Source organism: Impatiens glandulifera, chromosome 1 (genome assembly GCF_907164915.1).
Source record: "Impatiens glandulifera chromosome 1, dImpGla2.1, whole genome shotgun sequence".
NCBI classification, from domain to species: domain Eukaryota; kingdom Viridiplantae; phylum Streptophyta; class Magnoliopsida; order Ericales; family Balsaminaceae; genus Impatiens; species Impatiens glandulifera.
In genome coordinates, this window is record NC_061862.1 from 78,564,315 (window position 1) to 78,635,862 (window position 71,548).

General features: G+C 31.7%; 6 protein-coding genes across 13 annotated transcripts; 4 read left to right on the forward strand and 2 right to left on the reverse strand.

The window, feature by feature from the left end:
* The first annotated feature begins 2,764 nt into the window (after nt 1-2,764).
* On the forward strand, nt 2,765-5,562 carry LOC124921739 (COBRA-like protein 6). Its single transcript, XM_047462433.1, has 5 exons — nt 2,765-2,889; nt 2,994-3,076; nt 3,925-4,402; nt 4,614-4,767; nt 4,858-5,562. The coding sequence occupies exons 1-5, from the start codon at nt 2,829-2,831 to the stop codon at nt 5,429-5,431; spliced, it is 1,350 nt and encodes a 449-aa protein (XP_047318389.1). The 5' UTR covers nt 2,765-2,828; the 3' UTR covers nt 5,432-5,562.
* A 604-nt stretch (nt 5,563-6,166) lies between these two features.
* On the reverse strand, nt 6,167-7,246 carry LOC124933501 (uncharacterized protein At4g06598-like). The gene is made up of 4 exons (XM_047473917.1): nt 6,769-7,246; nt 6,616-6,691; nt 6,420-6,546; nt 6,167-6,339 (listed from the first exon to the last, which is right to left on the reverse strand). The coding sequence occupies exons 1-4, from the start codon at nt 7,239-7,241 to the stop codon at nt 6,188-6,190; spliced, it is 828 nt and encodes a 275-aa protein (XP_047329873.1). The 5' UTR covers nt 7,242-7,246; the 3' UTR covers nt 6,167-6,187.
* An 8,517-nt stretch (nt 7,247-15,763) lies between these two features.
* Nucleotides 15,764-19,744, forward strand: LOC124919018 (serine/threonine-protein kinase SRK2A). The gene is made up of 10 exons (XM_047459122.1): nt 15,764-15,875; nt 15,984-16,308; nt 16,396-16,470; nt 16,557-16,658; nt 16,784-16,837; nt 16,920-17,012; nt 17,119-17,211; nt 17,957-18,061; nt 18,147-18,245; nt 19,179-19,744. Exons 2-10 carry the CDS (start codon nt 16,189-16,191, stop codon nt 19,548-19,550), a joined length of 1,113 nt encoding a protein of 370 aa, XP_047315078.1. The 5' UTR covers nt 15,764-15,875; nt 15,984-16,188; the 3' UTR covers nt 19,551-19,744.
* A 901-nt stretch (nt 19,745-20,645) lies between these two features.
* On the forward strand, nt 20,646-35,507 carry LOC124919021 (ATP-dependent DNA helicase Q-like 4A). Of its 7 annotated transcripts, XM_047459126.1 has the most exons (27): nt 20,647-20,818; nt 21,047-21,127; nt 21,197-21,329; nt 22,072-22,129; nt 22,724-23,116; nt 24,141-24,320; nt 24,405-24,923; nt 25,084-25,215; nt 25,414-25,500; nt 25,600-25,727; nt 26,270-26,390; nt 26,467-26,618; nt 26,682-26,817; nt 29,291-29,414; nt 29,489-29,559; nt 29,668-29,736; nt 30,466-30,591; nt 30,681-30,839; nt 31,010-31,090; nt 31,275-31,436; nt 31,521-31,576; nt 32,377-32,500; nt 32,584-32,678; nt 32,887-32,964; nt 33,161-33,294; nt 33,408-33,450; nt 35,248-35,507. In XM_047459126.1, exons 4-25 carry the CDS (start codon nt 22,076-22,078, stop codon nt 33,231-33,233), a joined length of 3,120 nt encoding a protein of 1,039 aa, XP_047315082.1. In that variant the 5' UTR covers nt 20,647-20,818; nt 21,047-21,127; nt 21,197-21,329; nt 22,072-22,075; the 3' UTR covers nt 33,234-33,294; nt 33,408-33,450; nt 35,248-35,507. The 7 variants fall into 7 exon arrangements, with proteins under 7 accessions (XP_047315087.1, XP_047315082.1, XP_047315081.1 ...); XM_047459125.1 differs by lacking the exon at nt 21,197-21,329; XM_047459130.1 differs by lacking the exon at nt 21,197-21,329 and having other exon boundaries at nt 32,377-32,476.
* LOC124919019 lies at nt 34,184-41,293 on the reverse strand. 2 transcript variants are annotated; one of them, XM_047459124.1, is made up of 11 exons: nt 40,875-41,293; nt 40,142-40,266; nt 39,508-39,952; nt 39,270-39,388; nt 38,233-38,977; nt 37,086-37,547; nt 36,590-36,778; nt 36,086-36,310; nt 35,704-36,019; nt 34,950-35,136; nt 34,184-34,735 (listed from the first exon to the last, which is right to left on the reverse strand). In XM_047459124.1, exons 1-11 carry the CDS (start codon nt 41,061-41,063, stop codon nt 34,246-34,248), a joined length of 3,492 nt encoding a protein of 1,163 aa, XP_047315080.1. In that variant the 5' UTR covers nt 41,064-41,293; the 3' UTR covers nt 34,184-34,245. The 2 variants fall into 2 exon arrangements, with proteins under 2 accessions (XP_047315080.1, XP_047315079.1); XM_047459123.1 differs by having other exon boundaries at nt 38,233-38,992.
* Nucleotides 41,294-66,226: 24,933 nt separating this feature from the next.
* Nucleotides 66,227-70,762, forward strand: LOC124919022 (serine hydroxymethyltransferase 7-like). The gene is made up of 4 exons (XM_047459133.1): nt 66,227-67,590; nt 68,239-68,644; nt 70,000-70,101; nt 70,187-70,762. The coding sequence occupies exons 1-4, from the start codon at nt 66,541-66,543 to the stop codon at nt 70,408-70,410; spliced, it is 1,782 nt and encodes a 593-aa protein (XP_047315089.1). The 5' UTR covers nt 66,227-66,540; the 3' UTR covers nt 70,411-70,762.
* The last annotated feature ends 786 nt before the right edge of the window (nt 70,763-71,548 follow it).

A 71,548-nucleotide genomic window follows, 5' to 3' on the forward strand; every position in this document is an offset into this window, starting at 1 on the left:
ATATATATATATATATATATATATATATATATATATATATATATATATATATATATATATATATATATATTAGTTACTTAAAAAGTTAAACTTATAATGTTAAAATGTCTCGCGTTCATCAAATTTGGTGTTAAGTTTAAAATATAAAGTGTTATTAGCCTAGTTGGTTAAAGGTTGTACTTGTTTTGTTAGGTTGCAAGTTAGAACCATACTTATGGTATTTTTAATTTTATTTTTAACCGTTTTAAGTTTATAGCATTTTTAATTTTATTTTTAACCGTTTTAAGTTTATGGGCGGGTCAACCCACAATCCGACCCAAGTATTCATTTACTCTCACATATATCCAAATTAACCACAGCTCTCGACCCGACAACCCGAACACTTTAAAAATTAAGCATCATTATAGATATATATAGATAGATTAGTTAGTTAAAAAGTTGAACTTATGTTGTTAAAATTTCCTGCGTTCATCAAATTTAGTGTTGAATTTAAAATATAAAGTATTATTAGCCTAATTGCTTAAAAGGTTGTACTTGTTTTGTTAGGTTGCAAGTTTGAACCATACCTATAGCATTTTTAATTTTATTTTTAACCGTTTTAAGTTTATGGGCAGGTCAACCCACAATCTGACTCAAGTATCCATTTACTCTCACATATATATCCAAATTAATCACAGTTCTCGACCCGACAATCTAGACACTTTAAAAATTAAGCATCATTATATATATATATATATATAGATTAGTTAGTTAAAAAGTTGAACTTATATTGTTAAAATGTCCCGCGTTCATCAAATTTGGTGTTAAATTTAAAATATAAAGTGTTATTAGCCTAGTTAATTAAAGGGTTGTACTTGTTTTGTTAGGTTGCAAGTTCGAACCATACCTATAACATTTTTAATTTTATTTTTAACCGTTTTAAGTTTATCGGCGGGTCAACCCACAATCCGACCCAAATATCCATTTACTCTCACATATATATCCAAATTAACTACATCTCTCGACTCGACAATCCGGACACTTTGAAAATTAAACATCATTATATATATATATATATATATATATATATATATATATTAGTTAGTTAAAAAGTTGAACTTATATTATTAAAATATCCCGCGTTAATCAAATTTGGTGTTGAATTTAAAATATAAAGTGTTATTAGCCTAGTTAGTTAAAAGGTTGTCTTTGTTTTGTTATGTTACAAATTCGAACCATACCTATAACATTCTTAATTTTGTTTTTAACCGTTTTAAGTTTATGGGCGGGTCAACCCACAATTCGACTCAAGTATCTATTACTCTCACATATATATTCAAATTAACCACAGCTCTCGATCCGACAATCCGGACACTTTAAAAATTAAGCATATCATTATATATATTTATAGATTAGTTAGTTAAAAAATTGAACTTATATTGTTAAAATATACCGCGTTCATCAGATTTGGTGTTGAATTTAAAATTTAAAGTCTTGTTGGCCTAATTGGTTAAAGGTTTGTACTTGTTTTGTTAAGTTGTAAGTTCAAACCATACCTATAACATTTTTAATTTTATTTTTAACTGTTTTAAATTTATCGGCGGGTCAACCCACAATCCGACCCAAGTATCCATTTACTCTCACATATATATCCAAATTAATCACAGCTCTCGATCCGACAATCCGGACATTTTAAAAATTAAACATTATATATATAGATTATGATTTTATCACCAAACAATTACTTTTAAAAATTATCAAAGTAAAAAATAAAAGTTATTTTATTTTTATTTGATATGAAATATAAGTGAATAAATTAGACATCACTTTTTTAGATGAAAATTTAATAAATAAATAAATATTCTTATAAATAAACTTTATGTAAATTTATATAAAATTATTTTGATCAAACTTTTTCTAACAAATATAATTTTGATTTTAAAAATGTATAAATACGTTTGTTATTTATTTGTTTAAAAAAATTGAACTACCACCAACAAATTATCAACCATCAAACCATAAAAAGGAAAATTACTTTCCAAAAACATATATTAATTAATTAATTACAAGAAAACGGTAGGAGAGGAAACAAAACGTTTTGAAAATAACAAAACTTTATTTTCTTTAAAAAAAGAAACAAAACTTTAATTACAATAGACATTAATAGTAATATATAAATAAAATAAAATAATATTATTGACCCCAAAAAGTTCTAATCTGGTAAGAAAATCTCCCTATTAAATGCACTTATTTAACTCTTTTTTTTCTTTTTAAAATATATTTGTATTCACCAATTCTTATATTTTATTTTATTTTCAATTATATTTTAGGACACAAATTTATATCATTTTTCATAAGTGACTCAGAACTTTAAATTGAATCTTATGAAACTCCAATTTAAACATTTTTTTCTTTTACCTTCATTGAAATTTATCTACTAAGCTTTTTTATCATATAATTATTTAAAGTCAGATATTTTGATTAATTTTATATAAAAAAAATATGAATTCCTTTTTTTTTTATTTGTCTAAAATACTTAAAGTTGTCAAATTACATTATTCAAAGTTGTTTAAATTTCGAACCCAAAATAGTAATTTAGAGTTTTCCATTTTTTCTTCCTATCCAACCCAGCATTTACTGTATTTACTCGTTTTTTCTTTCCATTAATCAATTTACATATCTAGAGAGAGAAAATCAAATCAATTCATAACAGTAGACAGCGGTACGAGGAAGATGAATGATATGCTCTCTCTCTCTCTAGACTCTATCTGTCTGTTTGTTGAATCTTCCTAATCATAGTTTTAAGATTTTAGAATTATTTTCAGGAATCCCTGCTTGGTTATTGAGAAATGGATTTGCATTTCCTCATTCTGTTTTCACTCTCTCTCATCGATTTTCTCTCGCCAGCTTGTATGAATCAAATCTATCTTTCCGACAAACAATCTATTATGATTTTGATATGTTTTAATGTTTGGTTTGTGTTTTTTGATTGATTTCATTGTTTTAATATGCAGATGGGTATGATCCATTGGATCCAAATGGTAACATCACAATCAAATGGGATGTCTTGGTAAAGAATGAAGATGGCAACCAAAATGTAAGTAAATGTGAAAGAGATTATGAAAATCCAAAAAGTATTTCTTTTTTGACTTAGTTAATGAAATATTTAGATTTCCCAAAAAAATAAAGTATTAAAATTTGTAACAAAGTGTATTTTTCAAGTTTACTTCATTAGTTCTTATGATCTGTTGATTTAGTTTTTTGAGAGTTTATGTAGACATATTGGTTGGTTGTTTCTTTGAATTATTTATGTCAATTATTTGAGTTTAGGTTTAGTATCTAAGTGCAAGTGACATTTTAGACACCAAATATAGTGAAAGATTGCTTCAATTTTTCTAAAATAATATATATAGGATTTGAAGTTGGGGAAAGAGGAATTCGAATGGTCAATTCTAATTCTGATATTGGTTATGAGATTTAAATATAAGAATTAGATTTGAAATCAAAATTTGTCACAATAATTATAATTTGTTTCTTCTCAGGGTCCCTCATTTCCTTCTTACAATTCATTCATTTTTTTAAATCTTCTACACTTTCTCATTTCCCATTTACTTCATTAATCAAACATTTTGTTACTTATTTTTCATGTTCTTTCTCTATTTTTTTTGTTATTAACTTGTTTAATAATTTAACAATATACATGTATTTACCATGTGTACTTAGTTTATGAAATATTTTCAACATCCAAACAAGGGGAATTTGTAATTCAATACCATTTTTTTTTTTTTTTTTTGTGAAATTTCAATTCTACTCATCCAAATAGTTATAGTAATTGGGAGAGTAATGAGTCATTTTATCTATGTACTAAGTTGTGAATATGTGAAGCATTCTTGTTCTTTTATTATATCATATCGATTACGCTTATTAGAGTAAATAGTTTTGCAGATACAAGTGTCGATATTGAATTACCAACTCTATCGACACATCGAGTTACCAGGTTGGAGACTAAGTTGGGGTTGGCAAAACCAAGAGGTAATATGGGACATGTCAGGGTCCGAAGCGACTGAGCAAGGAAATTGTTCCACGTTTCTTGGCTCGAAGAAACCACATTGTTGTCTTCAGAATCCTGTTATTGTCGATCTTTTGCCTGGGACACCTTTCAATAAACAAGTTTCCAATTGTTGTAAAGGCGGTGTCCTTCCTTCTTTTGTTCAAGGACCCGGTAAGTTTGGATCCTCATTTTTAATGACTATTGGCTCGGGTGCTCCAAGCTCCACGCCACCCAAAGGGAATGTTAAGGTTGGAGTTGGAATTCCGACTAACTTCTCCCTCGGCGTTCCTGGATATTCGTGTGGTGAAGCACATCTTGTTCCTCCTAGTAAATTCTATTCCGATAATGGTCGTCGAACCACCGAAGCTGTAGGTATGATCTCAAATATGTTGTAACTTTTTCATATATAATTGATTGATGTGTCTCAAATTTTAATTTTTTTTTGTCATCTTTATGTTGATCAAATGTGTAATATTCAAGCCCATGTTATAAAACACCAATTGGTTTAATTCGTCACAAGATAGTAGCTAGAGTGCATTAATATATATATATATTGTGACATTGATCTCATTTGAATTTGCAGCTACATACAATGTTACATGTTCCTACTCACAATTCCTATCATCGCCGTCTCCAAAATGTTGTGTTTCGTTATCAGCATTTTACAACGAATCGATAATCCCATGCCCTCGTTGTAGTTGTGGCTGCCAAGGACAAGCCGGACTTAAATGTGTAAAGTAAGTGTTGACAATCTTATTTTTGCAAATTATCGATAAAATTGTCCTAAAGTTTATTTTTCTAAAAAAACAAACATCATATATATATAGGTCTGGGGAGACACCGCCAGTGTTACAAATGCCGACGGATGATAACACACCACCACCAGATCCATTGGTGGTGTGTACGAGACACATGTGCCCTATACGTGTCCATTGGCACGTGAAAGTGAGCTATAAAGAGTATTGGAGGGTGAAAATGACAATTACAAACATGAATTATGTGAAGAACTATAGTGAATGGAATTTGGAGGTTCTTCATCCTAGTCTTCAAGGGCTAACACAAGTTTTCAGCTTTAACTATAAGCCTCTCAATCAGCATGGAAATTTCAATGATACAGGGATGTTCTATGGGATTAAGTTCTATAATGATATGTTATCGCAAGCTGGTGAAAATGGGAATGTACAAACGGAGATTTTATTGAGAAAAGATCCCGGAAACTTCACTTTTCGAGATGGTTGGGCTTTTCCAAGGAGAATATATTTCAATGGAGATGAATGTGTTATGCCAGCTCCAGATGATTATCCAATGATGCCAAGTAGAGCCTTACTTTTATCTCCACCAAACTATATTCTTCTTTTTTTCTTACTTTGTATCCTATGGTTTTCTGGTTTCTTCTACTAGGCTTTGTTTGAGATTTGCCTTTATTATTATTATTATTATTCTTTTGGGGTTTCCCATATATGTTGTTTATTAGTAACATAATACAATTGAGTTATTTTGCTTATAAATTAATGAGATTATTATGATGTAGCATACACATGTTCAATATAATGCTCTTAGTCTTCTATTTAAGACTGACCCATTAAATTCTTTTGTTTCTTTCATTCCATGTTAATTTGTGAAAATTGTTTGTTTGGATGTAGATTAATTGTTTGTTTCTTTCATTCCATTGAATCTTACAATAGAAGACTAAGAGCATTCTAGTATCAATAATATAGTTCAAAATTCAATGTTAGTGGCGGACATGATTCAGTACTCCAAAACAAAGCTTCAAATACATATCAATAATATAGTATACTAAAAAGATTAATTTTTATCATAATAATATAATTATTTTATTTTTACAAATTTATATTAACACAAAACTACAATTCAATTCAATCTTTTTATGATCAGCTAAGATGTCTCTCCACGACAATATAAACTTGAACTCTTAATGAGAACTATGATTTAAACGTAAAACCCAAGAAAAACTATTTATAATACAAATGTATAAACTTCACCATGTCGATGTAGTTCAAGTGTCAAAAATTTTGTACCTATCCAACGTTCTAATTTAATCCGGAGTCATGGTACTGAGTTGTGCTAGCTGTCCTGTAAAATAAACCTACAAAAAAACAACTGCAAAACGGCATTTGTACATGATTTCACATGTTTCTAGTTCAAATAACAAATTTGTGTGTCGAGGTCAAAGCTGTTGGTTTGTCGATGTCTAGGAGACGGTCTTCGTGATGACAGTTGATGTTGTCTTTGTTGCTGGTACAAGGATTGAAGCCTTCTAATCTCTCTTTCCAATACTTCATGTTCCACTGTTACAGTGTTCATAGCAATTGTTAACAATGTGTATGATTCAAAGTTTGAGACAAATCTTGATCAATAAACTACTTACAGCATTTAATGACATGTTCTTGAGATATGTTTTCTAGTCTTTGTTTCAAAGCTTTGTTCTCCATGTTCAGAATAAGATTCTGATGGCTGAGAAATTCAAGTTCTGCGCAAATTCCACACCCTTGAATCTGTAATATCATGAAGAACAACTTAAGGATGAAACAAATTACGAACCCCTTCTTCTCATACTAACCAACCTGTAAAACATGCACACTCCTCTCCAGTTCAGCAATGTACCTAAGTTTACGCACCCTTGAACGTTGAGCAAACTGTCTGCATTATTAAATCTCAGATTTCAGATGTAGAAATTAAGGGTGGAGGGGAAACATGAAACAAGTTATGGAACATACTGTTTAGTACGTTTCATATCTGTTTCAGATGATGATATTGGAAGTGAATAATCCTTCATATCATTATGACCATTTTCATCTGTATCCTCAATGGCAGTAAATGACACCCCATCTCCTTCTTGGAGATTGAAGAATGAATCATGAACATCAGTGTTGTTTTTAATTGGCATTGGATTACAAATTGAATCCCATGTGCAGTTCATTCTTTTATCAAAAGGATCCTGCATAATTGCATTGTTGTAGGGACCAAAATCTTGTGATCCCCAAGAACAAACTGAAACCATGTTGTTACAAGAACCGTAGTTTAAATCAGTATAAACAAATGAATCGCTTGATGAACGGCGATGAACATTTCTTTGTACAGGTGTTTCTGACTCGTTGATAAGCTCGTTCAGCCAAGAAGGGTGTTCTTCCATTTGGCTATCAGAGGAAACACGGTGATGTTGTGCGATCCTACCTCTGGGAATATTCATACTATTGTTGTTGATAATATTTAGGAATTAGCATGGAAGAATCTACATATGATAGAGAAATGCAAGGATGGGGACTTCTAAGATGAAGCAATGATTGTTTTCCAAATTCAAACTCAAAGTAGCTTGTCCAGAAAAAATTTCAAATAAATTCACAAAATAATACAGGAGATAGTAACATGTAACAGTAGTTACTAATTTCTAATCATCCTAAACATTCTTCTAGATTCTCAAATTCCAGGAGAATGTAGAGTTTGAGCGTCAATCTGAATCAGATAATCATCTAATCTAACATATATGTATATAAATCCCTCAACCTAATGAAAATACATGCATTGAAAGATTGCAGTATTTGATATCTGCAAGGAATTTATTCATATTATGAACAGTTAGTATCATGAATACTCTGTTTAATTTAGCTGTTACTCCTTTCTAATCATCCGAAACATTCTTCTAGATTCTCAAATTCCAGAAGAATGTAGAGTTTAAGCATCGTCTGAATCGGATTATATATGTGCAGAAATTCTTCAATCTAATGAAAATACATGCATTGAAAGCTTGAAACGCAGTATTTGATGATATCTGCAAGGAATTTTGTTTTCCACAAATTAGGAACAGTTAGTAACATGAATATCCTGTTTAATTTAGCTGTTACTCCATTCTAATCATAGGAAATGTTCTTCTCGATTCTCAAATTCCAGAAAAATGTAAAAGTTTGAGCGTCAGTCTGAATCAGATAATATATATGCAGAAATTCTTCATTCTAATGAAAATACATGCATTGAAAGATCGAAACCGCAGTATTTGAAATCTGGAAGGAATTTTGTTCTCCGGATTCCTAATTGAATGCGGATACACAAAGGAATAGACGAAACAGAACAAATTGGATAATTTGGAATGGATACTTACGGAAGCAATGATGAACCATGAATTGAAGGCGGTTGATCTATGATTACGATTCGATTTAGATGAGAGATATGATAGACGTGTTCTCTCGCTCTCTCTCAATAAACAAAATCCTTCATTCGAAAAAAACTAATTTAGGCGCCACTTTTTCCAAGACGTACTTGATTAAGCAAGGTAAATAATTAGAGGAAGATTCTTATCATTGACAAAAATCACTTTTCATTAATAATATTCAATTTTTTTTTTGGAATACTCTTAAAACACATTAATTATATTATGGTTAGTTACACCAAAATCTTATCTTACACTTTAAAAGTTTACTAATACAAAAATTTTACCGTTAATTTTGAATTATAATAACAAAAATAGATCTCACCGAAATTGAGTATCTTAGAGAAGTCCAAACGAAGATATAGACTAGTTGAATTGTAAAGGACGCCGTCATGATTCATCATCTGTGATTCGATCCGAAACTAATATAATTTGAATGTCTGATGGTGAAATTCTAAATATCTAACCATTCTTTTATTTATTTTTTTCTCTAAAATAACTATTTTATGGTCTTGTTGATTATCTCATTGTGAGATATAAAAAGGGAAAAATAATTCTTTGCAATTATTATTATGTGGTTTTTTATCAAGTGTATCAGAGCTTTTGGTTGGACTTATATATAAAAAAATTATGTCAAATAAAGGAGCAAAATTCGATTAGAATGACTAAGCTAATCTCGACGAATATTTCGGTATGTAAACATAAATTGCTTGATTTGATGATTTGTAGAGATTTGTTCAGGCTATATAAGGCACGACAAAGCTAGACACGATGAACGGTGAAAATTAGAAACTGAATTGAAAGGAGTTGCTACGATGAGGTAGTGGATTGATCAAAATATTTTTCACCACATTGTAAGAGAGAACGACGTCGCACAACTTCTTTGGAAAGAGTTAGAGTTGATGTTCGAAAATGATTCTTCTAGGAACAAGGCGATAATAATTTGGTAACTTGTAAACTTGAAGTACAAAAACATTGAGAGTATTATAGAGCACACTAGCAATTTAATTGGCTTGATGAATCAGATGACATCGATAGTAATGACTTTCAATGATGAACTACAGACTCTACTACTTCTTAGCTCGTTAACGGATAGTTAGAAAATGTTGATAATTTCATTGGCAATTTAGTGTCAGATGGTGTTCTAACCTTGGACATGGTTAAAGATAGTATTTTCAACGAAGAAGCTAAAAGAAGAGAGAAAAGTGAACCAACTTCAAAAACTCTAATATGTGAAAATTCATAGTCACGTGGAAAGATCTCCACATAGTAGAAAGAATAAGAATCACTCGAATAAAGGAAGATTGAAGTCTCGTGGTGGTCTTAAGTCTTATCATTGTAACAATTTGAGGCAAATGAAAAGAGAATGACGAATATGGAATCGAGACCAAAATAAAGAGCAAAATGTTGAAAAAGAAACCAATGAGGTTGTAGAGGGCGATGTCATCGTTGTGTTCGAAGTGTTGGGTTTGGGGCTCATATTTTATTAGAGTTTATATATTGTAATTGGGATTTAAGCCTTTATTGGACTTAAGAGTAGTAGTTTAGTCTGGCTTTTAATTTACTCCTATAAATAGAGACATTGTAACCTAGGGTTACTTAGACCATTATTTTATAGAAAATCAATAGAATGGACGACTCCCCGAGGATGTAGGCATTGTTGGTCGAACCTCGTTATATCTTGTGTTCTTTATTATTCTTACCAGTTTATCTTTATATCTTTTTTTTATCGTGTGTTTAAATTAAATCTTTTCTCAACAAGTGGTATTAAAGCATGTTTTGAGAATATTTATCATAATCTATTCAAGAATATATGATAGAAACCCTAACCACCATTAAAGAAGTTATTAGATATTTGTGCTCTTGTTGAAGATTGTTGGTTGTTTGAGAAAACGACATTGGTTGCAGAAGAATTGGTCGATTTGAATATTTGAGTCGAAATCTTCAATTACTAAGGAGATATCAACGGTCGATAAAATATTTCATAGTTTTGGATGACGATGTCTTGAGAAAAAGAGAGAAGAAGACAATAGGTCTTTTGTTCTTCTCGAAGGCGCCAATGAGTGCAGGTGACAAAAAGTTGTCGTGTATGCAGAGACACCAGAATGAAGAAGATGAGGTATATTATTTTGGCTTATTTTAATTTGGGACATATGGTCTATTAAAATATAAAAATGAAAAAATATATATCTCTATATATATATATATATATATATATATATATATATATATATATATATTATAATATAATATATAGATCAAATGAGCCAATAACCTTTGAAACGGTCAACAACTAAGACTTTTTCAACTAAGACTTTTATGTAAGTCTCGTTTGTTTTTACAAAATAGGTTTAAGACCTATTTGATTCCAATTTTCACAAGTAAAGCCTTGTTTGATTTTAATCAAATTCTCAAAGTTTTGTATGTTTTGATCTTGGATTTGTATTGAGGCTTATTTGACTAAATTTCTCAAATATGAAGATTTGTGATTTATCTGCTAAGAGATTTGATATTCGTCAATATGGAGATTGAAAATTGGAGTTGAAAAAGAAGGTGGAGTGCTTATTCGATGTTGCAAATTGTGAAAGACAGGTGATGCAACATGTAAATAGTTTTTTTTATTAAAGAGGATGGCTTTAATGTTTGTTTGCATAGTGTGGTTTTGATATGTGTGTATAAGGACCGGATTTTAGATTTGCATCAAACCTTGTGAGTTGCTTTGTTTGCAATCTCCGATAAGTGCTGATGTGAAGTTGTCAAGTGGGTGTTGATGTCTCAAGGGTTCTACCAAGAATGATAATTTTTAAGGTATGAGTTGAGGGTGCACTAATCATATACATGGTTTGTTAGATTATTTCTATGCAGGATTTGGGTAGAAGAATGGGGAGAACAAATGATACATCTTCATGCTTGTTGAAAATTAATTGGAGGTTTTATTATAACCGATTATTGTCTTGGTATACATGAGTGACATTATTTCACTATGTTGAGGGCTTTGACTTGAAGAAATTCTCGGCTAAAATAAGTTTGGAGAAATTTTCTTTGGAAAATGATTATTGAAGAAGTAAAATTAAAAGAGAGGTAGAGAGAAAATTTAGTGGCAGATTTTCACCTACAGCCGCGAAGGTTCATCAAACTGACGATCGGAGATTCAAACAGAATCCGATTGCGCTGAGATTTTGTTGAGAGGTTGATAACTCATTCATTTACATTATTGTCTGCCTAATTTTAGTTTTATTTGACTTGCTTGGGACAAAAAAGTTTGTATATTTTTGGTTATGACCTTATCTTATTGGAAGAACTAATCAAGATAAAGACGGTGGTGAGATTATGTGCTTTTACACTTTGACAAAAACATGATCGAGTATAGAAAGTTGTTATCAAAATGGTGTTTACCGATGACAACATTGTAGACATGTTGACAGGGCAATCCTTCAGGCCAAATTGCAAGATTGTATTGAGTTGTCGGGTGATTAAGGATTGACAAAATTCCAGTTAACGCACAATATGAACGAAAGACCGAGAAGATGAAGACTAGTGAAAGATACTTATAAGTTGAGGTAGAGACATCTTGAGAGCAACTCTCAAACGAATCAAGAAAAAATCATTGCATTATCTTCTAATGTGAGAAGATAAATCAAAACTTGAGTGAGATTTCTAGTCATGAAAAAGGGGCTAGATGGGAGACTCGGTTAATTCGAAGGTGATGATTTTGTTACTTTTTGTTCTATCTTAATTGTCTATACATTGTGGATCATATATTAGATAAATGAGATGATTGAGACCTTGAATGGGACTCTTAGTCATGAAAATGGACTAGATGAGAGGTCTAATCAATTACAATAGAAAGATATTCGCAATTTCTTTTAGAGAAACTGTAGATGATCATTTGAAACATTGGTGAAGACAATTGAAGAAAGATAGTGAATCTTGAAATAATATTCTTGGATTGCTAGGCGTTTTTGGATTCAAGAAACTAACAGATTGCAAACTAATTTGATCAATGAGAAGTATGAGGTTCAAGTTGATTGAGTATGCAACGTTCAAGGTAATATGGGTGACAAATGCTTTGTCAGTTCTTGAGCTAAAGAAAGGAGATTTCGTGATATCCTAATTTATTTTTTATGAAGTAGACGATAAAAGTTCGTCTTGGGTATTCTCGCTTTCAATCGATATCTTATTTTGAGGAAGTAGACGATGGAAGTTCGTTTTGAGTGTCCTCAGTTTTCGATAGATATTTGATTCTGAAAAAATAAACGATGAAAGTTTGTCTTGTGTCTATTCGATATTTTGGTTTCAATAGATTGTTAGACTTGAAAAATAAGACGGTAAAGATTATTTTGTCATAATAAAGAATTGTTAATTCTAGTTTCCGCGTATGTCAACGGGTATGAACAAAGATTGGAAAGAGTTGTTGAATGTCTCTCGTCATTAAAATAACGTGGTTGCCCAAATTTATTTGGTGTTATAAACTCTATGATTTTATCTTCTAAGGGCTTTTGAGCGGAAATAGAGGTGTAATGATTTATCTCTTGAATGCCTTGAGTAGTAAAGATTGATGTGTGGATCATAACTTTTTGATGGCACGATATACGTGATGGTGGAGATTGTTATTTTTTTAAGGGCTCTTGAATGGAGGAGGTACGAAAAGTTATCTCATGAATGACTCGAGCAACGGTGAAGATTGAAGTGTTGAACCTACTTATTTCTTGATGACTTGACTTTTGTCAAAGTGGAGATTGATGAGTACGGGTCTTGTATTTACTAAGGGACGTGAAATTCGTCAAGGTGGAGATTGTTGAATTTGTAATTTATTCATCACATCTCAATAAGTGCGGTATTCTCCTAAGGTGGAGATTGTTGTATTTTGGGCTCATATTTTATTAGAGTTTATTTATTGTAATTGGGCTTTAAGCCTTTATTGGGATTAGGAGTAATAGTTTAGTCTTTTGGCTTTTAATTTACTCCTATAAATAGAGACATTGTAACATAGAGTTACTTGAACCATTATTCCATAGAAAATCAATAGAATAGACGACTCCCCGAGGATGCAGGCATTGTTAGCTGAACCTCGTTATATCTTGTGTTCTTTATTATTCTTTACCAGTTTATCTTTATATCTTATTTTATCGTGTGTTTAGATTAAATCTTTTCTCTAAACGAAGATAGTTGTGTTAATCTAATAAGTCAAGATAGTGACTATGTGATTAATTTTGGTTCTTCTTTTCACGTTACTCATTATGATGATTTCTTTTATACGTATTCGAGAGAAGATTTTGGCAATCTCTGAATTAGTAACAATGGTTCATCAAAGATAATGGATATTAGTGACATTTACTTAGAGAGTACCGTTGATTACAAATTGATACTTAGAGTTGTGAGACACGTTTTAGATTTTACCTCAACTTGATTTTTATGGAAATACTTGATGATGAGGGTTCATTACTATTTTGGTGAAAGTAAGTGGAAGATCATCAAATGTTTGCTTGTATTGGCTAGATGAACGAAGACGGACACATTGTATGTAATGCTAGCAAATTATACAGAGAGAGATAATAGGGAGGGAATAACGTGGCGCAATCTGATTCGTTGAAAAATTAACAAATTTTATCTCTCTTCTCTCTCTTTCCTCACCCTTTATCATTTTTCTAGTTAGTTAGTGATGTGGTGACACGTCATTCTCTTTCCCAAATTCTCTCACACTATTACTCCTCTAATAAACTCTCCTCTAAATGTTACACCTGGTTGGATAATTAGACATTTTGGTGAACTAATCAAACCAATCATTACCATACTTAAGTCTGATTAACGATGCCCCAAAGACTATTCGGCTTCATTGTAATATACTACACCATTTTGATAGAAAAATCTTATTAAATGAAATAAGATCTCGAATATCTAGACTTCATTGATCTTTAAAACATTTAACTTTATCTCAATTAACTAGATGACAAAACAATGAGTTAGAAAATCTCTATAAAAATTTACACACTATTCTCTTCATTTTTACTACAACACTCTTGGGAGAATGAATAATGATATCATATATGTGGGCATAGATGACAACAACGTAATTACATATAATTACATATGTATATATATTATATATAAATTATTGATAAAAATATTTTTTTTTTTAATTTGATTAGTGAGAATAAATATATATAATTAATGAGAGAGAAAATAATTTGAAAAGAAGAATTAGTTGTTATTATTTATTATTTATAAAAACTTTATATATATATATTATAGTGTTTATATATATATATATAATTATTGATAATATAATATATATTTTATTTTAAAAGTGAGAAAAAATATATTTATAGTCAAGAAATTAAAAATTGCATATTTTGAGATTTTAACTTTGATTTTAAGAATGAAATATGAACACTTTAACTAACTAACTACTTGAGATTCTTAAAATAATTTTATTATTTTGTGTATGTATATATATTTTATATTTTATTATCAATTAGTTAACTTTTATATTAATCAAAAAATTATTTATATTCATAAAGAAAATTTAATATATATATATATATATATATATATATATTAATATTTGATGAGAGAAAAATGTATGAAGATAAATATATTTATATAAAATTAATAATGAAAAATAATATAATATATATATAATATATATATATATATAATATATATATATATAAATTATTGATAACAAATATATTAATTTTATATATAATTATTTATATAAATAAAATAAATATAAAAATTATGATGGTATGTACATTTAGAATAAAAAAAATTATTTTTATATATAAAAATAAAATAAATATATAATATATGAAAGTAGGTGTATTTAAAAAAAATTGTTTATATATATAATAAATATAAAAATTATTAAGTTAGATGCATTTATAAAAAAAAAATTATATATATAAATAAAATAATTATAAAAATTATAAAGGTAGGTACATTGATTAAATAAATTATATATATATATATAATTATGAATATATGCATTTATAAAAAAAACAATTATTTATATATATAAATAAAATAAATATAAAAATTATGAAGTTATGTTCATTTATAAAAAAATTTATTTATATATTAAATTAATATTAATATAAATAATGTTTTAGATAATATATAGTAAATATATATATATATATATATATATTATATAAAGAAAAAATAAAATTTAATTAAAAAAAAGAATATAAGAGAGGAGTGAGAAAATACTTGAAAATGTTATAGATATGGATTAATTTGCTGTCATTATATATATTATATATATAATATATGTATATATATTATAAAAAAGTCATGTATAATGAATTTATATTAAGACAGTTTACAAATAATAATATAATAATAATTGGTGTTTATATTTAATATTACAAATAATAATATAATAATAATTGGTGTTTATATTTGATATAATAATTGAATAATTATTTAGGTAAAAATAATATTTTTTATAAATTTTCAACATTTATGTTTAAAGAAAATTATTGACAATATTTTATTTTTCTTTCAAGTAGTTTCTAAAATTTGAAAAAATAAAATAAAAAATTATTCACTCTGCAGTGAGATACTGATCACATGTTCTCTCTTTACATTATGTACTATGTATGTATATATTCGAATTCAAGCGTGTGTATAGATGGCAACTGTGATGATTGAGTTTCGCTTTATCTCTCTATCCAGGTAACACTCGCTGTTCTTCACTTTCCTTTCATTCTTTACCGATTCCATCATCATCATCTTCTTCTTTTCATACATATATACATATATTTAATCCAATATTCCATGCAGAAGCTACGAATCTACTCTCCCACGCTACATTTCCAAGTGAAACAAGGTTGATCTCAAGAATTCTGACAAGATTTGGATCACTCTGTCGAATTAGGGTTTGTTACTGTCTGAATGTTTCATAAGTTGTGACTAGTCCGACCTCCGGAGCTCGGTGTATGAATTCATAGACTCAATTCGTTGATATTTGGAGATTCGAGTGGATAAGATGGATAAGTACGAGCTTGTTAAGGATATAGGATCGGGGAATTTCGGTGTCGCGAGACTGATGAGGAACAAGGAAACTAAAGAGCTTGTGGCGATGAAATACATCGAAAGAGGATCTAAAGTTAGTGTTAAAGCTGAATAATTTATATTTATGATTGCCTTTTACTGTAACTGTCTGTTGTTATTTGTTATTTGTTATGGTTTCTAGATTGATGAGAATGTTGCTAGGGAGATCATAAATCACAGATCACTTCGACACCCTAACATTATCCGATTCAAAGAGGTCTGATCTTTCTTTCAACTTTTGCTATTTATTTAAAGGAATATGTAATTGATCAATTCTGACTGAGGTTGGATTTGCATATCTAGGTTGTTCTGACTCCAACTCATCTTGCTATTGTCATGGAATATGCTGCTGGTGGCGAGCTCTTTGAACGTATCTGCAATGCAGGGCGCTTCAGTGAAGACGAGGTTTCGTAACTTAATCTCTTTTGTTTTCTTTGTTTCTGAAGAGATTGACAAAGATTGTGTTATAATCTAGTTTCAGATTTGATAAACACTTCATTGAATCTGCATATATCTTTCAATATATCCAGGCTAGGTACTTTTTCCAGCAGCTAATTTCAGGAGTCAGCTATTGTCATACACTGGTAATAGAAATTAAGATGTATTAGCATGTATGTATCATCTCTCTATTCAATGACCTAATGTATTGTGTTAAATTATACACAGCAAATATGTCACAGAGATTTAAAGCTAGAGAATACCCTTCTAGATGGAAGCCCTGCTCCTCGTCTTAAAATTTGCGACTTTGGTTACTCCAAGGTTTATAATTGAGTATATATAATTTGGTTTAAAATTGCTCAAATTTTGTAAGAAAGATAAAATATACTCATGATGCTGTTTTTTTTCTTCTTTTTGTTTAATGTAGTCATCTCTACTGCATTCAAGACCTAAGTCTACTGTTGGCACTCCGGCATATATTGCCCCAGAAGTTCTATCGCGGAGGGAATATGATGGAAAGGTGTGGTTTCGATATATCATTTCATACACTTCCATTTACTATCCTTTGTGTTGCCAAAAAAACCCTCTTTTAAGTGGCTAAGCATAGTTTTTTCTTGATTGGGTTATGCATATGTAGAAGAAATCTAGAAAGAAGATTTTTGGGTAAAATTTTGTGTTCTTCCCAGTTCATAGCCAATGCGATTTATTTTGTTATCTTATCTTCCTCTAAGATTACCAGGGAATGTGCAAATGCTCAATTCTTTCAAATCAGTTCTCTGAATTTTTTTGGCATTTCTCCAAAATAGTCTTTTGGTCTGAAATCTGCTTGATACTCATTACATATTTTGCATAAATGGATTAAGACAGAACTCCACTACTTCACACAAGTATGGTTCATTATTATCTTTGAAACTTCCTCACTAATAGCTTGTTGGATGTAGGTTTTCTTTTTTCTTTCAAATAAATCGATTTTTGAAAGAAAAAAAAGTTCTTTTCTTTTTTATGAAAAAGTAGATTTTTTTGGGTTAAGTGACTGAAGTATCCTTTATATTTTAATATTTCAGATGTAATAAAAATAATGTGATAAGAGATTATTTGGACTATTTAACCTATAAGTCAAAATAACCTTTCATAAAACAAGGCCTAAGAGTTGAGAAGATAATTTGGTTTCGAGATTATTTTTAACCTATAAACAATTACATATTAACAGAAAAAAATAACATTTTGAACTGATGTTCTATATGTCTTCCTGGATGGATATCCAGTTGTCTGATGTCTGGTCCTGTGGGGTGACTCTCTATGTTATGCTTGTTGGGGCATACCCTTTTGAAGATCAAGAAGACCCAAGAAATTTCAGGAAAACAATTCAAGTAAGAATTGTTGTTTGATTTTATTAGTTATTTAACTCTTTTCTTACCTTCATTTCTTTTGACCTTTTAAACCGACATTTTGCAGCGCATAATGGCTATTCAATACAAGATTCCAGATTATGTACACATCTCCCAAGATTGTAGGCAACTCCTTTCTCGGATATTTGTTGCCAATCCATTGCGGGTATGTTATTTTAAATATATATTATTCCATTTTAAGATGTTTTATGTTACTCGGAAATTTGCCAAATCTAATGCCTGAAAACTTACTGAAATTTCACACATATCCTTGTGTATTTTGTTACTTGTCCATGACTAGATAAAATTTAAAAGAAGATTTTTTGTTATGAGATTTGGTATAATTTTTGTCCAAATTATAGTGTATTTCTTTTTCTTCATTTGGCATAGAACATGATCAAATATTTTTTTTAGATAATTATGATTTTTACAAACACAACAAATGGACAATTTGTAGATCATGGTCAACATGAAAAAAAATTGGTAACAAAACATACTAATATCCCATCTAAGAAACCTAGCACCAATAGTAACCAACCATGAACCATCTCCATCTTCTATAACTAAATTATCACTAAATACCCTTTACTCTATTCTTTATAACATTTTAAAATATTAAATATTAAAGATATTTGGTCATTTAACCTGAATAATTACTTTTTTGACAACCCAAGTGAAAATGACATGATATTTATTTATTTTTCTAAACATGCAAGTATTATGGAGGAATGAACCATGATTCAATTCCCCCCAAAACCGAGAAAAGTGATGCCAGACACAAAGATGATTGTGATGGTGAAACAAAATCCCACGAAACTAAAGTGAACCAAAAGAAACATGATGCTTTCTTTTGTGTGCTAAAAAGACATGATGCTTTCTTCTTCTTCTTCTTTTGTGTGCTAAAAAGACATGATGCTTTCTTCTTCTTTTTGTGTGTGCTAAAAAGACATGATGCTTTCTTCTTCTTCTTCTTTTGTGTGCTAAAAAGACATGATGCTTTCTTCTTCTTCTTCTTTTGTGTGCTAAAAAGACATGATGCTTTCTTCTTCTTTTTGTGTGTGCTAAAAAGACATGATGCTTTCATTTATTGTTATGTTAGAGGACAACTATCAAGGAAATCAAGAGCCATCCCTGGTTTTTGAAGAACCTACCAAGAGAGTTAACCGAAGCAACTCAGGCAACGTATTATAGAAGAGAAAACCCAACATTTTCCCTCCAAAGCGTCGAAGATATCATGAAAATAGTGGATGAAGCCAAAACTCCACCGCCAACCTCACGCTCAATAGGAGCTTTTGGTTGGGGAGGCCGCGATGAAGATGATGAGAAGGAAGAAGATGCAGAAGAAGAGGATGAATATGAAGAAGAAGAAGATGACGACGAAGAGGATGAGTATGATAAGAGGGTTAAGGAGGCTCACGCAAGTGGGGATGTTCGTCCTACTCCAACCCCTACCCCTACCCGAGAGCTTTAAATTTAAATTTACTCGGGGAGTATAAAAAAGTAAGTTAATAAATAGAATTTTCCATGTTCATTATGTGCTTATTGAAGTATTTGGTCATAACATATAACAAAAGCTGTCTTCATTTTGGTTTGGGCTTGAATAAGAGTGTAAATTTATTTTAGAGTTTTGATGTGGGACTGGGGATGAAAGATTATGTTTTTTTTTTGTTTTTTTTTAATGTTTTTGTTAATATTATTGTGTGGTTGTTCTATGTAGTATTTCAATTAACAATATTGAGGTAGACTTGTAAGTTAACAAAAAAAAAATGTTATATATACATACACACAATAACTAAATAATATAATAACTATAAAATAAATCAAATTATTTGTATAATAATTTTTTTGGTCAATTAATAATGTGATTCATTAGCTAAATATTTGTGTTTTTAGAAAAAGTTGAGGATATGAACCCTAAACTTGACTTGCCTTTAAAAAAAGTGTAATTAATTTTATTTTATTTTTGTTTGATCTCTTAAAATAAATTTTAAGAGTATTTTGATATGTACAAATAAATACATGAATGGTCTATAAATGTATAAGTTTATCCCTATTATATATGGAAAGAAACAAATAGATGATTAATTTTTATTTAATCTAAAAATCTTTTATAAAGTAATTTTATAAAGTTAATAAAACAAAAATTAAATAAATAAACAGACATAATAATAATTAAAAACAAAATTTTGTATTAAATGAAACATAAAAAAGTCTACAAATAGTAATAATAAATAATTATTATTTAAAATATATTTGTCTAAAATGTGTCAAATAGATAATAATAATAATAACAACCAAAATTCAAAAAATTCAAAATACATATATTATTTTATTCATATACATATTTTTTTTCTCTCATATTAATTATTATTACTTATCATAAAATAGATTGAAAATAGTTTATTAAAATAAAGTTTGAAATAATAATAATAATAAAATTATTATTACACATCATAAGAATTTCTCCATTTTAAAAATTATTATTACACATCATAAATTATTAAAATTACAATAAAACAATTTTAAACTTGATTTTATTTATAAACTATTCCGCATATCGAAATCGCGCGTTTTCAATTGAAAACGCTTTCTCTTCGCGCCTTCGCCCATCTCTCTCTAGTCTCCATCACATACGCACTTACAGAAGCTGATAGGTTTTCTGAATACGTCGTTGAAGGTTCAATAGGAAACGATATCTTCATCATTCGGCAGCAGTCAGTTTAGTTTCGTCAATTCCTGGTATGTTTTCCTTCTGCAGATGAATATACTGTCGTTATGCTAACCACTTACAAAATTTCAACTAAAACTGTCAAATGCGCATGTATTCAGAACCCTAGGATGTTTGGTTTCCATTTTTGTCTCTTTTGACAGTTTTTTATGTTATCTCTGTATGTTCGTCTCTAATAGTTGTATATACGGGGCAGGATGAAAGAAAAGCTACTAAACTTCTTATTTGCTTAATTTCAGAACTTAGGAAGTTAAAGCCAATGGTGGCTTCTGGATTTCTTCACTTGAGTGGGGAAAAATTCATATAGATGTGAACTCCATGTGAGATTTTTCTTTCGCAATATTCTTTCTAAGTTTAAAATTAGTGACATTTTTGTTTATGTTTTGTAGGGAAACAGTTATATCCGGAAATTCTGATAATGTTGAAAATTTTGGATGGATATCATTTCAAACCAAAATAAGGGATTGAGTTGAGACATCCTTTTCTCATCATCAATACAAAGGCCCCCCCAAACAGCATTAGGTATGAATTTAGTTTTATAATGAGACAATAAACCCGTGCCCAATACAGACAATCCCCCATGCTAGTGGTCCATTTTGTTCACTAGATGACTTGCATCATCAGCATTAGATGATTTGGCTAAGACAGTTCTGTTCATACTTTTTTTAGTTCTTTACTGTTTAATAAGGTTACTGGTAAATGTTCCCAATACAGACAATCCCCCATGACAGTGGTCCATTTTGTCCATTAGATGACTTGCAGCAGCAGTAATTGATGATTTTGCTATGACAGTTCTGTTTTTACCTTTTTGTAGTTCTTTATTGTTTAATAAGGGTACTGGTAATGAAGGATTTATAATGTTCTAAATATGAGTGTACAGTGTGGGTTTGTTTTCACTAGCTAAAGCGGTAAAAATGTTGAACTTAAGAGGTTGGTGATGTTACAAGTTCGATTTCTACTGAAAACACCTTCATTGTAGTGAGGGTCATGACAGTGAGAAGTGGTTGTAGCCACTTTCTGAATAAAATACTCTGGTCTAAAAAACAAATGTGCTTGTTTTCATTCTCTCATAATGGACATAGTTGATATTTTTAAGAATGATTTCCATGCTGATCATAAATATTGTAGCTAATGTTTGGTTTAAGATCTGTTCAGTTTTATTACTAATGTAAAAGTTGAGGTACTGAGATATATATGTAAACAAATGTGCTTGTCTTCATTATTGTTTTAAGCTTATTATGCTTTTGTTTTTCTTTCTTTTTAGGTATATGGCTTGTCAGATTCTGAATGGTCAGAAGAGGCAAGGACTGCACCTCGAAAAGGTATGCAATTGTTCTGCATTTTGGAGGTTCGTTTTGTGATCAAAAGGCTTAATTAGTGGTGGGCATCAAGCACAATGTTTGCATGTACATAGGCTGATAACGATTGCTTGAATTATGGCGAAGTTTTTTGTTATCTTTTTTTTACACACCATTTTGCACTTCCAATATACTCATCTGTTACGTACCAACCTAGAGATCTTGGATTTGTAGAAGAAATGTTGGTGAGACTGAGAATGACATAAGCGAGAGATAATCCAGATTCAAGCTATTTCATTCATTACTCTAAACATTACATACTATACTATTTAAATTACTAATCCACTAATATACTAATGTACTCTACTAATTACCATACTACCCCTATACTATTACTAATATATCAGTCTTGTCTCATATGGATATCATTCCCTCATTTCTGTATGCCCCAGTTTCTTCTCTTTTGGTGGTTTGAATTAGTTGAAGTTAGATAAGTTTTGTTCAAGTTTTGTTCAAGTTTTTTCTCATTTTGTTTCAGAAACGATAAAACTGCTGTAAGTTTTGCTATTTATTTTCTACCTGGCTTTGATCATTGTTTCTGTGTTATTTATGATATAGACCTGGCGGGTTCTCTCCAACAACCTATCTGCCAGAAATTATCTTAAGCGTGGAAAGAGTGTACCAGTTGTTAAAATTCTCAGAGGTGTTAATCAACGTGACTCATATAAATTCTCAAAATCTGTACAAACAAACAGCAACTTGTTCACAGCAAATACCCAAGCTGGCGAGTCTCCAAGCTGCTTTGGAGATTCTTTCAAACGTCATACTAATAGTTTTGTAAGAAGTGGAAATGTTACGCGCAAACAGATTCACTATTGTGGACCAGTCCCTGGCAACTCTCATGTAAACTTTTCAAAAGGTACATCTAGTATTCACATTGACCATGTAATTGAATTTGAAGACTCTGGCACTGCTTTTTCTGATGCGGTTGATGATTCTGTCATCCATGAGGTAACCTGAACATTTAGTTGGCGTCAGATTCCTGTTTACTACAACTTTATCTTTTCATGTCCATCTCCCCATGCCCCAGCTGAGATAAATTATATATTTCCAATAATTTATTATAAGGATAATCAAATTTGGGTATGTACAGAACTACAGATGCTTAAAAGGGAACTCAGAGTTCTACTTGTCTACAGCATAAAAGATACATAAGTTAATGTTTAATGTTGCATCCAAAATTATAACATTTCTCAAGTTCCAGTGATGACTTGAGCTTGTTTGATGTAGGATTGTTTTGAAATAATTTGGTTATTTGAAAGAAAAAAAAACCTTGTTTGATGAAAAATTGATTATTTAGGGGTTATTTGGATTAAATGACTAAGATATCTTTTGCATTTACTATTTTAAAATATTATGAAAAATTAAGTTGGATATTTTAGTTGATAATTTGAATGATTTGATTGATTAAGTGATTGATGATAGGATAAGTAAATCCAAATAACCAAATCCTTGTTCTCTTGTGGATTTCTGGGATCAATGGATTGCGGTGCTTGGGGAGAACCATCAATCCTGAGTTGAAACGCGTCCCTCTATTCATGTGGTGGACAATCTGGAAGGAGAGGACATTCCAAAGAAAACATATTAGAAAAGAGAGGATCGAGGTTTCTTCCTTCACACATTCACTAACTACAGATGCTTAATCAAGAAAAGGGGAATTTGCACAAGATGGGGTTTTTTTGACTTGATAGGAATCTAACTACTGTATTTTGCTTTTGGTTTTCCTGTCTTTTCTTTCCCCGTCTATTGTAAAAAATGACCGCCTCTCGCGATCATTTTCAATTTAATACAATGTTGACCCTTTACAGATTTAAAAAAAAATAATCCAAATAACTCTTCATCAAACAAGGCCTTGATAAACAGTGGAAACTTTGTTATTCTTTAACAGAATCATTACCATGGGTTTAGGGTCTGAACTCTTGTAGTTTTTCTTGTTTAGATTCAAGTTTCTTATTTATCTTTGATGTTTTTCCAGAATATTGATTTTGACCAAATTGTCCTGGAGCACTACAAAAACCAATCAACTTGCACATCCCAGATATCAATTTCTAAGACTCCTTGTGTTTCTCCATTCATCCATGAAAAAGATGTGCTTAGGCATGAAGATGTATCTTTCCCATCAGAACTACGGGAGAACTGCTTACATGGTTCAATGGTAGCTATTTTTATTATTTATTATCTTTTACTGTGATTCTCCCTAACTTCCATAATCTTATTATCATTACTGGACTTGATACAGATAGGACTGCGTCCAGAATCCTCAAATCATTTACAAGATATCAAGCACAAACTAATTAACATAGCAGATGAGCTTCATGATAATGCTACTAACCTATCTTTAGATGATGTTGAAAAGCTTCGCCAAGAAAGGTTACAGTTGAATAAACAAGCTCACGAGCTTGAGAAGTATCTTCATGCTAAGGAAATAATTGAGGAAAATAAAAAAATACGACTTTCTTCATCCACAGCCTCTGTCAAGGCTTCCAAACATCAAACTCATCCTACTCTTGCATTCAAACTTGATTCAACACGATTGAAATCTCAGGGTCTCATGGTTGGTGATGGTGATGGGCATATTCATGATATGTGGAATCCATCATCATTGTCATTATCTTCCGTAGACAGGTTTCGTTCTTCATTGTTTGCCATGAAAAGGGAGCCTTATTTTCTAAAGAAGAATGTAGATGCTAAATATACTGAAGGTTTGAATGATGTAAAGTGGCAAAGTTGTGACTTCCCTTGGACAAAGAAGTTGGAGGTATGCTTTTCCCCCTAAAGCTATATATACTGTAATAAATTTATTTTTTTTGCATGCAACATTGTTTTTAAGCATATCACTAGCTTTATTGAACCTTCTTATTGCCAAATGTTTACGATGAATGTTCAAGGACTATAAATTATTTCTGGGCCGTTTTCAGGAAAATAACCAGAAATTGTTCGGTAATAATTCCTTCCGTCCCAACCAGAGGGAGATTATCAATGCCACAATGAGTGGCCATGATGTGTTTGCTCTGTTGCCAACCGGAGGAGGAAAAAGCCTGACATATCAGGTAAGTATTTTTCTTTTGGAAAATCTGTTCAATTTATGTTTCTTATTCTGGTTCTGAATATTATGGAGATCACCTATTGGATTTAATTGTTGAAGCAAAATTCTGGTTTTGACCCGTGTTCTTGTGGAGTGTGCTTGTGAGAAATAATATTTATCTAATATTCTAACAAACTGACCTATATATATTATCTGCTTGCAGCTTCCGGCTCTTGTTGGATCGGGCATAACCTTAGTGATATCTCCCCTTGTTTCACTTATTCAAGATCAGATAATGCACCTATTGCAGGTACTTCAAATTTTATCAATTGATATCCAATTTGGTTCTCTTCCTTCCGTGTATTTCACGTCTTATTCGAGGTATTTGTTCTTTCTAATGATTCTGCAGGCAAATATACCTGCTACTTATTTAAGTGCCAATATGGAATGGACTGAGCAACAGGAAATCTTGAGGGAGTTTTGCTCAGATTACTGCAGATACAGGCTCTTATATGTGACACCTGAGAAAGTTGCAAGGTGAGTTTGGAGCTGTAGCATAACTAGCAAAATGCTCTAGATGCTGCATATGACATAAAGATTTTGCATGCAATTTGGAATATATGCTCTTTTTCAGACTGATACTTACATCCTTATTGACTGGGTAAGACTTTGTTTAGGTTTGTTAGGATATCTAGCAATATGCAGATGTCACTATGAGGTTGATTGAAAAAGTAATTATTTTATTTTTTTAATACTTTTTTAGCATTAAAAGTTTGTGAACTAAAAGTTTGTTCACTTTTTTGACAAACAAAAGAGCAAAGATGAAAAGAAAAAAAAAGAAAGAAAACAGAAAAGGAAAATGTCCCACCTGCTTCCGCAAAATGTCCTTACGTTGATTGAAAAAGCATTTGATAGTTTGTAGACCTAGGTTGAGCTAAAAGTTGTAAGATTTATTGGGCAAGAAGTTGTTAAAGAAGCTCGAGACAATGTTAGTTGAATTGTATTATTAGGCAAGAAGTTCTGTTCCTTATTATTAATAAGAGCCATATTTTCTGTATAACCTACTGCATCTAATGCAGGAGCGATGTCTTACTGAGACAGTTGGAGAAGCTTCACGCTCGTGAATTGCTTGCTAGGATAGTAGTTGACGAAGCACATTGTATAAGCCAATGGGGCCATGACTTCAGACCAGATTACCAGGTAGAGACAAACTGATTGTTGTTGAACTTTTATGACAATATATTTGTCCTCAGAGCATTCTTTTGTTTTGTCTTAGGGCCTTGGTATCCTGAAACAGATGTTCCCAACAATACCAGTATTAGCTTTGACTGCAACTGCCACAACTTGTGTCAAAGAAGATGTTTTACAGGCCCTTGGCCTTGTTAACTGCATTGTATTCCGCCAAAGTTGCAACCGTTCGAATTTATGGTGAGTTCTTGAAGTATTTGAATTTCTGCAGAAGTTGAAATGACATATGTTTGGATTTTTTAGGTATTCTGTTGTTCCTAAGACAAAAAAATGTATGGAGGACATTGACAAGTTCATTAAAGATCACCATTTTGATGAGTGTGGTATTGTTTACTGTCTCTCAAGATTGGATTGTGAAAAGGTTGCTGAAAAGCTACAGGTTCTTCTCTCATCCTTGTAATCATATCCTACAGTTTCCTCTCTTCCCCAAAACAAAAAAAGTAAAAACCAGACTCAAAACCTTAAAGTACATGTAATGGGTCATATTGAATTGTAGGTGTAGGACCCATTTACGAACCTGAAGTTTGATGAAATATCAGATTAAGGTAGGATGATGTTTGGTTTTGTTTAAAATAGGATTTATAGTTTGAGAAAAATCAAATTGAGTCCCTTGTCAACAGTAATCCTTCGCCACATTTAAGTTCTATTTATTATTCCTCATTTGCTCATAACTTTAAGGTATTATTTAATGTGGGTTTATTTGAGATTATTTTCAAATAATTCACTACTCATCAATCACATCATTCAAATCATGAACCATAATACCCTCTATTTTTTTTATCAATTATTTATTGATTATATATTTACCCCCTAATGTGTTTTTACCCAAATATTTTCTATAACCTACATCAAACAAAGTTCTTTGGAAATATCCACTTAGTTGTTTAAATAACTTCAGATTAAACAAGGCTTAAGTCTTTCTTTAATTTCCACCCAACTCCTTAATTTTCACCTAACTCTTATTTTTATCATAGTTTATATTTTTTTCTAAAAAAGTGAGACGCTTTTTCATTGCTCCCCGTAATTGCGGAAACCGCAAGACCTGGGGGAGTGAAATAATGACCCAAAACACACTTTTATCAAAAGTTACGATTATCAAATAAAAAAAGCTCAAAATCAAATTTTCCTATTCTAGTGTAGAGTTCTACAATAGGAGCAATATATTTGTATATCTTTAATTCTCATTGTAATTCCCCCCACCCTAATTTGAGTCTTATTTTAACATTCTTACCACTGTTTAATACTTTAAACATTTAATTCTCGTTGGTTCCCTTTAAATGAAATTGGACTTAATTAAAAATGTATGTTTAATTTGAAATTATTATTAAATTAGTGCTGGGTTGGATAAAACTTAGAATTAAGATCTAAATATTGAATTTTAAGTACTAAATAATTTAAATATCAGAAGATAAAAAATTGAATTAACCAAATAAAACATCTAAATTTTAAGTACTCTATTTAAATTAGTTTGATAATATCTAAAATTAATATTTGAAAAATACATAAGACTATTTATTAATTATATTAGTTAATAAACTCAATATATTGATCCCCTCTTCTAGCTTAGCGACAAAAAATGTGGATATTCTAACCTAATTGAGGTCCTGGGTTTTAGCTGCGGCGCTTAACTCAAAAGAGTTGTAGAAGCAACGTTTGTTTAATATATTGAATTATATAATTTGATATATTAAATAAAAAATAATTAAAATAAATACTCATATTTTTTTTAACTTTTATATTAAATATTAATTTATAACTTATTAACGTAATATATATGGGAAATGATAAATATCACGACTCTGAAATCGCGACTCGCACAACGAAGGGACCTCGCTGTTATATAAAAGGGACCTGACTGTTATACAAAAGGGACTTCGCCGACTCAGGGTCACCTTTGTTAACAGCGAGGTCCCTTTTGTATAATAACGAGGTTTTTAAGTTGTGCGAGTCGCGATTTTCAGAGAAGTGATAGGTATTATTTCTCTCAATATTTATATATATATTTTCATCCCTCTCTATTTTATATTTTATAATTCGGATTTAGATCTGATATCATTTTTATTTTTTAGATGATGTTATAAATTAACCTCTTAATATTGAAAATTTGATGAATTGTGATAAAAAGAAGGTTTGTTGTACAGAAAAAAATGAAAAACTTAATACAACTTTATATATAGCATTAATTTTATTAAATTTTTTAGAATAGCATGTTTAGCTTTTAATTTTTAACATATTTTTATTTAAATTTTAAAAAATAAGTGATTATAAATATGTGTTGTCAAATAGACTTATATTAAATAAGTCCTTAATATATTAAATTAATTGATAAGTCGTTATTAAACTCTTTAGTTGTGTTTTTAGCCTTGATTATATTGATCATATTCTTTTTGAATAAGTTTCTTAAGCAAAATGACAAAAGCAACCATAAGGCTACTAATTTTATTCCACACTGTATTGATCATATTCTACTGTAGAGTTCTACATTAGGAGCTATATATTCATGTTTTCTATTGGAAATATTCCTGCAAGTTACTGGATTGTGGATTTCTGCTTTGACTTCTTCTTGCCAAAGCCAATAAAACCAGTAGACTATTTATAGGCTTTACATAACTTCTGCACATGTTAGCAGCAAGGATTGGTCACCAAATTTCAAGTTAGTCAAGAATCAAGACAATTAGTTAGATAAATTAGTATAAATAGTAGAAGGTTAATATTTTGTAAGGTGTGATTTGTTTAGTTTGGAAAAAGAATTCTAGTTCTCATCTCTCTGGTTGTAATTCTCAAATCCCATTTTTTGATTAGCAATAAATTGGTATTTTCTTCTTAATATACCACGTATCATAATGTTCCAGAAATATGGGCACAAAGCAACTTTTTATCATGCTAGTATGAACTCTGAACAAAGGGCTTTAGTTCAGAAGCAATGGAGCAAGAATGAGATCAATATAATTTGTGCTACTGTGGCATTTGGGATGGGTATGGTCTATTACAGTTTTCAATTGTAGCCATACAAGTTTCTAGATACACCTGTGTTGACATCAATATTTCAGGCATCAACAAACCAGATGTGCGCTTTGTCATTCATCACTCCCTTCCTAAATCCATTGAAGGCTACCATCAGGTATTGGTCTCTTCTTTAAAAGATACTTTGATGGAACAAAATGACACTTCTTGGTCACACACAACTATAAATTTTAACCAAGCTTTTTCCTCCATTTACAATTTACAGGAGTGTGGCCGAGCTGGTAGAGATGGTCTCCGCTCATCTTGTCTGTTGTACTATAGCTACAATGATTATGTAAGATGCTTATTTTCTGTTTTGATGTTGTAGAGTGCAAATCTTCTTACTTAATTTTTCAGTTGGACCCTTGGATAGCTAATGTCACCATGTGGCTTTCTTGATAGATAATTTTATTTCAGAATCTTTTGTTTTAATATTTGTTACAAATACTGAAGCAATTAGCAGACAAAAGTTAAGATGGAGGGTCCCCCACTGATCCACGTTATATAAAGCTTGAACTGTTGCCCTAAACTAAAAGGCTAAGATTAAACTTCATCCATCGTTGTAAATTTAAAGAGTATTCCCCATTTGGAAATACTTAGGCCAAACAGCCTTGATTGATGAAGGGTATAACCCCTTATTCTATCATCAATCACTTTATCAATCATATCATTTAAAATACCCAACATTCTAAAGTATTAAATACAAAGGATACTTTATTTAACCCAAATAATTAACTTCTTTGTTTTCTTCAAAAAAAATCGACTACATCAAAAAGCTCTTATTAATTTTGTTTCTGCACCTGGATTCATTTCCACATCAAACTGTTTTTTTTATTCTTCTAGAAAAAAAAATCTTATTTGTCTTTGTATCTGAATTTAACTTCCCCAAAACAGTTATTGGCAGTTAGCTTATGCTATTATAAATATAGCCAAATGTAACATAACCATGATATGAAATATATGAATGAAGTCTTCTCTTCTTCTTTCCCCTTCTTGGATCAGTATTCTAGTTTATTTTCTGCAGATAAGGGTCAAGTATATGATTACTGAAGGAGTGACAGAGCAAAGTCCTTCCCACTCCAGATGTAGTCGTGGGAATTTTATCGGTTCCGGAATAATAGAAACAAATAATGAGAATCTTCGAAAAATGGTACCCAGCACAAAACATTTTTTTAATGTTTCTGCTAGCACATGTCAGATCAATTTCCTATGAACTAACTGGATTGCAAAAACATTCAGGTCAGTTATTGTGAAAACGATGTTGAATGTCGACGAATTCTACAGCTCGTTCATTTTGGCGAAACATTTGATGAACTCAACTGCAATAAAACATGTGACAATTGCTCCAAGAAGAAAGAACATGTTGAGAAGGATGTGACTGAGATTGCAAAGCAATTGGTCAGCAATATATCAATTTATTTATTCTAGTTGACTGACTGAAATCATATTACTTCTCAAGTGTATAATTATTTTTGAGGAATTTCCTTCCATTTAATTGAAACTCAGTTGTTTTCTTAACTGATTCAAACTGGTGATTATATCTTATTCTGGGTTATTCTTTTGTTTAGGTTGAGTTGGTAAAGTTAACAAGGCAGCAGTTCTCATCATCTCATATCTTAGAAGTTTACAGAGGTTCCCTGAGCCAACTTGTAAGTTTTCCTAGAGGTTGTTTGTTGTAATTTTGATGAAAAATATTTGGATTAAATTATCTTTTATTTTATATTTAAAATGTTATAAAAACAAAATAAGGGGATTTAATCTAAATAACCCTTCATTAAACAAGGCCCTAGTGTCTTGTACATGTGAGTAAATTGTAATGCTGTGAAAATTCAGGTAAAGAAATGGGGACACGACACTTTGAGCTTGCACGGAGCTGGAAAACACTTGGCCAAAGGGGAAGCCTCTCGGATACTGCACCATCTAGTTGTTGAGAATATTCTAATGGAGTATGTGAAGAAGAATGATGTTTATGGGTCTGTTTCCTCCATACTAAAGGTAAAAGCTTGAATTGGTTAAATCATTACACTATGTACTTCTTGTTTGAAGATTCTCATAAAATCTGTTTGGACAACCTTACAGACAAATCATTCAAAGGCTTACAATCTATTTGCTGGTCGTCAGAAAATTAAGTTAAGGTTTGTGATTTTTTAACTTCCAAAGATATATAATAATTAGTTAGTTTAATTATCTCTAAATTTGTATGCATAGGTACAACATATTATGCTAATATTATATTAAAATCTCTCCTCTCCATTTGAAATTCCCACACCTTCTATAGCTAATATCCAAACAATTGATAGTCTATGTTGTTTCTATTACATTTTTCAAAACCCAAGATTTCATTAAACCTCTGTTCTCGAAACTTCTCGAAACTGTTCATGTCCACTTAAAGATGGATTCTCTATGGCATTGCTACAAAATTTGCATTTCTCACGTCGTAGTTAACACCACTCTGTAGTCACTTCGATGTTACTTGCTTATAGTATTTTCTACTCTTCTTTACACCGTGCCTTGATTCCTTATCAGGGATTAGTGACTCTAATATATGGCATAATGTTTTAGGTCCATTTTCATATAACTAACTAGTGTTGGAGACAAAGCATTGCGTTAAATATATATATTCTTGTTTTGCTCTTGTTTAATTTTCCTTTTATGTTATCTAGTATTTTGACTTAGATCTTGTTTGATGTAGATTATTGAAATTAGGGGTATAAATATGTTTTTTTTACATAAAGGGTATTTTGATGATTTATATGAGTATTTGGATAGTGGGTTATTTGAAACTAATCTCAAATAATCCCACAGCAAACAAGGTCTAATTTACTCTCTTGAGTGTAGCCATTGTACTCAATAGGTGATTAAAATGAAGATTCTGTTCGCCTCTCAGCTTTTTACATATTTTTACGATGATATCAACATTGAGCAATTCTTGCAGATTCCTTTCCTCTGCAAATGCATTGAAAACCCCAACAAAATTAGGATCTGGAATACAAAGTCCTGCTATAGAGAAGGAGACGACTCCAGCTCAACATGAAGTTGAATCTCTAATGTTTTATTATGTGTAAATTAGACTTCCTCTGTTAACTATTCATTATTCATTCGGTGATTGCTAATATGAGTTATTTAATAATCTTCCATATAGAATCTCTCCGCCAAGCTGTATACGGCTCTAAGAAGACTTCGAACTGTTCTCCTTAAAGAAGCCGGGGATGGAGTTGTGGCCTACCACATTTTTGGGTGCATTCACTATTTATTCTCATCATTTTCAACTTGCCTGTTTTTCTAAAAAAAATAAAAAAATTTGTTTGATGAAAAGTTAGTTTTGAGTTAAATGATAAAAATATCTAATCAGGGTACTTGGGTTTTTAGTTGAATTAGCACATAAAAATACAAGCAGTAGATTTTGTTGACATGATTTTTACTTGTTTTGTTTGTTTGTTATTAGGAATGTGACATTGCATGAGATGAGCCAGATAGTTCCTAGAACCAAGGAAGAACTACTTGAGATCCATGGCATTGGCAGGTATATATCATAGGCTTCTTCAATAATGTTTTCGTTATTTTTACTCAACTTGATCATCTTTACATCAATATTCTACACAAAAACTTCCCTAAACAAACGAGCCCTACTCAATTTGAGACTTAAGAACATGCACTATAAGATCTCTTCAAGTCTGAACTAATCAATCAGTGTTTTCTTTTTTTTTTAAATTGATTAGTGTGAAGGTTAGCAAGTATGGTGATAGGGTTCTAGAAACCATTGAAGCCACTATCAAAGAACATGAACAATAGAAGTTGCAACTGCAGTAGTAGAGTACAGACTGACTACAAAGGATGATTTCATGGAAGAGAAGTACAGTGAAATACAACATAATTCTTTGATTTGATTTTACTATTTATTATTATTATTATTATTATTATTATTATTATTACTAACAAACTATTTATTCGTTCAATGCTTTGCAGTTGGAGAAAGGCTTAAAATCGAAATCTCGACCTTCTCTTTCAGGTAAATTATGTTGTTGTATTAGTTTAGTTACTGTAAAATGCATTTTTTTATGTTTAGAAACCACTTTACATTCTCTCCCTGTTTTTGCTTCAATTTGAATTAAGGTTATTTGAACAAAATATCCATCCAAATAAAGAAAATTATCAGACAATATTTTGATATTAGGGGTTGAAATGGACATTTTAATTAATCTATTTAAATAGGGCAATAACAAGAATATTTATAGTGGAAGGCGATTGTTCAAAAATTTCGCATAACTCTTTGTGATTCTCGTGAATCCGAATATTTATAGTGGAAGGCGATTGTTCAAAAATTTCGCATAACTCTTTGTGATTCTCGTGAATCCTACTACGCACATGGAATCGACCCAAACCTTTTAATTCACGCAAAATTGGCTATCCTTTGTTCAGCTGTGTCGGCTAAGTGTCTTTTAGCTGGGTTAAACTTTTTTTTTTTTAAGAAATAATTATTATTATCAATGGTCAGTCTATTTTATTTTATTTACAAATTTTTACCTTATAAGTTAAATTTTATACAAAGTTTTTTGTTTGGATGTAAGGCCAAATATGGATATTGATTTTTTTTAGTATAACTAAAAAAATATATACAGTAGGATGTTTGTAACTAATATACATAGATTTTTTTCTTGAAGAAAAATAAATAATTTAACAAGCTACCTTTACCTTCTCTAGTAAGTTAGAAATACAAATAATATATAATTTTAGAAACTAAATTCCAAACAAAACTAATTAAGTAAATTAACAAACAAATAAAAGGCAATCTATATATAGACAATTAATTGTTTGACATGTTCTTGGTCATTTCAACATACCATGAGCTATGTAGATTCCTGGAAACCCTAGCCATAACCGATATTCCTTTGGCCATTGCCATCACCTCACAGACCATGAAAACTGCACCAATCGGTTTCATAGCCATTGCAGCCAACTCCCTCCCATTAGATCCTCCTACAAAGGCGCCTCCTCTTGCAGCCAAATAAACAGCTCTCAAAACCCTATTAAAAACTGGGTCCCCAGATTGGAGGCTTTTCTTCAACATACTAGTCATTACGTTCTTAATTGATGACCTGCCGTTGTCGTCGTTACAACTAGTCTCAACGTATTTAAAGAGGATTTCCACGATTTCTTTGATACCAGTGTTTGAAACTTTCTTGAGAAGTTTTATGAGTTCCTTAACACAACTTAACAACAATTTGTCCATGTCTATCTCCTTGTTGGATGTTGTTATTCCATTACCATGCATGATTTGCCGCATTACTAACATGCTGCAACAAAGAGTTAAATATATTGGGCTTGTTTGATCTTGGGCTATGACATCAAAATTTGGTTAGAAAAAGTGGATTAAATTATTAAATAAACATTATTAAGTTTGATTTTTGACAATGAAAAAATTGTTATAGTTCAAATAACCCAAGGCCAGTTGACGACCCTGGATTGGTTAGGTTGTTTTGATCTATGATGAGACAGAGAGAGACTAACCTGGTCGAGGTTACAACAATAGTTTGGAATCGAGCCTGAACTTTTCTAAGCCTTAAAAGATTTAGCTTCATAGTTTCAGGTAAAGATTCTTCCGTTAGACTTGTAACACCGCTCACTAGCTTTAACAGCCCAAGCCTAACCGACAAATCAATCTTCTCACCCGTGCAGCATTCTGCAACTTTATCATCTAATCCCATAAAACAAACAACTTTAATGTTATAAAACTAAAGGGACAATATTTGGTTTATATAATATTTTGATTGACTCTCTTTGATTGTGTAGCATATGTATTTTGCAGAGACAAAAAGAGGATCGCCAAAATTGTAGTCTTGATCTGGATTCTGGACCAAGAGCATAAAGAAAAGCAAGATATTTTGTAGGAGTTTCTAGGGTTCATTCCACCAAATCAAGAAAATTGTAACTTGAAATTGTTTCAATCAGTTTTGCCCTGCCTGGAATGCTTGGAAGTATTTGATTATTACCTTCCATTGTTGTTAAAACTAATAGAGTTTTACAAGTTTTCCCTTTATTGCTTGATACCAAAATTGAGAAATTGAAGAACAGATTCATCCTTTAATTGATTTATTACTTAATTCTCTATCATGACATTGGACTAGTGGATTAGATTACAATCTTCATCTTTTAAGATTGTCGCCTTATATCGATTTTCCCTTCTTTTTTTGGTATCCCAAATCATTAATATAAACTTTTAGCATTTCAAAGAGAAGAAAAGATTTGACAATGTTACTTGTACCTGTATCAGTTGCAGATGTAGAAAGGATTGGAGTTGCCAAGTTATTTCCACCAGTTCTAAGTGTGACCGATGGGAAATCTGTTGATCGATACTGAGCCAATCCGAGAACACAATTTGTGTGTTCAGCCCACTCCTCATCTTTGGTATTCCAAACGGATGAGATCCATTCCAAAGTCAAGGGCAAATTTGTCAACGCATCAGATGGAGGTCCATAACGATTGCCAAAAGCCTTCTTTAAGTACTCCAGACCAGCAGGCCCCTTGAGAACTGGCTCCATTAGTCTTATTCGCGCTTTGCTAATTTCTTGTTTAAGTGCCTGCAGAAAAAAACACAGATTAGCAAGCACCATATAAAATTGAATAAATGATAGGATACTGGTTACCTGTATTTGTTGGAGCACAAAACGGAGACCTTTAACCAATGCTATAATATAATTGTTTGTCCTGTCTCCAATTTGACAGATTTCAGCTAATTCGGTCAATAGTTTCTGATGCTCTGTCTTCAGATTATCTTCATCAGCTGGAGCTGAAAGTTTCCTCAGAACAGTTAATGCATACTCAAGAATTCTCCCAAGATAATCCATGTCTAGTTCACCAGAATCCAACACCTGCATTTCAAAAAAAAAAAAAATCAATGTTATTAAGTGAAAACTGAAAATATACTATTATTGTCTTTTGCTTAACATTCTAAGGGCTTGTTTGATGTGGTTTATTTGGATTTATCTCACCACTTGTTCCATCAAATCGTTAACTAAAATACTAAAATATTGTTACTTTATTTTTTATAGTTTTAAAATGTTAAATACTAAGGATATTTTGGTCATTTTATCCAAATAAACCATTGTTTACACATCAAACAATAATTTTTTGAAAAAATGTGTTACTACCTGAGAGAAAACGTCTACATCAATCGCTTCACAAATTTCCTCCTTCCAGCTGCGAGGAGCCATGCCACAAATTTCATCCCTAACCTCCCTTAGTAGTTGAACAACTCTGTTATTGTTAGCCTTCTCCTCTTTCATTGATTCAAGTACACAATCCCAGAAAGCCTTCTCCATTGTTTCTTTTATCAAGTCCTGCAATGAAAAACAATTGAATTGGACAATTAAGGCATTGGTATTTTTTTTTTCATTTCCAACTGTAACGAGTTCTGGTAAAAATATAGGAAGTACATTCATAAAAATAAGCCAAATGATCAAGAAAAACAACAGAGGCTTCGCATCTTCAAACTTGTAGCAGTAATTTGGAGATAGAATTTGAACAATAACATTGAAAATTTAGCCCTTTCTTTGTATAACATTCATCGTATTCTGGTTTGTAAGGGCTAACAATTGTTCCCTAGGAAAAGTTGCAAGTTAAATATGTGAATCACACTGCACTAACCTTCAATTGATTCCGGTCTTCATCAGGGTGATGGAGCTCATCAGCAAATACAGAACCCTGTTCATGAATCATTTCATTGACAATCATCTCATTCTCCATAGCCAGCTCCCCATGTGATTGCTTGTTTAAGCTGCTATGAGGAATAAACAAGCCTTCTTTGGAATGAGAAGTGGAGTCATCCTTAAACAAAGAGTGAACTGCACAGCTTGGAGTCTGATCACCACCCTTACCCAGATTTACTTCTTTATCTGGATTTGGTGAGGAGTGCAGAGAAGAAGAAGAAGAACATGGGATGTTGGATGATAACTTTTTTTTGATTGGTGACACAGCATGACTTCCATTCTGTTTTGCATTAAAATATTCCATGCGTGTGTTAGAAAGCGCAGATTCCATACGTTCAATACCAGCATCTCCACACAGATAATGCAGATTTTGTTTCAAAAGTTTCTGATCTTCATTGGCCTGCATCAACAATGTTTTATCATTATTCAGCATACCCAGTAGGTTTTATTTCTAACAGAATCATAAATATATAAACAGCTCAATTCCAGCTAAAATATTTAAGGACTTGCTTGAGCTAGAGTTATTTTCAAATAACCTTGTTTGATGTAAGTTATTGAAAATCATGTTATTCTGAATAAAAAAACATTAAGGGTATAAATATATATTAAAAAATCATGTAAGGTATTTTGATTTTTGAAAGAGGTCAACTTTTTTCATTAGAAGAAAAATGAACGCAAAAAGCGTTCAAACATAAGGAGAATTATAAAAACAGAATAACAAAAAGAAGTGAAACAAGGGAAAAACAAGGGCACTACAAGATTAAATGACAATAAGATGAAAAAATTCTCATCCCATGCAAAATCTCCTTTTCAAGTAGAAATGAGAGTGTGATGGTTATTTTGTTTAATGATTTGAATGATGTGATTGATTAGTAGAAAGTTGATTGGATAGTGGGTTATTTGGAATTAATCTCAAATAATCCAACATCAAACAAGGCCTAAGTTTCCAATGTAAATGAAGATTGCAGAAATTAAAGCAAAAATTATGTATTCAAGTTGAATAGATATAGTATCCATAATTTATTGGATCCTATTACAGGAAATTCTTCAAGCATTAAGGAACTTTAAAGTTCAGATAGTAAGACCTGATTTTGGATGGCTTTGATATCCGGAGTAAGTTCACCAGCTTCTTCATTTCCCACCAGTTTGCGAGTTCGAATTTTAGAGAGCTCAAGTTGGCAAGCAGCTTTTACCAAATTTTCCTCCAACAGTTTAACATCTTTTATCTTCCACACCACAAAGCTTTTCAAGTATGAACACCATGCAGCATCAAAAGCAGCCAGCTGAGATCTGAAAGTCAATCTTTTTGAGAGCACGGGATCATAACCTTCATCTGAATTCACAATAGGTCCACCAAGCATTATTTGGATCAGAAAATCAAACTCCTTAACAAATGTTTCTGCAGCATTTGCCAGAGCAATTTCACGCTCTCCTTTATCACTGAAAACTGCACCTGGATGACACAAGATCATATATGCACAAAGTACAATTCTCACTTGGTACCTTGACAACGCGACTGAGGCTTTGCCTATTTCTTTGGTGGACTCAAATTTATTCCTCTCTTTTGGAGAAACAACCCCCTTAAGAAGATACTGAATGTCATTCCACCTGGAAGGGCTTGTAGTTGCAAGAGACTTTGATATTTTATAACGAATTTCAAGACGTTCAAGTAAGCTTCTAACAGTTTGAAGAGTAGTAGGTGTGTCGATAAGGTAAGCAAACTTCTCAAATGGTATATTCTTGACAGTTTTCTCTTTGATATTCAAAGCTTCATATGCTTTTACCAAATTGAAGGTAGTTTTGTTTGTTTTCAGGAAACGTCTCCAGCACCTACATAAATGATAACTTGATAAGGGTGGTATGTCAGTTGCCAAAAATTGCTCTTAGCAAGACAAGATAATACAATGTAGCAAGAGAAATGGAAAAAAAATGCAAATGTCTAAAAGCACGAATCAAAGAGTTTCAAGTATGTTGGCCTTTAGAAAGGAGAACTGAGTATGGGAAGGCTCTATTTGCACATAAAAGTCACCACAGAAAATAGCATCCTGATGTTGTCATTAATGGGAGGCAGTTAGAGGAATGTGTGCTTGATAAAGATGAACCACATAATTTGCTAACTTACAATGCTAATTGTTTGGGAAGGTAATCAGCCTGCTCATGCATTTTATTCCATTGAAGATTAACCGAACTGTCATGCCTTACCCTCCTCTGCCTTAAAAATTCAGCTCTTTGTCTCTTTGCCTATACAGCATATGCAACTCATAAATGAATTTGGGATAGCTAAAACCAAAGCAACTAAATTTTGAAACTCCTCAAAGATCAATTGAAGTTGAAAAATATATAGAACAATGCATTTATACCTTTTGCAACCTGTTATCAAGTGAGTCCTTCATGCTTCTCCTTACAGCCTCATGGTGTTGAAGGACAGATTTTGTTGCCTTTTGCACTTTCTGCATCCTAATTACCGCCCTCTTCTTTTCAGCATCCAGCAGCCTTAATCGCTTAGTCTCAGCAGATGCACGCTTATGGAGGATTGCTGCATGTACACATTCCTTGTATCTGTTCTCATGGGTTATCCTTTGTAACAGTGAACGAGAAGTCCTCTCATTAAGTGTAGCCCTCTTCTGCCTGTCAGCTTTGAGTAAAAGCAGTCTGTTAGCCTCTGCTTGCTGAACGCGTGATTCCACTTTGGTGACAAGTTCAGCACGTTCCTTCTCACAACGTAATTCAACTCCAGTTCTGGCAGCTTGCCGCAACTCGTCCATCTTAGTTAGGCGCATCCTAGCATTTGCCAATATGCTCAACCTGACATTATTAATCCAATTCATTTCTTCCCTAAGAAGCATATGTTTATGATAAACAAATAAGTCATAATCAACACCTAATCAACTATTTCACATCACAGGTTTTGGTCAACCCAATTTAAGTCATTGTCATCTAAAAATGAAACAAATTTAATGAACACAAGTACACAACAAAGAAAAAAGATATAACCTCTTCTGTTCAGCAGCCTGTAGCTTAGCCTCAAGACGCTGACTAGGGTCATCTTCACTAAAAAATGATTTTGAGGGGCTTCTTGGTTTTAAGCGAGCCTTACTTGACAATTCTTTATAGTAATTCTGCATTCAAACAGACAAAGTTTTAATACGTTATACAAATCCCTTAGTCCAGCTAGCTAATAATAATGACCACGAATGATGAATGTCTAAGGAAGTATCCACAAAAGAAGCAGAGCAAAAAGTTTGTCCAAGAAAGCATACATTTCAGAAGTAATGTGCAAGATTGATATGAAGGAAAGAAAACGAACTATATTGTTTATGGAAACAAGACAAGATAGAATAGCAGTTTATTGTACTCGAGGGAATATAAACAAGATATTACCAAGACGTAGAGAAACAAAAAAAATCAGGTACAGTCTCTATTCATCTTGTGTTCTACGCAACAAAGAACCTAATCTTTTAAGTTCTACCTAACACAAGAAAGTTCCTTCGTCATCAAGGGAATAAGATTTTCAAGTAATTAGATATGTAAAACTACAAACGAGCGATGATCTAGGGCTCCAACTTCAAGAGTTCCTCAAATTAGAACTATATAGTAAAACTGAAACAAATCGTATGAAGTACATTTCTACTTTTGTAAAAGGAAGTGAATATGAATATTCATCACGATGCATTAAACTCATCGTCAATCAGTTATTAAAAAATAATTAAAAGAAGTTGAAACAAACGTTTCTACGAAGATCTGCATCTCGAAGCTTCGCTTCAATTTCCTCAACAGAGGACGGAGATGACGATTTGGTCTCCAGAAGCCTCCTCCGAAGCCTCCGAGGAATCCTTGAAGGAGACGAAGCCACATCATCGTTCGCCGGAAACTCCATAACAATACCAGCCGACATACCGATCTCCGGCGACTCCATGAGTAGTTAATTTCGATCTCAACAAAATTACCTCGGAACTTTTCAAATTTGGATCGGTTTATGGAAATTTGAAGAGAGATTGAGATTGGAGTACAAATACAAACCGAAAAATGGCTACATACAGAGAGATGGAGAGATGAAGAAGAACAAGTTCAGAAAATGGAAGACATCTGATCGCTCTCTCTCTTTCTTCTTTCTCTCTCGGTCGCTCTGTACTGAACTACTGATCGTTTATTTACCGCTTTACTGTTTTGCTGTGTAAAGGAGAAGGACTAATGAGAAAAGAATATCAAATATCCCCTTAAATCTTATTGTTTTACTTAAAAAAAATAAAATTCATAATTTTTCAATGTTCATAGTTTATAGTGTCTCACTTTGTAATGTCTTATTCAAATCTAATAGTTTGTATTTTTGTAATGAAAACGAGGTTAGTTTAATCGTCCCTATCGAATTTCCTCATCAATTTGGTACGTCCCAATCGAATTTGCTCATTGATTTGGCACAAGAAATTTGATCATGTGCAATTTTTGTAACTCTTAGTCAATTACTTAAAAAAAAAAATTTGTACTCACACCGAAAAGTTGACATATACATCGTATAAATACGTTTTAGAATATTTAAGAGCAACTTCAACGGGCACGCAAATCACATTATGCGTGCCCTTTTTCACTCCAACCAGACCATTTGCAAACCCAAAATGCGTTTGGATGTCTCTCCTCCAACTAACCTATATTTGGGTTTTCACTATTAATTCCCCCATTTTGGCCATTTTTTTAAAATGGCCCTCAATTTATTTATTTTTAATTTTTTTTATATATAACCTTATATATCTATAATTAAAATTAAGCTTTAAACTTATTTTTTTTCTTTTTAAGATAAAAGTTATAATATTTTTAAATGTATAGTTAAATTATTAAATTATATTATATTTAAAATTTTATCTAATTTATTTTTTTTATTAATAATGTTTGTTTATTTATATGTATTATTTAATTATTTTTGTTATGTATGAATTATTAATATATAATTAATTTTATTAAATGAATAAGAAAAAAATGGGGTTAAATATGTGAAGTTAATAAATATATAGATAATATTAATAAGGTTAAAAAGTTAGTGTAAAAAAAAAATATTTTAAGAATATTCTTTTAGGTTTGGAAATGAATTTTTGGGTTGGAGATGAATTACTATTTGATGTGACTAGGGATGACAATTTGAAACCACCCCGCGAAAACCGAACCGAATTGCCCCGTTTGGGATGGTTTTTCCCCGAAACCGAATGGGAATGGGGCGGGGATGATATTTGTGTCCCCCGCCTCGACCCGCCCCGATTTCACCCCGAATCTACCCCGAATCTTCCCCGAACACCATAAACATAATTAAATATATTAAATTATCAATATATTTATTTATTCACTATATTTTATAAGAGTAGTAATGTTATTTCTTTATAATAATATAAATTTTAATATATTATAATATATATTATATTAAAAAACTTGTTTATATAATTTTATTGTATAATTTTTATTTTATTTTAAATAAAAATAATTATTAACGGTGCCCCGCGGGATTCCCTGAAACCGAAAAAAACCGAACGGGGCGGGGATGGTATTGCAAAATTCCCCGAAATTAAAACGGTGCGGGGACGGTAAATGCATTCCCCGCCCCGAACCGCCCCATTGCCATCCCTAGATGTGACGTTTACTGCATTTTGGTTTTAAGAATGAGTTTGTGGGTTAGAGATGGTCTAAGGAAAGTATATTTAAAAAAAATTAACTCCTTTCTTAATTAATATTTTAATTATATATTATTTTATTTCATAAATAAAATAATATATCTTTTAAAATCTTAACATCATATTTAACCCATTTCATTACATATTATTTTATTTCATAATTAGTAATATTTTTAAAATCTTAATTCCATAATTAAAATTTTTAAATATATCTTATATTATTTTATAAATAAATAATATTATTTATTATTATTAATAATATTTAATATATATTAACAATGAGTAATGAATGATACATAACACTTGGGATAGAGGAAAAATTTGAAAAAATGACCCTAATGATTTACATATTTGCTACCGTGATCATTCGATAATTTTTATTACTCTGATGACCACTTTATGTTTTTTGGACAAAAATACATTTATTGCGTAACGTGAAGGTCTTTCACGTTTCGCGAAAAGAATAGGGTTTTATATAAATACTCTATTTTTTTCATTTCGTTATTTTTCTTTCTCTCTCTTCTCTCTCTACTCAACGTTCTCTCTCGCGACGGTCACCGGCCACGGTGGCAGCAGAATCCTAAATGAACACATCATACAGATCGACGACCAAAATCCGTTATAATATCATTTGTTCATCTTATTGTTCATTCTACTAATCGATTTATGTTCTTATTTCGTTCATCTTCTAACCCTTAAACCCTAAACCATTATATTGTTCTTAATGTTCATCTTGTTGATATTTTGTTCATCTTGTTCATATCGGTTGATTAAATTCATTCTTCATATTGATAATATTGATATTTGCATATTGATGTTCAGGAAAGATTAATGTTCACGATGGAATGTCCCTTCGCGATGGGGGCCAGATTTGTTGGTTGATGTTATGAATCGGTTGTTCATCTTTTCGATGATGATATTTGCAAATGATGCTCTGAATCGGTTTTGTTTCAGGGATGATTCGTGTGATCTCACGAAACGGCACGGTCGTCACGCGAAGCGGCACAGTGGTCATGCGAAGCGACGCACACGGTCGTTACGCGAAGGCCCATCGCGTTACGCGAAGAAACACGATTGTCACACAAAACAGCAATGTGGTCACGCGAAGCGGCATCGCGTTACGCGAAGAGACACGGTGTTCACGCAAAGCGGCACGGTGGTCACGCGAAGCGGTACGATCGTCACGTGAAGGGCAGGTGTACGTGCTATGGCAGAGTTGTACTTAGATTTGTGTAAAACACCAATTTCGATTCCTATTGTTTTTTAGCTGAATGAAGAATTGGTTTTCTTTGTGTTGTATCACCCTTGTTATAATTGTAAGAGGATGTACATGTAATTGAACTCCCATTTACCGGTCAATTTTGTCTCACCATCATGTATATCTTGTATGTAACCTTTTTTCCGATTCGTGTAATGATCAAGGCATTGTCATATAATGTTAGGATCGGGATCGCCGATAGGGGACCGGGGACCGGGGTCAGGTTAAAGGAGACCGCTTAAACACACACCGGTTGGCGCTAATTCGGTTAAGAATTAACACTGGTCTTAACACTACACAAACTGTCACAAACTCTTTAACCGAGTTCAAGGGTGGAAATGTTTGTTTCAGCCTGAAGTAACACACACGAATCAGTTGGAAATGAGAGTGGAGAGAAATCGGTTAGAGTGAGAGAAACCGGTTCGGTTGGTTTGGTGACCGAAATTAATGAAGAACACAGAACACAGATTTTATGGATGTTTGGAGATAAAACTCTTACGTCACCCCTTCTTCTCAAACAATGAGAAGGATATTCACTAAGGAATATTCCACAACACAATACAACACACAATCGAGTCTTATTTACTGCTCGATGTTCACTTTACAATACTCACACAGTATTGTAATACACTTTTATAAATATGTAAATACACATAATTCTTCAGTTGGTTCTTATCACTCAATGGCTTTGCAGATTTATCAGATTTTATTCGCAAGATTAAGAGTCCAAAGCTTTGATGATGAACGCAAGAATCAGGTTGAAGAAGAAAGGTTGAACCAGAAAGATAAGATCGTTAAAATCAGGAGTCGCGTGGAGAGCCTTTTCTTTAGCACTTTAGCTTCCTTTTATAGTGGAAGTATGACAACGGTCATATTTCTCTCTCTTCAAGGTGATTGGTCACAAGGAGCCGTGCCGGTCCAGATTGGATAACTTGCACGTTTTGTCTTTGTACACATGGCAGTTGTACATTTGGAGACTGCCTGCTCCCTTGAAGGTTGCTTGTGGACTTGGGCAAAGTCAAATAATCATTTGCTTGCATTCTGTCTTGTTTCAGAACCTTCTTCTGCATATTCTCAAGGAATATTTTGTTTATCTTAACACGTTAACTTCCAACATATTCATATCTTTGAATCATCTGTCCGTTGGAGATGTATGGTGGCTTTAAGATTTTCAAGAGGTTGAACCAGCCGGACATTTTCGGTTTGCAATTCAACCGGTTCTGATGTTGAGCCGATCCGGATTTCTGAAAGGATAAATTCATTTAGGAATTCCGGTTTTGAGCTTCCTCAAGAGAATCGGTTTGAGCTTAGAAGAGTCGGTTTGAGCTTCCTTAGAAGAGTCAGTTTGAGCCTCCTTAGAAGAATCGGTTTGACCGGTCTGGTTGAGGATATGTACCTGCACATAAAGTTGAATTTGATTAAGTTATTTTAGATAGTTAATTACTTATTAATTAACTATCTAGTTTTTCTAACAATTTCTCCCTTTTTGATTATTTAAGTTAAATATTCAAAACCCTGTAATCGTTGGCCGGTTTCAAAAGAACTTAATTTTGTTTGGCCGATTTCAAAAAACGGTTTGAGAAGAGGATTTCTTGAAAAATTTTGTATGTCTATCAATTTCTCCCTTTTTGAAACTTTTAATATAAAAGTATCCAAACCAACAACCGATAAAGGTCAAACCGAACAACATAGATTTCAAAAAGTTTTATAGATAATTATAAGTTATAAGATATAAATAATAATATGTTTAAAAACTAATACTTATAGGTTTCAAAGATATTATAGATTAGAGAGTATATAGGTAAGTGAGAAAGCATAAAGGTGAAGGAGTTCAGTGCCCCCCTTATTCTCTTGTTTGTCTGTCTATGTCTTCGAGACATCCAGCTAAGAAGCTTGTTCTTGGGGTTGTGCTGCCCATCAGTTGAGTTCTTCTATTTTGCATGAAATTCCCAATCGATTCGACTTTAGCGCCGCGATTTGACTGGGTACTTGAAGGAGCAGAGTTGATCGGTTCTACTCTTGGCCGATGTCTCCTTGTATTTAGAGGCGCGTCATCTTCCTCTTCTTCATCAGCAATCGGATTTTCATCAGTCCAAATGTTTGTTTGTTCAGCTCAAGCCATGACTACGGTTACTTGATCTCTTTTTCGTTTATTTGCTTGCGCTCTTGTCATTCTAGTAGTAGGGGGATTTTGTGGAATAGCACCAACCACACTGACATTTCCTTGTTCAGCCGCTCTCGGATTGACCTCTTCGTCTTGCATTCTTTGGGCTAGTACTCCATCATTAATTTCGGTTTCCTTGACACGTCGGTCTTGATCTTCTTCTTCGGCCTAAATCTGCTTGGTCATTTCCTCATCTCTTCGAATTTGTCTCTCGGTGGCCACTGCCTTGACTCTTGCCAGTTCATTTACTTGTGCAGACATATCTTGCACCGTTACAAGAATTTGAGATGTAATCATTTCAAAGTTTTCAATCTTAGACTCGATCGAATAAGCCTTATCTTCCAAGGATGCATGCCATGAGGAAGCCTTAGCGTCTAAAGATGTCTATCACGATGCTATGGAGTCCTAAACCGTTTTTTGAATGAAATCTTTCATTTCATCCGAAAAGGGAACAACTGCTTGACTTTGCACCAGGTGCGGAGAGTGAACCGACAAAGACATTTCGACTCTGTTCTGATTAATCAGATTATTCTCTACATCATTAGCTTGAGTAAGAGACTTACCCGGTGGAGTTTTGGTTGGTGATTTAGAGGACGGAGAAGCCGTTTGACCTTCTGGAGGCGTGGAAAGGTGTTCTGGTTGACTCTTTTCTTGTTCTGCCCCAGTTGGCCTTGAAGATTGACCGATTTCAAAATTCGTTCTCTCCGGCTCTTTTCTGTGTCGGTTGGCCTCTTCATTGTCAACCAGATTTAACCTTGTAGCATTTCTTTCAATTTCTTCTTCTAACCTTGTTATTTCGGTTTGAATATTCCCTTCAATCGATGTCAATATAGTCATTACGATTTTGTCCTCACTGACTATTTCACCCATAGCACTATGTTGTTGACGAATGTCGTCCATGGTTGAAGTTAACACCTTCAGTTTCGCACTGAACTCAACCAGCTGTCCACTTGACATAGCGAGCGGTACAGACAAGGTTTTGGCGAGATCAATTGCCTCTGCTTCCATAGCTAACAGTCTTTCCCTCTTTTCATTTAATTCTGGTCCATTTAGGAGTATATCTCTGAATAGAACTTGTGACCTCAGTCTCCTCCATTCGTAAAATGAATCGGCTAACTCATAGGCTCTGTCCGTAATTGTCCTTAAAATATCATCCACGATTTTATCGGCCCTTTCTTCGGCCATCTCAGAATCTGGAATCTCAATTTCAGGAATAGTTATGTTTTGAGCCTACTCCTCATGAGGTGGGTTGTGATCTGATCCGGTTGAAAGTACTACTTCAACCGCTGGACTGGTGGGTTCTTTTTCTGCATGGGCACTTTCATGTGTCAGGTGATGTTTAGTAGGGATTTCTTCTTCATTCTCTTCAGTCGTCTCATCGGTCTGTTCATTTTCATCTGCCCGGTCAGTTTCAGCATTCTGACCGGTCTCAATAAGTTTACTTGTCACATCGATATTAGCTAACCAATTGACGTCGTGCACGATATCAATAATCATATTCGAGGTCCTTTGTTGAGCTTCTACAGCCACAGGCCCAGCAGGTTGAATAAGGGACTCCCTAGATACATTGACAATAGCCGGATTAGGAGTACTTACCTCATGAGTAGGGGATATCTTAGTTGTAGATTGGCCGGTTGCACTGGCCGATGATTCCTCAGGAGTAGGATGGATTTCCGGATTTTGAACAGGTTCGGCGCGAGTCTTCTCATCAACCGAATTGTGAGTAGGAATTTATTCATTATCCACCGAATTTGAAATAGGAACTTCCTCAACCGTATTGGGGTTAGGAGTCTGCTCATCATCAATCGGGTTTGAAAGGGGGACCTCCTCAACCGGATTGGGGTTATGAGAAGCCGCGAGGTTGGCCGACCCGGAGGGTATCCTAGAGGGTGTTCTTTCGGTGTCGGTTGACTGACTAACCGATTTATTAGTCATCGGCTTCTTTCCTTTCTTCGTCGTTCCCTTAGTTTCTTTAACCTTAGGCTTCTTAGCCTTCGGTTCGGTTTCTTTTGGTGCCTTCCCGATTCTAATCAGGTTTTTCCCAATATTGACAGTATTTACTATTTTGGAGTTTAGGAGAGGGATACCTGATCCGATTGGGTTCTGAAGATGTTGCAGAATCTTGCCAATCTGTATGGCGTATCCCAGAGACTGGTCCTTCTTTCTGGCCACCATCTCACATAAGTTCTCAAATAATACACCGACCTAATCGATTTTGTCGCCGCGAATGATGTCGGCCATCATTTCAAACTTATGCTGAGTTAAGTTATCAAAATTACTTCTTTTCCCTTGAAAGGATTTAGAGACGATGTCTCATAGCCACCGATATTCAAACTTCAGCAAACTTTTCTTTCCGGTGAACTCCACCAGTTCATCCGTGTTGGAAATTATTTTCTAGAATTTCCACAACGTCTTCTTCCGGTATGTTTGTCGAAAAGTCGCGCCCCTCAGTGGGCAGACGAAGAGCTGCGGCAAACGTCTCCTCCGATAGCTGGAAATTAGTACGATCCACCATTGAAGAGATAACCCTTTTCTTGAGACTAGCGTTCTCCAAGAACTCCTTAACTTCCTCCTGATAGACCACGAACGGTCCGTCCAGGAAGGATTACAGACTAGATTGTTTTACCAGATCCATCACCCTCTTGATTTCTACAGTTCCATTGTTGTTGATGTCCTTGAAATCCACCTACACGATATGAACGAAGAGTGCACTATCACGTCTCATATTTGAGATTTAGAAAAGAGCTCTTAAGAATGTAGAATAGATTGAAGGCAAGAACAGTTAGAATGCAAGAGAGAGAGTAAGCGTGATTAAAATAATGAGCATGCAAGCCTTTATATATGAAGTGATTGTGACAGTTACGTAACTGAACCGTCACGTTCTTTTGGGAAGAGGCGCCAAAGTTTCCCTCCAAAAGTTATTGCGGTAACTTTTGGAGGTAAACTATAGGCGGTAAGAAATGAGCGGTAAATTAAGGGCAGTAAACTATGGGCGGTAACAGCGGTCCATTTTAAACGTTAACGTGAAGTGATCCGAGTTATCTAAGATGTACCGAAATGTTTGATAAGTTAACCGAAATTTTTGAAGTTCACCGAAATTGATAAGTTAACCGAACCTTTTGAGTTAACCGAAATTGATAAGTTAACCAAAATTTTGGAGTTAACCGAAATTTTGAAATGAGCGATTGAATTTAAATAGATATAACAATCGGTCGTACAACAAAAATGACCGGATTGTTCAGAAACTACAAGTGCGAAGAAGTTAAAGACTTAGTTCATAGGTCCTATTCTTTCAATCCAGCTTTCCACCGTTATACCGGTCCTTGATTCTATTCTTTGAATCCAATTTTCCATTGTTTCATCGGTTAGAATGTTGGTCGGACTTAGTGAGGTTCCCGGTCTGGGATTTGGGATGATGGAGCGAAGATATCGGCTAATCTGAGGAGCGAAGCCGATCCTTATTCTAGGAGTGTGAATCAACATCTTCAAGTAGTTGAAGATGAGGGAGACCCTGTTGATGGGCGTGTCTTGTGTCATTGCGATTATCATTGCATAGACTTGCCGAGTGTAATTTTGGTTCGTCATATGTTCCAGAATGGAACGTTGAATGATGTCATTGAAGATTTCAAAATGAGGAGCAAGATCACATTTGCGGCCGTGACAGCTAACCGGATTGGGGGTGCCAGAGAGTATGTAGGAGAAATTCTCATTTGTCTAGATGAGGGGAGATGGAAAATCCGAAAATCCTTCAAATGGTAGATCAAAGAACTCCGCAAATAAATCTTCAGAGATTCGATAGAATTCAACGTCTATGTAAGTGGTCATGCTCCCATCATCCCTTACAACAACGTTGTTAAAGAATTCGGTGACTTCCTCTTCTAGGATGGAATTAGATCCTTCAAGAAATTTCTGCAAGCCGGAATGAACAAGAGGATAGAAAATGACTTATTTTGCTCTGAAGGATAGAATAGATTCGAAATCGATGACCAAAGAGTTTCTGATTTGTGGGTTCATCTTGAGAGGTGTTGGGTGCAAAGATTTTAGCCTAGAGAGAGACGCAAGGAATGTTGTGATTTTGATTTGTGAGTGAAGAGTTCCTTAAATAGCTGAACGATTTTGAAAGCATTTATTATCTTCATTTATTGACAGGATTTATTCGTTATGAGATATCTTGTCAATATTCCCGAATTGAATGCTTTTTGATATTTGAACAAAATATTCCTTTTTCAAAAATGTATCTTGGGAAGGTGTGACGTAGATTGTCTTGTCTAAGTTGACCGGTCAAGATTTTGAAAAACGGTTAAGTGTAGGCTTTGTTTTTAACATATTCGGTTTTAAACTTGAGAAGCAGTAGCTTCTCCCTGAAAATGTGCCCGGTTACAAATTAAGCATTTGTAATAGACCAAAACTTTTAACACCGAATTTTATTAGAATCGAAAACCTTCATAACCGAAAAACCAACAAAATAATCGGTTATGAATTTTGAGATACATTTTAAAACCGATGGATCCTAAAACTAGTAGTGGGATGGACCAGTAGCCGGAGTCTTTCTGGATTTTGCTTTGTCCATCCGGTGCAATCGTGCTTGGATCTTGTCCTTTGTCAGCAACTAGTTCGAATGGAGGGTGGCACTTGGGCCGAGATAGACGTTGAGATCAAAGAACATATTGCATAGTTGTGGAGCATATCCGTTTGTCCTTTGTTGGAAATGATCATATCCTTCAGATTGTTGAATATGATCCGGGACTAGTTCACCGAAGTGCCTTCAGTGATGGCAACCATTATTTCAAAGATTTTCTGGGTATATTGTTGAGTGTTTTCCCTTGCAAAAACATTTTTCATAAGGATTTCACTCAGGTTTTAGAACTCGTTTTGAAGAGAGTTCTTGGGTCCCCAAGTGTTGATTGGAGTCATAGAGCCGGAAAAGTGATGACGCATCTCATTGATGACTATTGGAGGGAAGGTAAGATCGGTAAAACCTTCAGTGGGTAAATCATAACTTAATGCAAGATCTATCTCACTAAAGAAGATAGTTTTACCGTGAATTTGAGCGAGGATAATGTCTCCCTCAATAACCTTGGCGGTTCTGAAGAACTCATTGACTACATTGACATGTCGGTCCTCTAGGAATTTTCGTAAGCGGAACTTTCGAGGGATCGGAAAAGACATTGAATTTCAACATTTTCAGATTGAGAAGCCGATTCGAAGTCGGCGAGAAGAACTTTGTTTGTAAGAAGGCAATACATTTTGTTTGGTGATGTTGATAGAGAATTTAGAAAGTGAGAAAGGGATGTGTTAATTAAATAGCCAATGTTTGGTTAGCGTATCTAGGTGTATTATATTAATGATTAAATATGATGGTTATTTCCAAGAAAAGTAATGATGAGGATTAGATGTTCAAAGATATTTTGATGGAGTGTTAGTCTTTCTCTTAACGGTGATAGACACGTGTCTTCACGTTGTTTGAGATTTAGATTGTTTTTCTTTTTCAATGGATTAATTTCAAGCATGCATGACAAACAATATCCAGCTGTCTCATGTTGACCGGAAAATAAACTAACCGAAATTAAGATGTACATAATCGGTTGATTTTTCATGATCGGTTTTTCGAGATAGATTATTTGATTTTGAATAAGTACTTGCTGATTAGGCAATAGTTATTCAGTTCAAAAAATAATTCCAATTGTTTTATCCGAATCATTTGGTAAGTTGATTTATCCAATCTCAATCGGAGACAACTGTCCGATTTAACATACTTGACTTTTTATCCATTGATTTTTCATGCACATGATGAATAATTTTCCAATCGATTTTTAAATAGAAAGCAAGTTTTCGAAACATATCCGATCAGTTTTTCAAAAAGTTCCAAGAGCGTGATTTGAGCGTCAGCTTCTCACTGAGACCATGCCCCGATTTTTCATTAGAAAAACGTTTTTGAAAGCATGCATAAGCATTTAAGGCAGAAGTTGACTGCTATCAGTAAATCTTAAGATGTTTCCAAAGAAATAAAACTTAGCTTCCGGTAGTGGCTTTGTGAAGATATCGGCTACTTGCTGATCGGTCGAGACGTATTCCAGCCGGATGTGCTTTTGTTGCACATGCTCCCGGATGAAATGATGTCTGATGTCGATATGTTTTGTTCTTGAGTGCAACACTGAATTGTATGTAATAGTTATCGCGCTGGTGTTGTCACAGAAAATTGGTGATTCTTCAGCAATTATACCGAAATCCTTCAGTTGTTGTTGGATCTAGAAAAGTTGAGCACAACAGCCTCCAGCCGCAAGATACTCCGCCTCTGCGATTGAAGTAGCAAATACAAAGCCCCAATCGGTGAGATTTTAAATAGGAGGTCCAAAATTATAATTGGTACCCAATAAGAAGCCCCAATTTATAATTATGGCCAATATTTTTAGTGATGCAACATATATTTCTTAACAAGAAAATACCTATAAATATTCTTTTTCACTTAATTAAGTTGGATATAATATTCATTTAACCAAGATCATGAATGACGAAAACTCACCAAACCAAATACCTTTTAATTGCCCACCAATAATTCAAAATTTTAAGAAAATATGAAAATTGATAAAAATTTCTATAAAATAAACAATTAAATTGACATTTAAAAAATATATTATTAGAATGATGACAAACAAAATTTATGCTTTCATTACAAACAAGTACCAAATAAAGTTATTTAAAATTAGAGTAAAAAAAAGGGACAACGGATCAAGTATGTATCCCGCAAACACATTTAATCAGGCGCAGAACTTGTTATATGACGAGCTTGAACTCAAAACTTTTTGTTAATTATTTATTTTTTTATTGCCGCCAAATTAAAAGTCATATAGTTTATGGTAATACTAATATTCTAGCCATAAAAAAAATATTTAAAAAAATAATTAAATGTATTAATATATACTTAAGCTTTTTGATTTTTCAATGCAACTTCATAGAGTTAATGAGAAGTTAAGAACTATATAAGATGGGCCAATAGTTCTCATTTACTGGTCTCATTTAACAAACTAAATTAATGGCCCAGTTAATATTATTAATTTGAACTTTTTTTCTGAACATATTTGAATAATAAAAAAAATACTTTTATATTGAAGGAGATTGCCTGATAGTATTAGTATATGTTGTGGTGTTTAAATCTTAAATTAATTAATTTTAATAAAAAAAAAAGTTTATGTGATATAAACATATATTGATTAGGTAATTGATATCACAAATATAATTTTTAAAAACATATTCATTTAGTATAAACAAAACTATCAAAGTTATTTGTCTTTTTTTTCTTTTCTTTTCTTAATTTGTATGCAACATTAAACTATCATCCTTCCATCAAATCCCTTATTTATTAATTAAAATATTAAAATATTTTTATTAAATTTTAAATACAAAACCTTTTAAATATATATATATATATATATATATATATATATATATATATATATATATATATATATATATATAAAGATATTTTTGTAATTTATCTTAAACAAATATCAAAGAACTCATTTTTATTGAACTAAGTTTTGTTTTTTTGTAAGATACCAAAAATATCCTAAAAACCCCAAATCAAACTAACCATAACTAATATTTAATCATAAAAATAAAATAAACCTGGAAAAAGGAAGAGAACTCTTATACTCAGATACATTGAATCTAGACACAAAATCTTGTAGACATGGATGTTCACAACTATAGATTACTACAAATCTTCGTACTTTTTCTTAAATTTTCACCAAATCAATAATAATTTATGTTTCTGTTTGACATTATCATGAATTTACATGATTATCCACGATTTCGAGTATTTGTGTTTCGATCAAGATCTTTTAATATTCAACTGCATGCGATATAATGCGATATAATACGAATAAAATTATATATACCGGTCAATACACTTAGAATATTCATTAATCACAATCAATAAATATAATATTTACTGTACTCATTTTGTATGTAAAATCATGTTTATCCTCTAATAGAAAAAATAATTTACTTCATTGTTTATTTATTTAGGATTATTGGGTAAATATTAAAATAGTTTGTATTTGTTATTTTTTTCTTTTTAAATGATATATTAGATAACTTTGTTGTTTTAATTATTAAATTATTTAATTTATTTATTAAATATTTTAATGTTGTTAAAATTTTAAATATAAAAATGTTTTCTTAATAGTTTATTATAAAAATTCAAATAAACTATTTTTTATTTAATAATATTTAAAAATATAAAAATATATATATGGTTTTTGCAAAATGTATTTGTTGTAGATTTTAATTTAATTTCAAATAAAAAATATACATTGTAATAATTTATCATACAAAATTTATAATAACTCATATTTTTTTTATCAACAATATTTTTTTTCAAAATATTTCTATAAAAAAAAAACCCAAGAGCAAACAAGAAAATAAAAACAAAAGTGTGGTTATTTTCTATTAAACTATTTTGATACAAAAAGTATGTTTTAGTATTTTAATTTAAAAAATAAATTTATTAAATTTGATATTAGTCTCAATTTTTAAAATTTATTTAAGCCTCTTAAATTTCTTAATTATTTTTATTTATTTTTTTTTATGAATGAATAAACTATACTGAAACTCGAGATTCCTGATTTAGTGTGACATTCTCATATTTTATATATTTTATTAGGTTTTAAAAAAAAATATTTTTTACGATAAGTAGAGAAATGATTTGGGCAACGAAATTATAACAAAAATAAGACCACGAATTCGATAGGGTCTGTGTCACATTTACAGGAAAGATTTTTTTTTTTGAGAAAATAATTATGTTCGGAATTTTTTTAACTTGATTTTCAATTTACATCCCATTAAAATGTCCCAAACATTGCTATTTTTATTTTAGTTTTTTTTTTCTCTTATGTAAAAGTGATCAACCATATCAGATCTGGTTTTGCTTTCGTTTTGAACTTCATTGCCGGCTCTTATATATATATATATATATATATATATATGTATAAATATAAATCTTTAGTTTAATGAATAATTTATTAAAAAAAAATTCTTTTGACACTTTTGAATACTTACTTTGTCAAAACATTTAATATAATAAATTATGTTAATATATACAAATACAAGGAGTTGTGGGGAGTGGCCGGCGACTCTAATTTCCTGTTCTTAGCTAATTTTATTTTTTAATTTAACAAAATTAGAAAATAATATAGGGTTTGTTATCTCATTAAGGGGGCATTTAGAAACTATTTTGAAAGGGTCATTTATAAACTTTTCTGAAAGGTCATTTAGAAACTTAAGGTGACAAAGTAGAATAATTTAATGTATAAGGGCATATTAAAATTACAAAAAAACGGTCTAATAGCTTAATTATGATTTTTTCTTAAATTAAGAATAATGAACTATATAATACAGAAGGGCTACTTTGATTAGGCTTAAATTGCGAATAAACCACGATTATGTAATAAATTATTACAGTACTTATTGAGAATGAGTTATCACGTATAAATAAAATCAAACATATTTAAACGTTTATAATATGTTGAATAATTTAAAACAAATTAAAATAATAAATTAAAATGATTAAGCATATTAAATAGAATAATGAGATAGGGAACGACTCCCCACAACAACTCTCCACGTGCTGCCAGGGTGGAAAAAAAAATCATTTCCAAAAATCAGAGCACGCAATTAATGACTCTTCGTATTAATCCTAGAATCCACATAATCCAAAAAACTATCGCGCAATTTTTTTTCTTCCAAAAATCGGAGCGCGCCATTAATGACTCTTCGTATTAACCCCAAAACCCACAAAATCCACAAAACTATCGCCCGCCTATCGTCCGGAGATTCAAACTCTAGTCATCGTTCGCTTATCGTTGATAGATTCAAACTGTAGCCATCGTTCGCCTATCGGCTAGAGATTCAAAACTGTAGCATTCTTCCAATCGCTTGCGATTTTTATTCTACGTTTCTGATTTCAATATTTGTTATATGTTTCTGTTTTACATCAAAGTTCTGTTAGCACTCTTCTACTCGCCTTTTCTTTTTACATCAAATTTCGTTCTTCAATCCCAAAATGGTAATAAATGTTCATTTTCTAAACTACTTGAGTATAGTTGTGTGTTTAACTTGTGACCTTCTTTGATGTTTAGGATTCAGATAAACAAATAGTGGTCTTTGATGCATCAAAGAATAACGAAGGCTGTTAGAATATAATATATTTGTAAGATATTATCACATTATGATAAATTGTGATTATATCAATATATTATATTATTATATTAATTTCCTTGTAAGTTTAATTATGTAAGATATTATCATAATATGATAAATTGTGATAATATCAATATTATATTATATTAGTTTTCTTTTAAGTTTAATTTAATGTCAATATATTAGACATAACATATGTAACTCAAAAACACGATTCAATATCATTCTAATACAATTCCTCTCTTTATTCTAATATGGTATCAGAGCTCTCTCGGTGAGAGATTTCGTTTTTAGTCTTCCACTGCCTCCATCAATGGTTATTTTAGCCATTGATGGAGAGCTCTAATAATGCTCTATTTATTATTATTATTATATTTTAATAATATTTTTTCTTTTAAATAATTATGTTGATAATCTTATTTTTCTTCGCCAATCACAATCTCTAAGTTTTGTTTTCAGTTGTTACTTTATCCTAGTAGTCAATGCCTGTATTTTTATTGGTCTTAATTTAATCATATGTGTTTATTGACGTTATTTAGTCAACACACTATCATTCTTATGTTAGGATGAGTTTATTTTTAGGTGTTGTTTCACCCAACATTTTATTCCCATTGGACTACCTTCTTCGCTGATTTTTAATTTTAGGCAACACACTATCATCCTGTTATTGGATGGATCTCAAGACTCACGAGTAACTTTAGAGTTTCTTTTTGGTTGTTGTTTCCCTCAGCATTCAATGCCCATGGGATTTACTTTCTTTATTGGTTCTCTTCAGTCAACATACTGTCATCATGTAATTTAATGGATTTAAACACTCACGAGTTTCTGAAGCTTAAAAAATACATCATCAACATTTCAACATCTCGATCGTCTTCAACCTCAAGTTGTTCAAGCGTTTTCCATCTTGAGTTTGAGGAGGGGTGTTATAATATAATATATATGTAAGATATTATCACAATATGATAAATTGTGATAATATCAATATCAATATTATATTATATTATTATATTAATTTTTTTTATAAGTTTAATCTAATGTCTATATATTAGACATAACTTATGTAACTCAAAAACATAATTTAATAACATTCTAATACAATATATTCTCTTTAGTTTATTAAAGCCAAGAAGACTAAGAACGAAGCAAGGAAGATTCTGATCAAAGCATATAAGATTCTGATCAAAGCAAGGAAGAATCATAACAAATCAAGGAAGACTTAGAACGAAGCGAACAAAACTAAGAAGATGAAGTTCTCTAACAACGCTGAAAGGTAACAATCCATTAAAATGGTTTAGACAGTGAAATGAAATGTTAGAAATGTTAAATAGTGATGGTTAGAAATGTTATATTGCATTACAGTTCAGGTTAAATGACACTACATGTTAAATGACATTACAGTGCATGTTAAATGACATTATAGTTTAAGTTAAATGACATTACAGTTTATGTTATAAGACATTATATTTTATTTAAGCGGGGAACCATGATTGTGAGATGTCATTCTAGTTCTTCTTTAATTTAAAAAAACATTATATTTTAGTTTATAAGACATTACATTTTAGTTTAAATAACATTACAGTTCAGTTTTTAAATATTACAACTCAAGTTAATTGACATTACAGTTCAGGTTATAAGACATTACATTTTAGTTTATAAGATATTACATTACATTTTAGTTTATTAAATCTCTTTTTTTCAGTTTGAAAGTGTATAAGAGGAATAAAGCTTCCTTTATGAGGAAACTTTCTTCAACCCCGCCCCCGCTTCTTCCATTCTTTCAAGGTAACAATTATAATTTTCTCAAAACTTGATTGTAATATTAACAAAACTGGATTGTCATTTTATTTCAGTTACAAAGTCAAGGTATCTAGAGGAAGCTTTTTTCTCCACCGTCCCGACTTCTTCCATTTGTCCAAAGTAACAATTGTCATCTTCTCAAAACTTGATTGTCAAAAATTGATTATAATATTCTCAAAACTTGATTGTCATTTTCTTTTTTTACAGAGTGAAGATATCTAAGAGGAAGCTTTCTTCACCCCGCCCCCGCTTCTTTTATTCGTCCAAGGTAACAATTGTCATCTTTTCAAAACTTGATTGTAATGTTCTCAAAACTGAATTGTTATTTTCTTTTTACAGAGTCAAGGTATCAAAGAGGAAACTTTCTTCAAACACCGCCCCCTCTTCTTCCATTTCTGTAAGGTAATAATTGTCATCTTCTCAAAACTTGATTATAATGTTCTCAAAAGTGGATTGTCATTTTCTTTCTTTTACAGAGTCAATGTATCGAAGATGATGTTTTCTTCATCCCCGTCCCTGCTTCTTCCATTCGTGAAAGGAAACGGCCTATTTTAAGCATTTGAACTTCTCCAAATGGCCTTTACAAATTCGTCCAACATTTCTCAGATATTCAAAAAGAGGTTATCAAGACAATTGGTTTCGACTCCCTCGTGTCCTTGGGTATCTCAAAATGCCACTTCGAACTATGTCATCGTCTCTTGAGTAAGTTTGGTGCTAGAAGGAGTGCTCTAATACTGAGTAACAAGGAGTTGCTAAAAAACGACGAAGTAGACATTCAATGTGTATTAAACATCCTAGAGGTGACGTCGAAATAGTGGAGTTTAAGGACATAAATCTGATGGAGCCAAGTATCTCTAAATGCTGAGGATTTGGAAGAGAAGATGGATGGACAATGATAATAGATGATCTCCTACAACTCTGTCCATGCTAAAGAGAATAATAACAAATAAAGATGCGGATGACGACTTCAAACGTGATTTCGTTGTATATATTGTCTCTAGTTTTCTATGAACAACATAAAATGCACAATGCAGGTAAATAAGGACCCTTAATAATTTTCGTTGTCATCTTAATAATTGTCGTTATTTAAACTGAATTCTAATGTATTTTAACTAAACTATAATATCTGATAAACTGAAATGTAATGTCTGATATACTAAACTGTAATGTTTGATATACTAAAATGTTATGTCTGATATACTGAAATGTAATGTTTGATATAGTGTTGTCATTTATCTATGTGCATATTTTTTGCCTCATTGTGTAAGTAATCATTTTTACTTAGTCGTTTACAACAGAAAAAAACACGAAATCGAAATTATTGACAATAAGAAACTCCTTGAGGGTATTACGTTTGATGACAAGTATGACCAGGTTTCGGAGATATTTAAGAGGTTTATTGATTTTTTGTACTTCATGGAGTCACCCATAGTTGATTTCTCTCCACCTACAAACTAAAGTTGTTATTGATGTCATGACAAGATAATAAATACTACGACAATTGTGGAGTGTATCTCATGCGTCATATGGAGACATATATGGGCGAAGACAGTAATTGGGAGTGTGGAATCACCTTAATAAATTCGAAGAAAAAGTTTAATTTGTTGAGGACACATTACCTTTCCCAACTACTTTACTCAAAAACCAACAATCTCATAACTCAAATTGCTTAATGTAACTCTTTGTTAATTAAACTTGAATATCATCACATTGTGTACATATCTGAAATGTTATGTTTATTAACCTGAAATGTAATGTCTTATAAAGTGTACTGTAATATCTAATGAACTCAACTGTAATGTCTGATAAACTAAAATGTAATGTCAGTTGAACTGTACTGTAATGTCATTTAAACTGAATTGTAACGTCTTATAAATTAAAATGTAATATCATTTAAACGGTACTATAATGTCATTTAAACTGAACATTAAAGTATTTTAAAATTGAACTATAAGGTGTTTTAAATTGAACTATAAATTCTTATAAATTGAAATGTAATTTCTTATAAATTGAAATATAATTTCTTATAAATTGAACTGTAATGTCTGATAAACTGAACTATAATATCTTATATATTAAACTGTAATGTCTGATAAACTGAACTATAATATCTGATATATTAAACTGTAATGTCTGATACACTAAATTATAATATCTGATATACTGAACTATAATGTCTGATAAACTAAATGTAATTTCATTTAAACTGTACAGTCTTATATACTGAACTGTAATTTCTTACACAGTGAACATTAACGTTTTTTAAAACTCAATTATAATGTGGTTTAAATTGAACTTTAAATTCTTATAAACTGAAATGTAATATGAAAACATATATATTAATTTAATATAAAAATATAATTAATAATATATTTGTTTAAAAAGAAATGATTATGAGAGTGAATTTGAGTGAAGGAATGACTTTGTGTAATTTGAGTGATCAAAAAAATTTAAACCAATGAAGTGATACCACATCATTCTTCTCTCATTTTTTCACTCAAATTTTCTCACCCAAATTTTTTCCTCTTATCACTCCTCTTGTTCAAATGATATAATTGCAACAAAACTATCAAAGAGGTTTCTTTTAAATCTTTCTGATCATGTTAAACTAACAAATATATGTATTTATCAATTAAAATATTAAAATATTTTAATTAAATTTTAAATATAAAATCTTTAAAAAAATAAAATATCAAACAAGTCTCAAATAATTTAATTTTTATCAAATAAGTTTTTTTTTTTTTACAAAAATGTTAACAAAAAACCCTTAAAACCCAAAATCAAACTAGACATAACTAATATTTAATCATAAAAAATAAAATAATAAACCTTGTAAAAGACGGCAAGTTATATACTCAGATACATTGAATGTAGACACAAAATCTTTTGTAGAAGTGGGACATGGACGTTTGCAACTAAAGGTTACTACAAATATTCGTACTTTTTCTTAAATTTTCACCAAATCAATAATAATTTATGTTTATGTTGACGACATTATCATGAATTTACATGATTACTCGCTATTAATTTATCTCAGTACACGTGTTTCAGTCAAGATTTTTTAATATTCAACTGAATGCGATATAATGCGAATAAACACCAGTCAATACGTTTAGAATATTCATTATTCACGACAAATAAATATAATATGCATGTTGTCACATAGTCTATTATAGTCATTTAATATGTAAAATCATGTTTATCCTAATAGAAAATCAATTGAATTGATTGTTTATTTATTTAGAACTATTGGGTAAATATCAAAATAGTTTGTATTTGTTGTTTTTTCTTTTTAAATGATATATTAGATAACATTGTCATTTTAAGTACCAAATTATTTATTAAATATTGTATTTTTGTTAACATTTTTAAATATAAAAATATTTTTAAATAATTTATTATAAAAAAATTCAGATGGTCAAATAGCAGATTTGAATGTAGCTGATAAAAAAAGAAATATATGTTTTTTTTCTAATAAAAGTGTGATGCAAAATGTATATGTTGTAGATTTTAATTTAATTTTAAATAAAACAAATGTACATTGTAATAATTTATCATACAAAAATTTATAATAACTCATATTTTTTTATCAACAATATTTTTTTCAAAATAATTCTATAAAAAAAACCCAGAGCAAACAGGAAAATATAAACAAAAGTATGGTTGTTTTCTATTAAAATATTTAAATGCAAAAAGTATGTTTTAGCATTTTAATTTTAAAAATTGATTTATTAAATTTGATATTAGTTTCAATTTTTTTTTTAGAATTTACTTAAGCCTCTTAAATTTCATAAAAAAAAATGTTGTTATGAATAACTAAACTTCGCTGAAAACTCAAAGATTCTTGATCAGGAGTGACATCCTCATGATATCCTGTCCTGTCACTTGTCATAGAGAGAAAAAAATTATATTAAAATATAAAATAAAAATGGTCATTTTCGGAACATTTTAAAGACTGAAAATCAAATTAAAAAATGTTTCGAACATGTCAATTTTTCGGAAAAATAAATAAATTTTTCTCTCTCTGTACATTGTACATGTGACCAGACCACGTTAAATTTGTGACATTATTTATTTATAACTTAGTTGCCTAAATCATTTCTCTTAAATAAAATATATATATATATTTTTTATTACAAGTATATGATTTAGTTTAATTAATAATTATTTTTTAAAAAATAGTTTTCATTACAAAGTCCAAAAAGTGAGAGGGTCAATAATCAAGACAAACCCTAATTTTGATTATAAAATGACAAGCAAAGGATCCAAAAGTTTCTGAATTGTGGTAGTTAAATCACATTATAAAACACAGATTACACCAAATAAAGACTACAATCTAGCTATCCCAACATATGTTGTCTCCATATTCGCCTTTTTGACCATATTGTCTTCTTTTATGTCCCCTTCTTCTCCCATTCTTCATGAAAGAAGATTGAATTGAAGCAGATAATAATGCTTGTCTGCTCTCATTGTTTAATATTTCTCTATATGAACCTGTACTAACATGATAAAATGTATTATTCTTCAAAATTTTAGGACTTTGTCACTACTTTTCCCTGCTTCAGTTTTACATGTTTAAGGATCAACAACATTAGTTTCCTCTTCATTTTTCTCCTATGTTATATCTTTGCTTTTATCTTCTGCCTCTTCATCTTCCTTGTCTTTAGGTTTATCTTCATCAACATCCATATTTCATCAATTTCATTGATTTCTTCATTATCTGATTATACCTTGCTTTCTTTCTCTACATCATTATTTTCTTCCTTCTCTAATTCTTCTTTGATTTTTCCTCTACATTTTTTCCTTGTGGATCGTTTTTAACTTCTCCAATATGCTCTTTGATCCTTGATTCTTCTGTTTTGTTTTTCTGATTTTCTTCTTCTTGGTTTCAGGATTTTATGCTCTTCCTCAATTGATTTTGCACATTTAGTGTTAGCATGCTAAAAAGTATTGCAGAAAACACACATGTCCGACCTCCAATCATATGAGATTTCCATGACTGTAGACTTTCATTTCTTTTCCTGTCAATTACTGTAATGTTCTTTGGCAGCATACTTCGAGGATACACTTCAATGTTTATTCTAGAAAATGTAAGTTGTTCTCCTCCTTCTGTAATTGAATCCATGTATAATGGTTCCCCAATAAACTTGTAAGGTGACTTAGAACTTTTGCATTGTACATGTGTGCTGGAATATTCTAAAGTTTAAACCATATATGAGCTATTTCATTTGGTTTGCTTAGCAGGTTCAGTTCTTCAGACCATCTCTCCAGCTTCATAAGTTGAATCCAGTATAAGTATGCACATGTTTTAAAATATCATCCAAGTTTGATATCTTTTTGAACGGTAGAAAATAGGATTATGCATACTTGCAGAAACCTTCTCTAGTCCCTTCTGCTCTCATTGTTTCATTAAAGTTTCCTTGGTGACTGAGAATGATACTATGTAGTTTCCAACCACTATATTTTCTCATTTTTTAACACATTTTTCCTCCACTTCAGTTGTCAGTTTAAATTTAAAAGGATAATTGAGTACCTCCACTTTTGTTTTAACATCGTCCAAATAGATTCTTCTTTATAAGCATGATCCTCTTCTTTTTTTTCTTACAATATTTTTCCATACTTCGTTTACTCTCTAGTTGGAATTGCTCCTGATAGTATAGGTTTTTATTTAGGGGACTTCATCAGCCCCTCATTGTGTTAACTGACTAGTTTACTATATTTTCATACTCTTCATTCCTTAGTAAATTTTAGTTCTTAAGATAATGTATATTCAATTGCACGGTTGTTTGCTTCATTTTTTTCTTTGTTGAGCATAATCTCTCTTTTATTTGTGTGCATTAAGAGCTTTGTAATTTGATTTTTCAGTCCAAAGAGATTTGGTCTTTCATTGTAACCAACCTTCCAAATTCATTCTTTCTTCCATTATTTTCCTGCTATATTTTCTTCAGAATTTTTATCAACAATTGGTTTCTTATCTTTGTTACATTCCTGTTTTTCCTGTATAATTTCTCCACCAATTCTATCAATTTCCTTTCCAGCTTCTCCTTTAAACTTTCCATCACAAATTCTTTGACCATATCTTTATTAATTTTCTTTCTTCCCATTTTAATGATGAACATATTACAACAACAAAGTAGAGAAATTACAGAACATGATACACCAGAAACCCTAATTATTACAGAATATGGTAAACTAGAAATCATAGCTTTTCAACTAAGTTTTGCAGATGAATGAACGACCTAGCTATTATAGTTAATATTGCGTCGTTCGGCACAATCGTGCCGATGTGCCGATCGTGTGCATGTTTTTTACTTGACAAGCGACTAGCAACCATGTTCACAACAAGCGAACCACGACCAAGAAATCGTGTCGATCGAGTCGTTCGTGCGAATCGTGTTTTCGTGATAAGAGAATTTGCTACCAAAATTTTTGCCGTGTTTTTTTTTTTTTTTTTTTAACATTTTTGAATACATATATACTATGTCAAAACATTTAACATAATAAGTTATTTTCATATATACGAATACAAGGAGTTGTGGGGAGTGGGGGACTCTAATTTCTTGTTCTTAGCTAAATTTTTTAATTTACCAAAATTATAAAATAATATAGGGTTAAAGGGTCATTTAGAAACTATTTTGAAAAGGGTCATTTAGAAACTTTTCTGAAAGGTTATTTAGAATCTTAAGATGACAAATTAGAATAATTTAATGTTCAAGACATGTATCAAAATAAAATAAAAAATTATTTTAAATTAAGAATGAACTATACATTTGGGAAAGTTTTATAAATAAAAACAAACATACTTGTACATTAGTGAATATATTAAATAATTTAAAACAAATAAAAATAATAAATTAGAACGATTAAACATATTAAATACATTTAACGCTCACAATTTAATAAGTTTAATACTACTACATCAGTATAAGAGTGTTTAGCAAATAAATTGAATCAAATTAGAGTATAATATACCTAATACTTTTATTTTATAATTATACAACAAGTTTTTTTTTTTTTTTTAAATTACTCATTTTTGTCCTCTAAACAAAAATAAGAAAATTGACAAAAAGATGTCCAAGTTTTTTGCAAAATTTTGAAAATTTTATTTTTTTTCTCATTCAATTTTTACTTTAAAAACATTCTATTCAATTCAATTATATTTTATATAAAATATAAATGAGATTGCTTTTACTTTTTAATAACTATAATTATAGTGTGATTATAAATTTTTTTTTAGAAAAATTAGTTATCAAATGTCCAATGTTTTTATTTTATAAAATTTAAAAAAAATATATATCAAACAAAAGGACCCACATACACAAAATAAACCAATTTTAAAATCTCAAAACATAATAAAATGGTAGCAAGAAGTCAAAATATACCGAATCATATAGACAATTTAAATTATTATTATTATTGATAATGTTAAATATATTAAACTTTATAAACAAATTAAACAAAATTTTATTGGAAAATTAATAAAGTTAGAATTGAAAAAAAAAAACATTTTAATTAAGATTATTTTTTATTAATCATGATCAAATTAATTATTATAATTCAAGTTACAATAATTTTACTTAAAATATAAAAGGTCAACTGTAAATTAGTTCAAGTAGTTCCCCCTCATTATTTTACATCCATTAAAAATAAGACATAAGTAGCAATTGAAACGTTAAAAAAATAAAAATATAAGTTTTAGATTTTATTAAATAATGATTTGAATTAGAGTATGTTTTTTTTATTTATATTATATTTTTATAAGAATTTTAATATAATTTATTTTAAATAAGTGAATATAAAAGATTGACCAAAATAAATAAAATAAAAATATCTTTTTTATTATTTTTTTAATTTAATATTTATCTCTCACCTACACCACAGGACAGCACGGCGTTCCCTAGGTACATAGGCAGCTGGAACAAACTGATGGGAATACTAAAACGACAGCCTGTGACATAATGTTTAATCTCACCAACACTACTATCTCAAAATGCTACATACAACTCGATCGAGTAAATTTTCGATTTTTCTCCCGTTGATTGTCGTCATCATGCATAATCGTTGAACAATTTCGCCATAATTTGTGCTGGGATCAAGATTTCTAGAGAGAGGAAGGACGAATCTACATGGAAGCTTTGTTTAAAGATTATTCAACGTCGTGGCGATCGATTTATCGGCGTTTTTACCGTGGATTTCCGTGGTGTTGTGATTGTTCTTAGTTACTGCTTCTGTTCTGATCGTTGAATAAGGTAAAAAAGGATAATCTTTCAGTATTCTTTGTTATAGACTTCGATTATTCCCAGTTTCGCACTACCCTTTAATGGATTTGACACAATCGTCGCCATCGAAGCTCTCTCTAGGGTTTATGTCGCACGCTTCCGCATCAGCGTCACCTTCTTCCGGTCACCACCGAACGAAAATTGCTGACGATTCGATATCGTTTCAGATTGATTCTGGGTTCCGCAATCCGCATCCGATGCCTTCGATTCCTCTTCAGCTGATGGAGCAGCAGACGGAAAATTACAAGGAAGAGGATGAAAATGAGGAAAAGGAGGAAGAAGAGGAGGATAGAGAGGTTGAAGAGTTTCGAATCTTGGGTCATTCTATGTGTTTCAAAAGGAAGAGAGACAGCGAGTCTTTGTCTTCATCTTCCAAGAGGGCTTCAAGCGAGCCGCAAGGTTTGGAATCGAGAAGAAGTCAAGTTCGAACTTGGGGAAATCAATCTCTCAATCAAGCGGACCCTGATGTTTATGAGATTATGGAGAAGGAGAAACAAAGGCAATATAAGGGAATTGAGCTGATTGCATCTGAGAATTTCGTATGTAGGGCTGTGATGGAAGCTCTAGGGAGTCACTTGACGAATAAATACTCTGAAGGAATGCCAGGAGCAAGGTATTATGCAGGAAATCAGTTTATTGATGAGATTGAAACACTCTGTTGTAAGCGCGCTTTGACCGCATTTGGTCTTGATTCTTCTTCGTGGGGCGTAAATGTACAACCGTATTCATGTACATCAGCCAACTTCGCTGTTTATACTGGTTTGTTATTGCCTGGTGATAGGATTATGGGATTGGATACTCCTTCTGGTGGTAACACCAGTCATGGCTACTATACACCAAATGGTAGGAAACTCTCGGGTGCTTCAATTTTCTTTGAAAGTCTTCCTTATAAGGTGAATCCACAGACTGGATACATAGATTATGATAAATTGGAGGAGAGAGCACTTGATTTCCGACCCAAGATACTGATATGCGGTGGGAGCTCTTATCCTCGAGAATTGGATTATGCAAGGTTTAGACAGATTGCTGATAAGTGCGGAGCTGTTCTTATGTGTGATATGGCTCAGATTAGCGGTCTTATTGCTGCACAGGTAAAATAGTCAAGATAGTACATTTAATTTAGTTCTCATGTACAATCACAATGAATTTAGACATTTCATTACCCATTTAAGAACATATGCTATCTTATTTGTTTATCCTGTACTTACATTAACTAATCTTATCTTACATTAAAGAATGCATCTGATAGCTGATATCCTTTACTTCTGTTAGACTATGTTTGGTTCATGTGGAATTGGAAATTGTGCTCCAATTCTAAATCATTTGCTTGTTTGATGACTTAAAATAAGGAATTAGGATTGAAACTAGAATTCCAATTGAATTGAATTGAGTATATTTGATTTTTTCATTTTCAATTTCATCATTCCCACTTTGGAATTTTAATTCTTTGATTTCTCCAAACATATAAATTGAACTGTAATTCAATTTAAATTGATATAAAATTGGAATTCTAATCCAAATTATACACATCCAAACATAGCCTTAATATAATGGACTGAATTCCATTGTTGATAGGGAAGTCCTCAACCTACTATCATTTATTTGGGAATAAAATCTAACACCGAAAGCCATTGTTTTACTTAGTTTACCTTGGTTGGTTTCTGGTTTCCCCTCCTACACCCATTATTTTCTGCTACATTTTCATTTGGTATTTTGTTGGATGATGTTTGTTTGCGCAGGAATGCGAAAGCCCTTTCGACCAATGTGATATTGTCACCTCAACTACTCATAAAAGTCTGCGAGGCCCTAGAGGAGGGATTATATTTTACAGAAAGGGTCCCAAGCCAAGGAAGAAGGGGGCGATTGTCAATCAAGGCGATGTTTGTGATAGATATGATTTCGAAGAGAAAATAAATTTTGCTGTTTTTCCAGCAATGCAAGGTGGGCCACATAATAATCACATTGCTGCACTTGCTATAGCCTTAAAACAAGTTGCTACTCCAGAGTACAAGGCTTATATGCAACAGGTGAAGAAAAATGCTCAGGTTCTAGCCTCGTCCTTACTAAGGAGAAATTGTAGATTGGTCACAGGAGGCACTGATAATCACTTGGTTCTTTGGGACCTAAGACCTCTTGGACTAACAGGTATTATCAGAATACATTTATGGATGCTCGTTATATTTTCGGTCTCCTTATATATTTTTATTTGGAAAATGTTGTCTTTTACTGCAATGCTCATGATGCTTTCAACCATGGGGGTTTGATGTCTTATTCCATGTTTACTATTGTGGCTATTTACAAAAAAAAAAGGTTCAGTAGAAGTAAAGATGTATTTTTCTTTCGGGATCCAACTCTGGTTCTTCAGAATGTGTCTAATCAGAACCCATAATACATAGAAGTAAAGTTGGTGGGTTTCCTTGGGACAATATAAAAGCAACCTAATAGTCCATCTTAGAATAAAATGGGTAAGGTGACTTGTTTTATAGTTTTAATAATGATTTTATTTAATGAATATGTAGTTCGAGCAACACTTTTTTTTGAAAGGGTGAAACATGGCCAAGTTATGAGCAAATTATCTTTTTTAATGCAACAATCTTTTGATATAAAAGATACCCAATTGGCATCTACATTTATCTTACCATATATAAAAAAATGGTATGATAAAGAATGTCCATTGGAGGTCTTATTTGCTTCCAATTTAGAAAGTTAAGTGAGGATCTTGCTCTTTAAATAGTTCAAGGGAATAGCGCTCACTTTACAAAGTTGAGTGGGAAATATTTCCTTAATCCTTAAATCTTATAAACATCAAATTATGAGATTTGTGTTGCATATTATGCTTATTAATTAATGTGCCAAAGTTTGGTACATATTGAGTTGAGATAATTATGATATGTTGTATTGTTTAACATTTTTTTCTAGATTTCTTTTTGCTTATTAACTGTGTGGAAGTCAATTTTTTTGTAGTGATCCCCACACATGACTATAAAATACTTTATCTTTTCGAAAATCTCATATAAATAAGCAAGAGTTCTTATGAATGTCATAATACCTCAATCACAAGTACAATAATGTTCCGGAAGATCAACACAGTAGAAATTAAATAAAAAGGAACGAGATGTGAGGGATAATAAGATAGACACAAAAGAAAAACACTCTCATCCCAGGATAACATAGATCCATAGAAAACAAATGATTATGAATGAAATCATGAACTCAGACAAGCAAATGACGAAAAATTCATCCATCGAACGAATCCGCCACAAGTCACTCTATCAAATTTCTTACTCAGGTAGCTCACGTGGAAACAGTTTGAAAGGATCTTGATTGAAGTAAGGGGTTATGTGGGTGAGATGGTGTGCTAGCCCCAAGGATCTTCAAAATCTACTAACACAACTAACAGTTTAAATTGCTATAAATCTCCTAAGTTCTTAATGTAGATTTGACGAAACTTCATTCATTAATGCATTTGTTCTTGTTTTGGGTACCATTTCTTTTAATAGGGAAGCCCTTCGAGAAGGTATGTGAGATGTGTCACATTACTCTCAACAAGGTTGCTATTTTTGATGGAAGTGGTGCTATCACTCCTGGAGGCGTGAGAGTTGGTAATTTTAAATTCCTAATCAATATAACCATTTCCTCATCATGCCTGCCCTGTTTCTTAACCACTTCTTCTATTTTCATCCTCAGGGACTCCGGCTATGACATCGAGAGGTTGTCTTGAGGCTGATTTCGAAACCATGACGGACTTCCTCCTTCGGGCAGCACAAATCACATCCGCGGTTCAGAGAGAACACGGCAAGATTCATACTAATTTCATGAAGGGTCTCGAGAACAATAAAGATATTCTTGATCTTCGGAGCAAAGTTGAGCAGTTTGCAACACAGTTTGCCTTGCCCGGATTTGATGCTTAAAAAGAAATTCTTTTCTAGGGGACCAAAACGCTATGCCTGGTAATTAATTAGTGCCAATGAATGATTCATTATTTTTATGTTCAGTTTTATATATCTGTGTTTCTGGAAGAAGAAAAAATTGCTGGAAGGAATTTTTTTCTGGAAGCCTTCTCAACTTCTGGGAGAGAGCCTGCCTGACTAGTAAATATACTTCATATAGGGTGAACTTACCTTCTTTTGTTTCCTATTATCAACTTATTTACTATTATTAGATAGCTTTCTTCCTTATGGATTTATCAAAATATTTTCAGGTGTATTAAAGAGTTATATTTATTCAATAACACTATTAAAGAAGCCCATTGTCAGTTATGAATTGTAATTTTTTTTTGTCAGAATCCCTCTCTTTAACTTGATAAAGTCCTTCAAGGCTGTTGGTATATTGTTCTTGCGTGTGAATCGTCACCAGAGATGATCTTCAAGTAATTTCTTATATAGTTTGCTGTGTTGTGCACATACAAGTAAATTCAAAAAAATCCCTTGATTATGTTTTTCACTTGAGGCTTATATGCTTTGAGGAGGAAGCTTCTCATAGCAAAGAGACTTGTATGTGTGTGTGGGTGTCTTATGGGGTTATTTGAATAAACAGGTGATTATTTTCAAATAACTCCATATTTTGGTTGATAATTTGAATCATAGTAGATTGTTGATGAGATATTTCGTTATTTGGAAGTAATCCCAAATAACATAACCCACATGAATAAGGCGTAAATCTCATGATGATGAGAAAATTTGATTCCTCAAAAAGATAAAAATGTTAAGAACAATAAAGTGTGTTGAATCCTATTATAAATTTGTAAATTTGTGGGGGTTTGTGGATGAATAATAGGACAAACACATCAAACAAAGGAAATGGAAGATAGAGAGTAGATGTATAGATTGGTTCAAGTGAGAGTGAGAAGACTGTTTCTTTCTCTGTGTGTATCTTGGTGGGATGCTAGTAATAATTGGATTCCAAGGATGCCAGTTGGTAGTAATTAGTATGTATTTTTTTTTACACCTAAATGAGTAGTACCTAGTCTTTTTGCATGATGCTGCTCACTGAGAAGTCAGTTTGCTTATTATGGATTTTATTGCTACTAATATGTATTTTTTTTTTGCT

What these genes read in the sequence shown, in the direction of transcription:
- LOC124919021 (XM_047459125.1), top strand. An exon ending in ATGATTCTGTCATCCATGAG is followed by an intron (nt 23,117 to 24,140) that starts GTAACCTGAACA and finishes ATGTTTTTCCAG; the next exon opens with AATATTGATTTTGACCAAAT. An exon ending in ACTTCAGACCAGATTACCAG is followed by an intron (nt 26,391 to 26,466) that starts GTAGAGACAAAC and finishes GTTTTGTCTTAG; the next exon opens with GGCCTTGGTATCCTGAAACA.
- LOC124921739 (XM_047462433.1), top strand. Translation starts at nt 2,829, where the DNA reads ATGGATTTGCATTTCCTCATTCTGTTTTCACTCTCTCTCATCGATTTT. An exon ending in ATGAAGATGGCAACCAAAAT is followed by an intron (nt 3,077 to 3,924) that starts GTAAGTAAATGT and finishes ATAGTTTTGCAG; the next exon opens with ATACAAGTGTCGATATTGAA. An exon ending in TCGAACCACCGAAGCTGTAG is followed by an intron (nt 4,403 to 4,613) that starts GTATGATCTCAA and finishes TTGAATTTGCAG; the next exon opens with CTACATACAATGTTACATGT.
- LOC124919019 (XM_047459123.1), bottom strand. Translation starts at nt 41,063, where the DNA reads ATGGAGTCGCCGGAGATCGGTATGTCGGCTGGTATTGTTATGGAGTTT. An exon ending in TCAAAGCCATCCAAAATCAG is followed by an intron (nt 37,548 to 38,232) that starts GTCTTACTATCT and finishes TTGTTGATGCAG; the next exon opens with GCCAATGAAGATCAGAAACT. An exon ending in AAGACCGGAATCAATTGAAG is followed by an intron (nt 36,779 to 37,085) that starts GTTAGTGCAGTG and finishes TTTTCATTGCAG; the next exon opens with GACTTGATAAAAGAAACAAT.
- LOC124933501 (XM_047473917.1), bottom strand. Translation starts at nt 7,241, where the DNA reads ATGAATATTCCCAGAGGTAGGATCGCACAACATCACCGTGTTTCCTCT. An exon ending in GATATGAAACGTACTAAACA is followed by an intron (nt 6,692 to 6,768) that starts GTATGTTCCATA and finishes TTAATAATGCAG; the next exon opens with ACAGTTTGCTCAACGTTCAA. An exon ending in GGAGTGTGCATGTTTTACAG is followed by an intron (nt 6,547 to 6,615) that starts GTTGGTTAGTAT and finishes ATGATATTACAG; the next exon opens with ATTCAAGGGTGTGGAATTTG.
- LOC124919022 (XM_047459133.1), top strand. Translation starts at nt 66,541, where the DNA reads ATGGATTTGACACAATCGTCGCCATCGAAGCTCTCTCTAGGGTTTATG. An exon ending in AAGACCTCTTGGACTAACAG is followed by an intron (nt 68,645 to 69,999) that starts GTATTATCAGAA and finishes TTCTTTTAATAG; the next exon opens with GGAAGCCCTTCGAGAAGGTA. An exon ending in TCCTGGAGGCGTGAGAGTTG is followed by an intron (nt 70,102 to 70,186) that starts GTAATTTTAAAT and finishes TTTCATCCTCAG; the next exon opens with GGACTCCGGCTATGACATCG.
- LOC124919018 (XM_047459122.1), top strand. Translation starts at nt 16,189, where the DNA reads ATGGATAAGTACGAGCTTGTTAAGGATATAGGATCGGGGAATTTCGGT. An exon ending in ACATCGAAAGAGGATCTAAA is followed by an intron (nt 16,309 to 16,395) that starts GTTAGTGTTAAA and finishes TATGGTTTCTAG; the next exon opens with ATTGATGAGAATGTTGCTAG. An exon ending in ATTTCAGGAAAACAATTCAA is followed by an intron (nt 18,062 to 18,146) that starts GTAAGAATTGTT and finishes GACATTTTGCAG; the next exon opens with CGCATAATGGCTATTCAATA.